General features: G+C 34.2%; 5 protein-coding genes and 1 long non-coding RNA gene across 10 annotated transcripts in view; 3 read left to right on the top strand and 3 right to left on the bottom strand.

Moving 5' to 3' along the window:
- The first annotated feature begins 1,531 nt into the window (after positions 1-1,531).
- On the top strand, positions 1,532-6,109 carry LOC105318616 (AP-1 complex subunit mu-1). The gene is made up of 11 exons (XM_011415827.4): positions 1,532-1,651; positions 1,904-1,969; positions 2,155-2,379; positions 2,568-2,698; positions 2,819-2,963; positions 3,064-3,190; positions 3,282-3,424; positions 3,559-3,630; positions 4,795-4,953; positions 5,277-5,402; positions 5,576-6,109. Exons 2-11 carry the CDS (start codon positions 1,928-1,930, stop codon positions 5,672-5,674), a joined length of 1,269 nt encoding a protein of 422 aa, XP_011414129.1. The 5' UTR covers positions 1,532-1,651; positions 1,904-1,927; the 3' UTR covers positions 5,675-6,109.
- Positions 6,110-6,205: 96 nt separating this feature from the next.
- On the bottom strand, positions 6,206-19,328 carry LOC105318617 (coiled-coil domain-containing protein 78). 4 transcript variants are annotated; one of them, XM_066065310.1, is made up of 21 exons: positions 19,220-19,328; positions 18,738-18,858; positions 18,132-18,349; positions 17,677-17,840; positions 17,348-17,491; positions 14,025-14,221; positions 13,515-13,689; positions 13,119-13,250; positions 12,666-12,797; positions 12,168-12,254; positions 11,768-11,947; positions 11,278-11,451; positions 10,821-10,871; positions 10,599-10,687; positions 10,221-10,299; positions 9,094-9,219; positions 8,690-8,886; positions 8,022-8,196; positions 7,868-7,902; positions 7,350-7,523; positions 6,206-7,054 (listed from the first exon to the last, which is right to left on the bottom strand). In XM_066065310.1, exons 2-21 carry the CDS (start codon positions 18,848-18,850, stop codon positions 6,952-6,954), a joined length of 2,745 nt encoding a protein of 914 aa, XP_065921382.1. In that variant the 5' UTR covers positions 18,851-18,858; positions 19,220-19,328; the 3' UTR covers positions 6,206-6,951. The 4 variants fall into 4 exon arrangements, with proteins under 4 accessions (XP_065921382.1, XP_065921383.1, XP_034312611.1 ...); XM_066065311.1 differs by having other exon boundaries at positions 18,738-18,862; positions 19,220-19,319; XM_034456720.2 differs by having other exon boundaries at positions 18,738-18,862; positions 19,216-19,317.
- Positions 14,430-17,766, top strand: LOC109617423 (uncharacterized). Its single transcript, XR_002198551.3, has 3 exons — positions 14,430-14,642; positions 17,357-17,550; positions 17,652-17,766. It is a non-coding gene; the product is annotated as an uncharacterized lncRNA (long non-coding RNA).
- Positions 19,329-20,732: 1,404 nt separating the features above from the next.
- LOC105318620 (CAP-Gly domain-containing linker protein 1-like) lies at positions 20,733-25,618 on the bottom strand. The gene is made up of 5 exons (XM_034456711.2): positions 25,461-25,618; positions 23,778-23,890; positions 23,450-23,505; positions 23,107-23,334; positions 20,733-22,088 (listed from the first exon to the last, which is right to left on the bottom strand). The coding sequence occupies exons 2-5, from the start codon at positions 23,887-23,889 to the stop codon at positions 21,762-21,764; spliced, it is 723 nt and encodes a 240-aa protein (XP_034312602.2). The 5' UTR covers position 23,890; positions 25,461-25,618; the 3' UTR covers positions 20,733-21,761.
- Positions 25,619-29,909: 4,291 nt separating this feature from the next.
- On the bottom strand, positions 29,910-32,905 carry LOC105318622 (V-type proton ATPase 21 kDa proteolipid subunit c''). Its single transcript, XM_020063450.3, has 7 exons — positions 32,711-32,905; positions 31,949-31,997; positions 31,508-31,591; positions 31,051-31,198; positions 30,868-30,922; positions 30,378-30,568; positions 29,910-30,155 (listed from the first exon to the last, which is right to left on the bottom strand). The coding sequence occupies exons 1-7, from the start codon at positions 32,814-32,816 to the stop codon at positions 30,126-30,128; spliced, it is 663 nt and encodes a 220-aa protein (XP_019919009.1). The 5' UTR covers positions 32,817-32,905; the 3' UTR covers positions 29,910-30,125.
- Positions 32,906-37,112: 4,207 nt separating this feature from the next.
- LOC105318623 (ubiquitin carboxyl-terminal hydrolase 24) overlaps positions 37,113-60,948 on the top strand; it is a 24,297-nt gene continuing 461 nt past the window's right edge. Inside the window, exons 1-58 of one of the 2 annotated variants that reach the window (XM_034456705.2) lie at positions 37,113-37,507; positions 37,751-37,928; positions 39,025-39,092; positions 39,327-39,470; positions 39,797-39,919; positions 40,667-40,702; positions 40,842-40,907; positions 41,042-41,182; positions 41,472-41,630; positions 41,722-41,836; positions 42,004-42,107; positions 42,225-42,332; positions 42,435-42,530; positions 42,660-42,821; positions 42,952-43,035; positions 43,153-43,302; positions 43,780-43,911; positions 44,588-44,699; positions 44,832-44,908; positions 45,070-45,210; positions 45,360-45,413; positions 45,527-45,639; positions 45,753-45,930; positions 46,225-46,323; positions 46,447-46,554; positions 46,762-46,889; positions 47,344-47,428; positions 47,748-47,915; positions 48,211-48,555; positions 48,682-48,835; positions 49,004-49,159; positions 49,472-49,694; positions 49,798-49,859; positions 49,981-50,166; positions 50,400-50,511; positions 50,649-50,793; positions 51,178-51,338; positions 51,510-51,690; positions 51,826-51,908; positions 52,056-52,194; positions 52,565-52,684; positions 53,150-53,403; positions 53,649-53,788; positions 54,051-54,189; positions 54,641-54,842; positions 55,075-55,178; positions 55,319-55,432; positions 55,723-55,822; positions 56,004-56,123; positions 56,238-56,327; positions 56,518-56,635; positions 56,750-56,868; positions 57,727-57,837; positions 57,966-58,031; positions 58,335-58,425; positions 59,480-59,634; positions 60,042-60,134; positions 60,564-60,948. The exon at positions 60,564-60,948 is cut by the window's right edge and continues 461 nt beyond it. In XM_034456705.2, the coding sequence (XP_034312596.2) occupies positions 37,256-37,507; positions 37,751-37,928; positions 39,025-39,092; positions 39,327-39,470; positions 39,797-39,919; positions 40,667-40,702; positions 40,842-40,907; positions 41,042-41,182; positions 41,472-41,630; positions 41,722-41,836; positions 42,004-42,107; positions 42,225-42,332; positions 42,435-42,530; positions 42,660-42,821; positions 42,952-43,035; positions 43,153-43,302; positions 43,780-43,911; positions 44,588-44,699; positions 44,832-44,908; positions 45,070-45,210; positions 45,360-45,413; positions 45,527-45,639; positions 45,753-45,930; positions 46,225-46,323; positions 46,447-46,554; positions 46,762-46,889; positions 47,344-47,428; positions 47,748-47,915; positions 48,211-48,555; positions 48,682-48,835; positions 49,004-49,159; positions 49,472-49,694; positions 49,798-49,859; positions 49,981-50,166; positions 50,400-50,511; positions 50,649-50,793; positions 51,178-51,338; positions 51,510-51,690; positions 51,826-51,908; positions 52,056-52,194; positions 52,565-52,684; positions 53,150-53,403; positions 53,649-53,788; positions 54,051-54,189; positions 54,641-54,842; positions 55,075-55,178; positions 55,319-55,432; positions 55,723-55,822; positions 56,004-56,123; positions 56,238-56,327; positions 56,518-56,635; positions 56,750-56,868; positions 57,727-57,837; positions 57,966-58,031; positions 58,335-58,425; positions 59,480-59,634; positions 60,042-60,134; positions 60,564-60,707 (7,608 nt within the window). In that variant the 5' untranslated portion in view covers positions 37,113-37,255 and the 3' untranslated portion in view covers positions 60,708-60,948. Of the gene's footprint in view, positions 37,508-37,747; positions 37,929-39,024; positions 39,093-39,326; positions 39,471-39,796; positions 39,920-40,666; positions 40,703-40,841; positions 40,908-41,041; positions 41,183-41,471; positions 41,631-41,721; positions 41,837-42,003; positions 42,108-42,224; positions 42,333-42,434; positions 42,531-42,659; positions 42,822-42,951; positions 43,036-43,152; positions 43,303-43,779; positions 43,912-44,587; positions 44,700-44,831; positions 44,909-45,069; positions 45,211-45,359; positions 45,414-45,526; positions 45,640-45,752; positions 45,931-46,224; positions 46,324-46,446; positions 46,555-46,761; positions 46,890-47,343; positions 47,429-47,747; positions 47,916-48,210; positions 48,556-48,681; positions 48,836-49,003; positions 49,160-49,471; positions 49,695-49,797; positions 49,860-49,980; positions 50,167-50,399; positions 50,512-50,648; positions 50,794-51,177; positions 51,339-51,509; positions 51,691-51,825; positions 51,909-52,055; positions 52,195-52,564; positions 52,685-53,149; positions 53,404-53,648; positions 53,789-54,050; positions 54,190-54,640; positions 54,843-55,074; positions 55,179-55,318; positions 55,433-55,722; positions 55,823-56,003; positions 56,124-56,237; positions 56,328-56,517; positions 56,636-56,749; positions 56,869-57,726; positions 57,838-57,965; positions 58,032-58,334; positions 58,426-59,479; positions 59,635-60,041; positions 60,135-60,563 lie in introns of both variants that reach the window. The other variant, XM_034456704.2, reaches the window with a different exon arrangement.

The raw sequence follows: 60,948 nt of genomic DNA, 5'->3' as shown, positions 1-60,948 counted from the left end.
AAGTCAAATGAACCATACAGGAATCTTTGTTTTCGTTATTAAATTATTAAACAAATACTGTAACATTTTGACATTTTTTGACATTGTACGTGGTAGATTAATACGGTTAATTACATGTACGATTGTTAATGCGCAACTGCACTCGCCCTCTCTCTCTCTCATTCTCTCTCTCTCTCTCTCTCTCTCTCTCTCTCTCTCTCTCTCTCTCTCTCTCTCTCTCTCTCTCTCTCTCTCTCTCTCTCTCTCTCTCTCTCTCTCTCTCTCTCTCTGTTAATAGTTAACACATTGTCTAAATATTTTATTTAAAGGCAGTTGTTTTACAGAGGAATAATAATACCGGAACAATTAAGAATCTTCTGAACCTTTATGGATATCATTATAGGTTTCTCAAACAGTCTTGAAAGAAAAAAATCGCTGATTTATAAAATTCCATTTCGCATTCAAATTCGAGATCGGCGGGTCAATAGTCCAATGATTTATCCACCAAAAGGCACAGCATTCAATGAACCCATTGTCTCTCTATTCAATATCAGTTATTACATAATGACACGTCCATTTCTTCCTAAAGGCTTTACCATGAAAACAAGTTGTTTTTTTCTTTATCGACCCAAAGTTAATTAATTTATCTCCCTCTGATTCTTTCCTTATCTGGGATAGTTTCCATTCTAGTAAAACCTGCATTCTGATTGGTGAAAAAGGGGTATCGTTAAATTGGTTTCTATGAGACGTTTTTGTTATTGATTGTCCTTGTATTGGTATATCACCTATTCGAATAAGTAATATCACATATTCGAATAATTAATACATGTATCACCTAGTATTTATTTTTATTTTTTTAAGGGGATTTTACTTACACGGACAGGTGGTATCGTTCGGAATTTGTTTTCAGACCGGGAGCTACAGACCTGCAGCTACACTATTCGAATAGGTCAAGAAAGTAATAGCTATTAAGTTGTGTTTCGTGTCAGCAATATTTATTTCAAATATGTAGTTTAAATGTATATATAGGTGAAACACTGATTCAAATAGGTGATATCTTCTCTTCGAAAGTATAAATGATACAACCTATTTGAGTCGTAGATATTACAAATTCAAAAATGTAATTCATGTACATGTATAACAAATTCAAATTAAATCTAGATATCACCTTTTGAATTAAATATATGAATTCATAATTTACTTGTATTCAGATACCCCTTTTTCAAATAGCTGATATCACCAATTCAACCTAAAAGGTTTAAGGTTAATATCACCTTTTTGAATAATTGATATCACCAAAACAAAAGCTATAGATATAGATTATATCACCTACTTGAAAAAAAAATCCCACTTACTAAAGAGACGATATCACATATTCCAATAGTTGATATCACTTAAAATTTCAATAAATACCATACGGTCCCAATAGTTTTCTCGTTTCTAAAGAAATTAACATGTTTTTAAAAGAGGGCCACAAACAAAACATATTACCACGTTGACATTAAGCATTATCCATGTAAGCATAATCTGCTCAACATACAGATACGAATTAATATTATCCGAATTATCTTGCGCCGGCAAAAAGGAAGATGACAGGTGTAACTTCCGGCATAATTTAATTTTGATGAAATCGGCAAATTGAAGAAGAAATCCGCTAATTTTGTTTGTAGCGGTAAGTAAATAAAGATGCCAGAAATATTAGTTCATTGTATAGTTTGATAATTATGTAGAGGTGGTTGATCCAAAGATATAAACGTCATAAATGCAGTTCGAATTTTCTCTGAAATTGCTGTTTTGATGATTTAGAACATGAGATGTGCCACACTTCAGTAAATATCCCCCATAATAATTATCTCAGGTGTTTTTGTATATACTGTATGTTTATGAATGTAATGTGAATTGTTTAAAATTAATATCTTTACAGTAATTGTGATCATCTGGACCAGCCATGTCGGCATCTGCTGTATATTTGCTGGATTCCAAGGGAAAGGTTTGTGTGCTAGGTTCATGATTTCACTTCTCGCAGTTGTCAATATTAACAAAATGAATAATGCCTCTAAAGGGCTTATGAAAGCATTCATTGTTATCTAAATTTTGGGGGTGTTCTCAAATTTACTTATATTTTTGAATGACTTACCATGAGTATGTGTTTACAATTGATTATTCTGTTTATAGGTGCTGATATGTCGTAATTATAGAGGAGACATTGACATGTCAGTTATTGACAAGTTCATGTCTCTTTTAATGGAAAGGGAAGAAGATATGAATACTTCCCCCATCATACAGCATGGCAACACAACCTTTATTTTCATCAAGTATAACAGCTTGTATTTGGTCGCCACATCCAAAAAGAATGCCAATGTTACCATGGTCTTCGCCTTCCTTCATAAGCTAGTACAGGTTGGTATAAAATGGCAGCATCTCTAATTTTCTATTTTGATAAACGAAGCTTTATTTTGCTATGAATGAGTCTTTTATGGAAATTGACTAGTATCAGGTTATATTAGGATATACCAGTAGTTTGAATATGTTCAGTTTGACTTCTTTACTGTAACATGCATGAGCATATCTAGTTTCATTTTTTGTAGGTATTTATTGAATACTTCAAAGAACTTGAAGAGGAAAGCATCAGAGATAACTTTGTTCTAATCTATGAGCTACTAGATGAAGTAATGGATTTCGGTTTTCCACAGACAACCGATAGTAAAATTCTTCAAGAGTATGTGTTTAATAATATAAAACTGTTCATAATTTGCTGATATATTGCAATTAATTTATATAGTTTCAACTCTCTCTGGATGTAAGTCAGACTCTAATGATAGTTGTCTAAATTTTAAAGATTCATTACCCAAGAGGGTCACAAGATGGAGGTAGCACCCCGACCCCCACCTGCAGTCACCAATGCTGTGTCATGGCGATCCGAGAAAATCAAGTACAGGAAAAATGAGGTGTTCCTTGATGTCATTGAATCTGTAAATCTACTAGTAAGTAAAAACAAACGATATCAAGGGTACTTTTTGGTTGATTAATATCATCTGTCCATAATAACTAAATGATACAATAATGAGTTTGTTTGATGAACAGGTCAGTGCCAATGGTAATGTGCTTCGAAGTGAAATTGTTGGAGCTGTGAAAATGAGGGTGTACTTATCAGGGATGCCTGAGTTGAGACTGGGTCTCAATGATAAAGTGCTGTTTGAGAGCACAGGACGTGAGTACAATTAGTTTTTCCATGTAAATAAAAAGTTAAATTGTTTGCTCTTAAATTGGTCTCTAAGCTAACTTGTATGCTGATTTTTTAGGTGGCAAGAGCAAGTCAGTGGAGCTTGAGGATGTGAAATTCCACCAATGTGTCAGACTGTCAAGATTTGAAAATGACAGGACAATTTCCTTCATTCCACCAGATGGAGAATTTGAGTTAATGTCTTACAGGTTGAACACTCATGTAAGTTTAACATCGGTCAAGTTCAGGATGCTTAGAAAGACTTCCATGAAAAATAAAACTCAATAATATGAAAATTTTATTTTCATTCATTGTTGCTATTGATGTTATAATATAGATATTGTTTTGTTTTGCAGGTGAAGCCATTGATTTGGGTTGAGTCTGTTATTGAGAGGCATGCCCATAGCCGTGTTGAGTACATGATAAAGGTAAGTGTTTATTTTTTTTAATTGATACTCCTCAATTATTGTACCTGTTTATACTTATTAATTACCGTATTTTTGGGAAATTAGGTCGATACGGTTTATTGGGCGAAGGAGGCCGTTTTTAGCCAAACAATAAAAAAAAGTATAAATAGGTCGACTTCGAAGAATTGGTCGAAAAATTACCGCTAGTTCTAATGAATAAATAGTTTAAACCAATAACGTTATCATATAGTAGCATTTAATCTTATTTCACAGTTTTAAATAAAAGGGAAATAAAATGTATTTCATGAAAACATCGTAAGAAAATGTCTGAAATTGCGTCAAAATTTTCATACCAATTATTTCAGTACGGACGGTTTTAATTTAAGATCGTTTTTTATTACTTCCCTGCCATGGTGTACAAACTGGTGTTAACCGGGGGATAGTTACCTAGCTTGGAGGCATGACTACGGTAGCACATGCCACCCTGTGTCTCTGTGTGACTTTTTACTGTGTATATACACACGAGTCAACCTCTGATCTTATTGAAGCCTGCAGGCATGAGTAGCACGTGCCGAGAGTTCAACCGTGTATAAACAAAGTAAGCGCTACCCAGACTGATTTCAGAGACACCTGGCTAAAATTTCATTGAAAGTTTTATGTTGAATATACAGAAAATAACTTGTTCATGTATTCTATTATGAAAACAAATTGTTTTTTTTTAATTTCTACCCGACGATATTTCCCCCCGTAATTACCCTTTGTACGGTTCTCATTTTACTTTTACTGCGCGAAATCGATTTCCTGTTTATCGTAAGCACACGATCAAAATGCATGACAGCATATAATGATTCAGTCAGTGATCTAAGTAAGAAATGTAAGAAGAAATTATTTTTGTTTAAATGATAAATTACTACAGTATTTTGAGTAAAATCCATTCGATTTTTACACAGAAATTCAAGCAGTATTATAGTTAACACATGATTTTATTGGAGGGTTGCATAAATTTTTGCAAAATTTCATATCAAATTTTCCAACCAAAAAAAAAACAAAACATAAATTGGGCGAAGCGATGAATAGGGCGAGGTCCGCATGTCAGGGGGAAAAAGTATCGACCTAATTTCCCAAAAATACGGTAAAATACTTTACATCTCAGGGTATTAAACTTTTGTATTTCTCGTCTGACAGGCCAAGAGTCAGTTCAAGAGGAGATCCACTGCCAACAATGTTGAGATCATCATTCCAGTTCCTGCAGATGCAGACTCACCCAAGTTCAAAACAACAGTCGGCAGCTGCAAATATGCTCCTGACATGAATGCAGTCATTTGGACCGTCAAATCATTCCCTGTAAGATCAAGCTTCACAAATCATGAAAAGAAAAAAAAATCAAATATTAATACTAGAATTTCCTTGAAAAGAGTTTATTAGTATATTGCTTATGATACATGTATTTGATATTAATTTGAACCTGGATATATCAAATACACATGTACATGTACCATGGATATGACAGAACCAGGGTGAAGTCCTAAACACCATTTATTTTTTTAACCTCTTCAAATACTGTTTATCTCAATGTTTTCTTGGTCTCATTGAGTAAAAGATATATACATGTATGTAAGAGGTTTGATTGTACTTGAACATGTCTTTAAAATGTTTTTGGCTTTCAGGGAGGCAAGGAGTACTTGATGAGAGCACACTTTGGCTTACCTAGTGTTATAGCTGAGGAGAGTGAGGGCAGGCCCCCGATCCATGTTAAATTTGAGATTCCTTACTTCACTGTATCTGGCATACAGGTATATTTTGTGATCATATTTATCACTATACAGTTCAATCATCCTCTTCCTTCAATAAAATTATTTTGAATGCTTTTATCGAAAGCTGGTTTTCGGCATGATAATAAAACAACTTATTTCCCCACAATGGTCAGTTAAATTTCAATCTGAAAAAGTTAAATGATTTTTTTAAGGTGAGATATCTGAAGATCATTGAAAAGAGTGGATACCAGGCTCTCCCATGGGTACGCTACATCACACAGAATGGAGATTATCAACTCAGAACGCAATAGTGTCAAAAGAAGAACACGGACAAAAAATGGAACAAATCTAGAGATGGCAATGCAGCCATTAATGGCCATTAATTCTACTGTAGTGCTGTAAATATCAAAAAGAAAATGTTTTGGTTTGCTTCCATTATAAATGAGAAAAATACAAACTGAACATTTTTTCTTAAACATATTAACCTTCTTTACCATTGATACCAACTTAAATCAGCCCATGTATAAGTTATTATATAAATACCAGGTTTTAAACATGTTCCAGATTATTAAAATCCTGGATTCATTTGTATTTAATGTTTTAAAACCTTCGTGTTTTAAGATTTTAAGAAGAATCTTAATTTGTGTTCCAAGAGATCTTCATGTATGCTTCATTGTATTTAAGTATTTATGGTAATATTATGTCATAATTTCTGGTGGAAAATAAAAATCTCAGTAATGTATTAATACTTGTTCTGTCATCATATTGTTTTCAAAAGTATAATGTATTACGGTAACTATTTAAATACTTTGTTTTATTGTTCAAGTAATGAAAAAACAACATTTAGAAAAATCAATTTTATTATGCAGTGTACAAAAATATTGCATCTAAAAGTATGTAAAGCATGGACTTCAGTCCAAGTTGCAGGATTTTCTGTTTTTAAATAAAAGGGAATCTAAGATACGCATAAATACAATATACATTGAATGTTTGCCAAAATAATAATTAAAACTGGAATTTTTATCTAATTGTGAAATATCCTGGTACTAATACTTATAATACGATTAAAGCAAATGATGGAAGCCAGAACCAATTGCACTTTGAAATGATAAAGATTTTTTTCTAATGGCAAAATACAACATACCCTCCTGTGATGGAAAAGCAAAATTTTGTATCTACTTGTATATACTGCAAAGTGTTTTCAACCACATGTACATGATTGTAATAACACTGACATAATAATAAATACTGGAAGCATCTGAATTTGAAAATACATTTTAAAACTAGTTAAAGATATACATATACATGCATACATATGTTGCAATGATCAACACCGACATATCACAGAAATATCACAGTCTCCAGGAAATAATGGACACCAAAGCACTACATGTACCATAAAGTCATCAGGGTTAATCATAAGTTACAACCAATTCCCTTATATGGCAACTTGAGGATTTATATCTTTATTCTATAGCCAGTAGTTGAACCATGGTTCTTGGTTTCAATAGTGCAGCAAGAATTGTTCTATAGACTTGATCAACACTAGTCTATTCTACAGTTAGAATATCCAGAAGTTTTCAAGCACTTATTTTCTGCGTCCTTTTCTGTAGGTAGGAGCCCCTAGCACAGGGGAGCCATCTGTATCGTAGCCAAGCATTTTCCTCAGTTTTACAATCTCTTGTTTATACCTAAAATTTCAGAAAACAAAAAATACATTGATAATTTGATATTTAAATACTTGTGATTACAGTGGACTTGATCATTAGAACTTGTGGTGGCACAATTTTGGTGGATTTCGCATGTTCTCCTTACCCAGGAAATTACATCCTCAACAAATTTGAATACAGGTGTATTCAAAATTTACATCCCTAAGAATCTATGAAAAACTACTGTAGCTATCAACAAAAATGGTTCCTCATAAATTCAATGAATCAATATTCAGTACCAGTACACTATCATAAACGGTTAAATTCCACTAATTACCTAACAAGATGGTGATCTATATAGTCCTGGCTCTCCTTCAGTTGTTCTTTCAGCACAATGTTTTCACTCATTAGTTTGGCTCTCTCCTCTTCTAGGTCCTTTTGTGTATTTAGTGTGTACTCCCTTAACTGCTTACGCAGAGCAGCCCAGGTTTCTGCTGGTTTTTCTCCTGGCCTGTTCAATGATAGTTGAAATTTATGTACATGTAAATATGCAAAGTATGATTTAAGTAATACACTACCGGTATTTGATAAACAAATTCTTAAAATAATGAAAAAATACCGTAACATTTATTGTGACACCTTTAAATTAAAAAAAAAAAAAGGTCTCCACAAAATCATCAGAATTTTATTCTCTCATAAAAATTTTGAAATGGATCTTTAAGGTAATCTTGTATGGCTTACAAACATAGAAAAGTTGGTTCTATCTTTGCTCGACTTTTGAAACAGACGAGTACCGGTATATTATGAACTGAAAATGCATGAATGTGCAAGAAAGATACGATATTTCACACTCACTTCATCCTAATGTCATCCTCCTCTGACACACCATACTGAAAATGAAAAAAAAAAGACATTTCAAAATTTTAGCTTTATTTTTCTTTAAATACCAGTACTCTTTTTTATCATTGTGCTGTTGGTAAGGGGTTAAAATAGTTACTTAAATCCTTACCTTGTTTTTGTAATTCTCCAGAGTCTGTCTGAGTCTGTTGACCTCCCCTTTGAGACGAGTGATTTCCCGCAGATTGGAGGAGTTGATTTCTGAGTCGGACAACTTCAGTTCCGTCTCATCGGGTCCCATGTCAATGTCATCTAAACCTCTCTCCTCACATTGAAGCCTCAAGTTCCTTTTTTAAAAAAAAGAATTCCTCAATTAATGATATCAACACAATACATGTATGGTATTTCACTCAAAACTAGAAATGTGCAATTTTCCTGAAAAAATACTCGCATTATATACTGGAAGATGGTAAACAAAAAGGAGATATACATAAGTAAAGAGATTTTACAGGTTATCATTTCTATCTTACATCATGTGCAAATTTTATTGTTTGTAAATCAATATACTACATAAAAAAAGATGGCAGGAGAAACCTTTTTGATAGCCTCCATGATAAATAAAATCAAGGGATGGCAGAAAAAATTAAGCCAAGATATAATTATGTGTTCATTGGCAAAATACGATTTTATATTTCCCGATTTCTTTACCTGGTGGTGGGAGATTTATGGTACTTCTAGTTACAATTCTCCACTTTCAAATCGCACAAATATATGGTGCATTGAAATTAGTAAACTTCAACATGAGAGTTTCTAACTTTGCTGAGTTGTTGACACACTGACCTGTAATGTATCAGCAGTTCTTCATACTTGTGGAGCAGTGTGCGCTTGCTCTCTCGATATTGCTGGGCTGCTAAACTAAGCTGTTCTTCTCGCTCCTTATGAGATCGAGAAATGTCTTTATGCATGTTCTCCACGTATTCCCTCATTCGGCCCGAGTTACGACCTTCAGGTCCTGCATTATTTTTATCCACAAATTCCTAAATTAAACCCAAAAATCTCCTTAATAATAAAAATCAGTGACCTTCAATTCTAGCACCCACTGAATTTTAAATTAATGCAGTAAATAGGAATAGTTGAACAATTGTATTTATTGTTTGGTAGATGTGATTGCAGAAAAATATTATTAGGTACATTGTATCCTAATTTATTAAATGAGCTGCAAGTATCTATTTCTGTGTACTTACAGCGATATCTTCGACATATTTAATGAGGCGTCCCCTGTAGTCCTCTCCAAGGTCCTTGACCTTGTGCTGGAGTCGATTCAGCTGGAGTTCTAACTGCTCCTTCTCCCCGCGGGCAACAATCAATGCCTGGCATGGTATAGATTGGTTGTACATTGTGTATTGTTAATGAATCTTACAATCTATTTATAATAGTTTTAAAAATAAACTGGAAACAATATTAATTTCAAAATGTTTAAAGAGAATAATCAGCAATTGTTTATAAGCCAAAATTACAGTCATTTTGTTTTAAAGTTTTGTAATTCTGCAAGCATGTTAATGTTTACTTTTCAGTATTTCGACAGCTTCATGCATTCATACTCCCTACAGCTATGATAATTCAATTTAAGGCAGTGCTTTGAGTCACATATAAGACATTTTTGGTAACAATTTCTTATGCAGAAACTGGTCCAGGACCAGTTCAGCTAAAAAATATACTTTTCTTATTATTAGGATTTTTTTTATTTGGGAGTTTTTTGAAATGCAATTCAATTGGAAATTATTTGGAACTGCACTTTGTTTTAATATAGCAGCTTACATAATGCAAAATATTTAGTTGATCTATAGCTGTCAAGGATGCTGCTTATCCCTCCTTCATTGACCTACTGTATACATGTATTACGGATATTATGGCAACAATATAATGCAGTGTCCTATTTGCAAACATTCCAATTAAATCTTGTTGATCTTGTCACTGTCATGCAAATATATTTCTGCTTCTAAAACTGTGAAGCAATGAGAAAAACGCTCTAATACATGGATAACATTTATAAAATGGGACACTTTGTTGTCGCAATTTATATCCTATATTTGCATTCAAAAAGCGTAAGTAGCTGGAAGGGATGCAAAACTTGTGCCCCCTGGTTCAGCACTAGATAAATTCCATGCAATATTGTAACACAAGACTACCAGATGAATACTCCTATCGAGAGTACACCAGCCCACTTACATCATTGTCAAGGCACCATATTATCTATGAAGGATATTTAGAGAATAATGACACACTAATTATATTTTTGTACATGTGTATTTACAAACTACCCATTTTAAAATCTCTCAGACTACTGAGTTATCTCCCTTAAAATACTTACAGCATTCAATTCTGCGAGACGACGCTGCCTCTCTCTGGCCAAATTACGAGACTCCTGCAGTTCCTTCTGAACAGCATTCCTAAAACAAAAACTCAAAACAGTCAACCACTTCTAACTCAATTATCCTTTAAAATATAGTGATTTTCAGAACAAAAGAAACTAATACATTAACTCCATAACAGAAAATAATTTGACTTAACATAAAGAGAGGTAATTAAGTAAAAACTGTTTAAAAATAGGTTACACCTTACACCTTGAATTGAAACAAATCGTACCGGTATTTTGTACTTTGGTATGTTTATATTTGTTATTAATATTCAGTTATCAATGCTTTGACTGTTGGCATCACCAGAGCAGTGACTGTGGCTTTCTGCTTACATCTTGGCCTCCAATTTCTGCCTGTCATCTCCGTGCTCCTTTTTCATCCTCTCCATGTCTCTCTCGTAACGCCTCTTGTTGTTAAATAGCTGTAATCACAAAAAGCAAAGTATCAACAGTAAATAAAACATAACGACAGGAATTGTTAAAGTACTAGTGTACCAACATTGTTAGTGTAGGAGTTGAGTTTATATAAACACAGTATTTGGATATAATACTAACCGTGTTCTCCACTTGTGATCTGTCTGTCTGTGATCCCAGAATCTCATCAGCCTGATGGTCAAAAAGAAATATCATTGATGAATATAATTATGTTAATACAATGTTTTTATTACTTATCCTCTATGACCAGAAAAACTACAATGGTACCGAGTAGTGCAAGAGTTATTCCCCTTTAGGAGATAAATACAGCATTAGAGAGTTCTGAATCAATTAACCTTGACTATTTTTTATACTTTATGACCAGTAGAACTACAATGGTATTAAGTAGTGCAAGAGTTATCCATTAAGAGATAAATACTGCATCAGAGAGCTCTGAATCAATTAAACTTGACTCCACAACTTCTGGTGTCCTTTATTTCAATAACTTCAAGAGTCCAGCCTTTATTTCAATAACTTCATGGGTCTTTATTTCAACTGCTGCATTGCTGGCAATGTAAATAAAAGGAGGACGAATTACCTTCACTTTGCCGGTTGAGTTCTTGATGACGAAAGCCTTGACCCTGCTGACCTCAGCCTCGGGGTCACCTACACCGGGGTCGCTGTCAGATAAGGCATGGATCTGCTTCATCAATGCTGCCTTCGCATTCACCAAGTTCAGCAGTTCTATGCTGAGTTCGTCATTCCTTTTGGTCTGTAAAGAGATTGTAAGTAAACTCTCAAAAAGATCATATTTTTCATAAAATTTACTCTTTTTCTTTTGAAGCCAAACACTTTGTAAATAGACCCTTTCACGATGAATGTTGTACTGCTCTCTTGCAGGGCAAATTGATATACTTTGCCGAAGTTTTAGTAGGTAGATAATTAAATGACGTAATTGAAACAATTGACGTTACATCATATTTCACCAAACTATGTCATTTTGCCCTGCAAAAGAGCAGTACTGCAGTTACCGGTCTACAGAAATCTTTTTAAATACATCCATTAATATAAAACCTTTATAAACTAACCTCTTTTTCATGTTCTCTGACAAGGGCTAGGTAGTTTGTCTTGAGGACAACATATTCGTCGGCCAAGTCTTTTCTCTCTTTTTCCATCTCCTGCAGTTTCTCTCTGGCATTGCGAGCTGATTTGTGATGCTTGTCTCTATCATTCTCAGCCTCCATCAGATTGTTGGTCAACATCAAAATCTAAAAAAAAAATCAAACTCTTTAAATACATTCATAAACATTCCTAATCCTACAGACAAAAATCTGACACATTTTTGTCTATTTATTTCTTGAACATTTTGCAGTTTAAAACTTTTAACAAAAGCTTGACACTTAACAGAACAGCTATAGCTTGAACAAAAGATAAACAAAGGTCAATTGACTCCTAATAGAACCATTTAAAACTTGTACCGTCTCTCACCTTGTTGGTCAGTTCAAATTTTGTGGCCTCTGCTTCTTCTCGGATTTTGTTGTTTTCTATCTGCATTTCCACCAAAGATTGGGACACCTTTAAAATCAAGACATTGCATATACTGTAAACCATCTTTTATTCATGATGACTTTAATTCGCAATTTACCAAGAAAAACTGGTTTGTGGCGACTATGTTTCATGTACAAGATGTGGACCATCGCAAAACAATATAATAGAGACAATTGATGACTGGTTCACAGCAAGAAATATTCGTGATGATGAAGGTCTCACAAACTTCGTAAAAAGTTTGTGGCACATAAATAAAAATTGGTTTGCAGTATACTTTAAACATACATGTATATAAATTCAATGTACCGGTTCTCAAAATTTAGTGCAATTTTCCTCTTCAACTTCATAGCATGCATTATATTATATAAATAATTATATATTATAAAACTCAAATATTGATAATTCTATAATCCCCTGCTTTCCTGTGCTAATTCTTACCTTTAGTTTCTCCTCCTCTGTCATCAACAACTGCTGAGACAAGTCCGTTTTGGTGTGAGCCATGCTCCCAAACTTATTCTGCATTCCATCCAGGCGGGTTTTCAGCCGTTCATTTTCATCTTTCAATTTTAGCTGTAGTAAAACAGACATTCCATTATAAAGAGATCATACAAATTGAACCTAACAGAATACATTCAATTCTAAGATTGATATTAGCCCCCACTAGCTCTAATTACTGTATTCTTTTTTTCTGTAATCTGACAAGCCTTGTCTATCAAATATGAGAACTTATGCTAAAAAAAATATATCTCTAATATGTGCTCAATTATCAGAGAAGTGACAATTTCTGTGTTTAATAAGACTTACGGTAAATGTTCAATTTTTCAATACGATTTAAATGTTCAATATTTCAATCACATTTCAATGTTCAATAAGGTTTAACCCGATCCTTACATTTTCCACCTCCAGCTGTCGGATGGTTTCCTTGACATCGTTCAGGTTGCTGATCTGTGCCATTGGTGCGGGTCCTACCCCAGACTGCTGTCTCAGATCTATGATTCTGGCTCTGTACTGGGTAATAAGCTCCTACAACATTTTACATGTAACACACAATATAGCAAAGTTTGTTCACACTGTTATACATGTTGAAAACAATGATTCTATGACATACTTTATTTTTTTGTTGATTCAAATTAATCAAAATATATTAGCTAGCTATAGATCCTGAGAAAATCAAAACAAAAAGCACTTTTGAACAAAAGAGTTTAATTCATATTAGATTTCAAAATGTTAACTCAGAAGATTTCATTTCATTTAATTAAGAAATATAAAGTATATGATTTGGCGCACCTGAGCATAGGAGTCGTTGATGATGGGGAAATTCTTCACTTGACTGAGTTTGGTAGTAAATTGGACTATGGCACTAAATGTATTGGGATCAGACTGCGGCTTGATGTTCAGCAAAGCTCTTGTCTTACAGTTTCCCCCTAACTCCTCTCTCAACAACTGTGTTAATTTAGAGTCACTGAAATAAAATTTCATGGCTTAATCAGGAATCTTAATTGATTTACATGAAAAGTAATAGCTGACATGTTATATCTTAACCTTTCTTTTTCCAGAATTTTTGAATATATTGTAAAAATACAGTCTTTTATTGTCATCACAATTGTTTAATGTTAAATAAGACAAGTCAATTATATCTACTGAATTTGATCTATTTTGTGCTTGAAACCATAATAATAATAATAAAGTTGTAATAACACCAAATTTCCTTATTTTGAATAAAAATTTGCGACAACTTTACAGGAACACACATTGATCAATTGAAAAAATAAAGACAATTTTTGTATAGACACTAACCTATAACTGATTACACGATCAGCATACGGGTTGCCGGCCAATAAGGTGACGAGAGAATTGAGGCCAATAAGAGCTTTGCTAAGTGTTGGGCCCTCCCTCTGTCTCAATATAGCAGCATCTTCATTCAGTTTCTCCAATCCCGGCAATTCAACAACAGTAAAACGAGATAGATTTGGCTTCGGATTTTCTCCTACCAACTAAAACACCAAAAATAGTTATGATTCATTCTATATATAATTCATTGGTCTCTTCACACAGAATGTTAGTGCCTCAAGATAAAAAAAATACATAGAAATAAACACAAGTCAAGAACTCCAGCTAGTAGATAACAAAATTTCTTACAGAAAATGAATCAATAAATCAGCTTTGTTGACAAAGTTTCTAAGTAAGAGGTTAGGTGGAAGTTTATCAGTGCTGCTTTCTTATCATGAGGGCCAATCCTGACCTTTTCAATCACAACCAATTCATGCCATGATCTCCAGGAAATACATATATTCACTGGAGTTCGATGGAGTTTCCTTCCTATACAAACTAGTAGAATCTAGGTACTTAAAGGTTTTTATTCCACATAAGAAAATTTATTGTTCAAAATAGAAGCAAATCAGATGAGACCAACAGGTAATTCATTTTTCAAACGGTTTATTTTGTGAATCTTGTATTAATTTTATATATGTATTTTAAATGATGTATAAATAGTCTACGCTTGTAAAAGCAGACTTACCCTGTAAATCTATTCAAAACTGTTTATGTATATTGGAGTAAATCAATATTTTTTAACTATCAAAATTTTACAAATTTGATATACCTGAATTCTTATTGAAAGAAAATGAATTTGAAAACGTTCAAACATGAATACATTGTTTATTAGTTATTAGTTAGCCTATAAGGTACTTGTTCTTAAATATCATATGTTTCTCAATAAATCTGTGATTATTGTGATTTGCCAATTCAATAAAAAAAATTAATTCACTTTAAATCTTACCCTAAAGATTCAGTTTCAATAACTTTCTATTGTCACACCATAATTTATCATTCAAGGCACGTCCTAAAAAATTCCTCTTGAAAAAACGGGACAAAAGAATCTATTCTAGAGAGTCACTATAACTGATACTGAACCCCAAGTTTAACATGAAAGCATTTAGGTCTCTATAGACAAACTGTAATCTATTATGATGGCACAATTATATGAGAATGAATTTTTTCCTTTATCAATTCCTGAGTTTGTATGCTTTTAACCAATGCATTCAATTGATTATAATGGTGTGGAAAATGGGAGAGAGGAGAAATCTGTTAAAGCTCTCGTCATGCATGGGTGAAAATCAATTCTGAATACATAAGAAAAATCTGTATGCAGACAGAGCAATAAATGATAAAATTCTGGTTTTGTATAATGCATTTAAAGATCACAAAGAAATCAGAGCTAAAGTGTTACTACAGAAATCGATTGAGATGTAAAGAAAAGCAAGAGACTATATAATTTTCCATATCCTAAGGTAAAGCAAAGATCGAATACTGAACTGGGCATTTAAATTACTTGTACATATATTGAGTGAAAAAGAGTTTCATTTATATGCCATCTTTATTCTCAAAGATCTGAATATTTGATACAAAGTTGAGTTCTTTAACTGTGCTAGTTTTTCCTCAAAAAACATTTGATGAAATATTCATCACTCATCTTTTATATGGATATTTTTAAATTTGGGGTTGAAATATATCAGTCTGTAATTATCCAAAACAAATTAAACAAACAAAACACAACATACTAAATTTTGCAACTGCTTTTATTTTTTAGCCCTTTCATAAAAACTGGCAACACAAAATGCCCAACTTACCTTGCTAAATTTCATCTAACAAACAAATACATGTATTATACATAATTTTTAATATTAAAAAAAAAATTCTAAAATTATTAAAAGAAACAATTTTTTTAGATTTAATTATTGATGGTAATCAGAGAGTGGAACAAATATACATGCATTTAGTTAGTAATTTCATGTACCTGTATTTACTTTAGCTGTAGACTGAAATTTCTCTAAGGTACCTCGCTACATCAAGACTTATACTTTTTAACACACTGCATCACACGACTTAATTAAATGTTTTGTTCAATTCTTTGAATTGATCTATTTGGTTTAATATCATCATAGCTCAGTGGTTAAAATATGGGGCGTGTAAAGCGCAGGTCAGGATCTTTTTGAAGCTTTTGTTCATCAAAATTTTAATAACTGAATTAAATTTTTGAAAGTAATCATTTTTGTCCAAAATTGCATGTCTTTTCACATATTTGACCTATATATGAATATACTTCTTATGCATCGTGCTATCTATCATAATTAAGTCATTTTCTGCTGATTCGAGAAACTATTTCAAGGTGTAGCTTATAGTGAGCCACCTTAATGGGGAAACATAGGTAATCATAGATTACAAAGCTCACCCAGACTAGGCATCACTGAAAATCATAGTTAATAATCTTTGATAAAATATTGGATACTGAAGTGGGGTTTGACACATTATCAAATAAAATCATATGATACAAAATTGTATATAATCATATTATATGTAAATTTCATACTACATTGTATATTGTATGATACAATACTTACCAATACACTACTATACAATACAATATTGTATCCTATGACTATGATACTATACAACATTGTGTCCAATTATATATCTCATGGTACAAGATAGTTCTGTATATCATGATACAATATGAAATTTAATCATGATATGACAACGTATTAAGATATAATATTGAATTTAGATAAAATATTGTATCATATTATATGATACTCTAATGATACAATGTCATATCATGGTATATGATACAATTTAGTTTAATATGATACATTACAATACTATATCATACATATTGTATCACATTATATTGTATCATAAGATTTGATATTGTATCATATGTATCTTAAGTTTGAAATCCAAGTTACATGAAAGTTAGCCAGGACAGTATATTTTTCCAACATTTGGCAAATTTAGTCAAGTTAGGACCAGTTATAAGGAAGATATTGCCATCAAAGGGTACCTGCTTCAAAAACTTTAACCTGCTCCAAAAACCTTTACCTCCTCCAGTATCTGAAATTCATGGCCCAGATTCAGAATCCATGTCTTATAAGTCCATAAGTAGGTCCAGATGCACAATCAATGCAAGTTTCGTGAAGATAGGACAAGTAATAACTACATATGTAAGATACAGCACTTGCAACAAAAACTTTAACCAGGTCCTGATGCTGACGCCACATGTAGCATAGGCTCCCCCTAACTTTGTCTCAGTAATCTTAACATACAAGGAAATTTCTACGCACCATTTCAAGGTCAATATGGATGATGGTGGCAGCATGTCTTGCAGCAGGACCAAAATCGGTGGAAGCCTCAGTTTTCCTGGCCATTCCTTGACGGAACTGAGTTTTACCATCAGTGGCATCTCTGAGGAAAGACTTACTGCAGTTCTGTACAGATAAAAACCCATGCAATCCTAAGTTTCCTTTTTCCCCCTTTTACATTTGTGGTACATGTATTGTATAAAAAGTATTTCATTTGGCATAAAATAAAAATCTGGAACATATATCTACTAATCATACATTAACAATGTTGTTCATTATTCTACAGTTACGTGACATAAAGTTTTGCTGACCTTGACATGCACCCCTTTCTCTGCAGTCTCATGGAGGTCAAGGTAGGCCCCTCCCCCACCAGGCACCTGTAGCAAGTCCTTCACCAGCTCGTTGTAGACTTCAACCATCGACATGGACACACGAGGGTTTTGCCGTCTGACTCTGGTATCTTTCATGTATTGTTCTATAATTTTAAGAAATCTCGCTACCAGATGTAGTATTTTAAACAACCATAAATCTATTACCTTTTGACTTGATCAAAACATTTTTCACCTCTTTTTTTCCCTTGATTTAAAAAAACATTCAAATAAAGTACCACACATTAGTATCCAGTTTAATCCTGAATGATGATATATGTACAATAATTTCAAGTTGTAGATGTTTTTGTCCTATTAATGAGTAGGCACTAAAACAAGACACTGTCATACATACGCAAGTCACTTAAAATCTTTAACAGTTTTTGTATGGTACAAACCTCCCGCAAGTTTAGTGAACAGATAATCCAGAATGAGAGGCACCAATCCTGCATTGTGGGTGCTCTCTCCCTGTATTGTGTAGGTTTTGCCCGATTCACTCTCTCCCATTACAAGTAAACACACATTGAATCCTGCCATGTGCAAATCCAACAAGTCATCCACAGAATTTTTGTACACATCATAGGTGCCAGAGTCTTTCCTATGCAGATTTGTCAATCTAGATGCAAATAGATAATATTTAGATCATATCATTTTGAAATGAAATATTGTTAATGATATTAATTATATTTCATCGATTCACAATTCTTTCCACTCATTACTGAGAATACTCTGAGAATACTGAATTTCTTCATACCGAAAGTTTATACAAGTATTATTTAGTGTCCTTGCTATGCTTTGTAGCTAGGCAGTACTGCTTTGTAGCCCTATTATACACAATCATATTTGCCTCTTTTTGAACACATGTACAAGTATTTTACTGGATAAAAATATCTATATCTATGGTCAATTGCTCTCTCTCTCTCTCTCTCTCTCTCTCTCTCTCTCTCTCTCTCTCTCTCTCAATATTACAATATTATTAACTACGACCAAATCAAAATACTTACCGAGCAAATAATCCCCCTGTCTTGGCTGCAATACTTTGACCTTGTATTACCAATGACTCTGGTCCCTCAGCCCTTATGGAGGGCCGAATTCTCCCAACAACTTCAATATTCATGTTCAGGCCTAACTAAAATGAACCATATCCAACTTTATCCAACCTAATTGTATGTCAGGTCAAGTACAATCACTAGATTTTATAATAAGCTACATAGGTACCTTTATGCAATTTTGCATTTTATGTAAAACAGACAAAAAGTTACAAGGAACTGTCAACCTATATTTGTACTTTTTAGATTTATAAAAGGAACTCAGAGCAAAAATAGTGATAACATTAAATTGCTGCTTTTGAACAGCTTAAGTTTTTGAGGAAAACATGCGCATAATATTTTATTGTCACTAATAAAACACACAATTATACATCTCCACATCGTTATTATTATTATAATAAATATAAATGTATATTATACGATGTGTACATACAAACCGTTTTAAATCATATGAATATAATTTGGTATTTTCAGTTTTGGCTAAACATTTGTTTACGTTAGTTTCGGGGTGTTCGGAATTTGGCAAGTCGTTCTAGAAAACATTCATACAAATTCCCGCTTTATTTCAGGGAACATCTGCTGCACCATGCCCTAAAGAGACTTGGACAATTTCAATTTTTTTTCCATTTTCAATGTTTATACTGATAAATATAGAAGTTTATGATGCTATATCAAAATTTGAAAGTCAAATATCAAGTTATAAGCAAGATACAGAGTTCATAATTCTTTGTTTTGTAAACAAAGCTCGAATATTGTCATTTTTTACATACGTGTTGTATTGGTGTAAGTTTCAATCAAATGTATCTTTCTTTTGTTGATTATAGTATTTATAAAGATATTGAATTAGTTTAAATTGTTTTTTACAAATTCTTTTTGTCTATGAAATGGTAATTCATCTCTACATTACATTTTTGTAAACAACTATAAGACTCGAGCTTTTTTTACATAACTTCTGTATCTCGCTTGTAACCTGACTTTAACATTCAATATTTTGGTCAATCATTTAAAATGCACCAGTGAACCACTTTATACATAAATAATAAAAATAACATATTTTCGATCTCAAATCGTGTCCAAGTCCCTTTAAGTGTCATAAATATTTTTCTCTTATGATCTTCATAGTATAAAGTGGAAATATGAGAGAGCTTACTATAGTTATGATGTGATCTTTTTAAAAGGAATCAATTTTTGTTTTAAAAAACGACGTGCAAAAAAATCGGCATATTAACTCGCAGGCTATTCAAACCTTTGGGTCCCGATCTACAAAACTCCTTAATGTTGTACTATGCAGCCAAAAAATTATTTCGCTATAGAATTTAGTTTTTTATCCAGGTAAAGTGTATACTATATATATACATCCCTGTTTATATTGCAACATCGTCGGAAACCCACGGCCAGTCTCGCATACGCTTACTAACCGGTCAGTAAGCGTATGCGAGACTGGCCGTGGGTTTCCGACGATGGATAATAATAACATTTTGAAATACTCATTTTCCAAGTCTTTAAAATTATTCGCTGCATGCATTCATCATACAACTTTATAAAAAAATATTTGCGATTAACACTAGTCTTGTTAATCGATTTAATCTCCAATGGGTTTTTTTTTGGGGGGGGGGTGGATTTGGCCGACAGCCAAGGTCTTTTCAATAGAAAATTTTCAATACGTACATATATAGTTTTTACATAGTTGCAAAAATATAGCACCGGTTATTTAGGGGGTTTTATTATCATTGTGACAAGTGCTTTTTTTCCAGACTATACAGTGATTCTATTTCTGAAGCAACCATTAAACCTCTACATATATTTAAACCGAAGATAAAATTAAAAGAAAAACACAATGAATCCAATAATTAATTATTTACCATTTTTTAAAAACACATGGGAAAACTAACTGCAGAATTTTCAAGTAGAGCTACGGGTCTGCAGCTATGAGAAAGCAGATGACTAGTATGACTCTTTTGGTCGAAACAATTTTATTGAATCAATAAAAGTACACCATAAAGAAAAAAATAAGTTTAAAAAAGCAAAATAAGTACACATATATTGCAATAATATTGAAAAAATATTGCAATAAACCATCTTCTGTAAATCAAATATACACATCATCATTTTTTAAGAAATAACACGTTTTAATATCATTGAAGGCAGAACACAGGATATTTCAATTGAGAAAAAAAATGAAATACAATGCTTATTATATTTCCAGTTGTAGAAATTCAAGTTAAATCCAAAAAGTCTATTCAATGCACCGGGAAGAGGACGGGGGGAGAGGGGAAAGCTTAATAGTTAATACATGTAGGATGAGGGTTTGGGCGACATTATACATTGTACTAAACAGGACATATACACTTATAATTTAAATTTATTTAGCATAATGCAATAAAAAAAATAATCTCTTTTTGGTACAGTCATTTTTCCACTATACTTTTAAAATATGTAGATATCTTTCAGTTTTGATCTCAAGATTATACGTTCGAACTCGATCGCGGGAAAAGTTCTAGTACTACCAAAAATATATGAATATCCATACAGTTACTTAAACTACGCACAAATTTTCCTAGTAAGTCTAAGCTATTATGTACAGCGAAATGACAGGCAAACAACAATTAAAGTTCTTTCTGCATTAATTAACAATTTCCAATTGCCATTGAAACTATGGCCCTTAATCAGTAATTTAAGACAATTCTGTTGAGCTTTTTCACCATTCATAACTGTAAGATATACAAACAACCTTCATATATAGTATTGGTTCCAAATGTGAGAGTTAAAAATTCATATCTTATTATAAGTACACAACTGAACAAAGCGAGAAATTAAAACAGAGGGCTAATACTATGTCGTCTAATACTATATCGCCTGTTTACCAGCAAAAATATAATACTCTAAAACTTTCACAGAAAGTCTTGCTATACGAAGTTCAATAATACTCGTCTTGAGCTTTTTTTAGAGGTGTGGAGAAAGGAAGGGTAAGGGGCCATTTCAGGAAGCGAAAACAACGGTATGCTGACCATCATGATGGCAACCCTCTGGCTCCCTTACCCCGGATTTCTGACAGCAAGGGAAGTAGAATTTCCCGTCCAGTTTAACGGGTATTTTCGAGTGGTATCTACAGAGTGCGGTCGTCGAGATCTCGGCGTGGCAGCGAGAACAATCCTTCAGCGACTGGCGCTTGAAGCGGCCATGGCGCTCCGGGGTCTCCTCGGGACTGAACAACGTCTTCAATTTCCTCTTCAGCTGGAGATTGGTCTCCCTCTCTTGGCGCAGGTCCATGTCTTTCAGGTCAAACATCATGACCAACAGATTCATCTATGGGGTTTATAAAAAAGAAAATCAAAAACCTTGTGTCATTAGGATAGACTTAGTACACTTTACTGTTTAATCAAAATAAGCGAATTATGTGTACAGGGAAATATTCGCCCCCGTTTTATTTTCGTCCTTGTTGTCAGAGGGCGAATTTAAGACTGAGCGAATTCCTTTCTCGCAGGTAATTTCTTTTTTAACACAATTCACGTCTTAAACGTGTATGTAAATCGAAATTTAAATGTGTTTACTTACTTAGATATTTGTACGTGTTAACATCAGTATTTTGATTACTTTTTTCTTACGGGTTGTGGTTCATTTTCACTTGTACATGTACTAGTTTCTTGCCCCCCCCCCCCCCCCCCCTCCCCCCATCATGATCACTTACGATGTTTTCATTCACCGACACATACAGTCTATTTGTTGTTTCAGTGTTTTTGGAGAGGGGGGGGGGGTGGATAAGCCGTTTAATTGTATACAAATATTTTCTGAATATACCTCATACAAAAAATAAATAATGAAGAAGGCTATTCACCGGAATCAGCATTTAATTATCTATTATCTTAATGATTGCTGAAGAAAAAGTTCCCTTGCAATATAAAAAATTACACGAAATTAATCTATTAATCACACGTACACTCACGATTTGACGCCATAACAATATTTAAACCATCACCCAAATTTTCCAGCCAATCAGCAGTGGCTATATAGTATATATTCTATTTATTTTCTAGGTTCTCAGCGACGTTACATTTTCGATTGACAGCTTAGAAAGCCGTAACAGTAGTAAGTCGCTTCGCTCCCTCCGCCCCTTCTTAATCGCGTAAATTTTAATATGATCTTACTATTCAAGTTCAAGTTCAAGTTCAGTTTATTCGCTCAAACCAAATAATTTGGTACAAGAGGAACATATATGTATATAATACACACAAATACAAATTGTCAGAGGTACATACAAACAGGTACACTATTACAAAACTTTGTGCGAAATTAAAATTTTAAATTACATTAATAATTACATTACCTTCTCTTCTTGTTCATTTACGATTTGACGCTGTCGCCTGCTCTCCAAAGTGAGATCTTCGGTAAGCTGTCGCAGACGATCGTTTTCCCGACTCAATTCATTTGCTTGATCCCTCCATTTTTTTCCATCCAAAGCAAGTATCCTCAGAACTCGATTTTCTTCTTGTGCTTTGGCGAGTTCATCTAGGGCTCCTTTTTTAATTAAAACATCGGCTTCCAAAGAGATCAACTACAAAAACAATAAATGGAACCAACATTCAACATCAAATTGATTTCGTTTATTAATACCAGTAATGAATGGATCACAAAATATATGATATTATGTTGTTCTATATTCATTATACCTTATCTTTCAGTATTTCAATTTCTGCTTGTCGCACATTTACTTGATTCTCGAGATCTACAAGAAGTCAAAAAACATGAAAATACCTTTAAAATCATATCTTAATATACGTACCCCTGAGGAACGAATTTGATAACTTCCTTATGAGCTTGTGACAGTTTACGCTCTATAAACCACATTTAGCAATTTTTGTATTTTATAAACTAAACGTATTTCTGGCAATGAAGCATTGTAGGCATGCACATATATATGTAAAATTGTAGTGTTGTAGATTTTTTTTAAACAAAATTTATAATCAAATCAAGATATGATAATACTTAATCATTCACCTCTGAGTGTTTGGAGGAAGTGACTCCCCTGGGTCTCGTTCTGGGGTACTGTGGACCCTAGGGAAATACCGAACACTCCTACACTAGGTGAGGGTCCAGTCTGGCGACTCATTCTTTAACGAAACAAAATAGGAGACAAATGTTTACAAGTTTATTCTTACATAAACAATATTTTACTAGCTATAAACCACAGCCAACCTAAAAAAATAGGACTGTAGTAGTAGTCAAGTACTGTATGTATACTAGTATATAAAGTACCAGTATATAGTTCTTCTGTTTGAATTCAGATCATGGGACAGCAATTTTAACTTTTAAGGGCGTTCAGCTCGTTACGGAAATAATATCGACTAATTGCCATGAGTTTGGTGATTAAAATTAGATCAAACGACATGCTGTTGACATATTGATTATACAGTGTAACTTGATTAGAGAGTTCAACAGTGGACAGTGCATGGGTATCATCATATCTTACCTTGTGTAAACATTATATCATACTAGAATATCGTAAAAAAAAAACATTTGGGTTTGCAAGACATTTCACAAAAAATATGAAAGAATAGAATATATGAAGATAAAACAATGATCATTTTGGGTAGATCTTTGTGCCTTCTATATCAACAATATTAAAGAATGCAAATGTTCTACCGTACCAACGATATTTCTGAAAACAGAAATAAACTATGAACAGAGACGTAAATAACATTCTAATAATGACATAATCATGTCATTTATGTCTCTGCTATAAAGCAGCTATGCTTTGAAGCACGATGAATTTCTTGTTATATATTTGTTCGCAACAATTTCAAAGTTCGAACGATTAAGATCATTTCAATTCTATTATTCATCTTTCCAACCAAGTCATAGAAATTCTGACCTACTCCTCTTCTCTTAGGAAAAGAGTATTGTCTTTCCACAAATTTATTTAAAAATTAAATTTGTTGTTGTCATAACAACAAATTTAATTTTTAAATAAATTTGTGGAAAGACAGTATACTAAAGCCCCATGACTATAGGGAGGATGATTTTGTTTCCACACACCTATTTTAAAGTCATAAAATAACGACTTTATTCTGCTTAGTTAATTGAATGAAATAAGTAAACACAAATAACTATATACATTCCTCCAGAAATAAAAAAAAATCTTTTGGAGCTTTTGGTAGCGGAAAAAATTTCATTCACTGGACAAGTGCCAAATATTAATTAAAAGGCTAAAATTGATATTTATGTCAACATTTTAAGATAAATCATCACAATAGACATCAGCTAGATTAATCAGTATATAAACAAAGTTACAACAGATAAGTTCACTATACAATATATTTAGACCGTGATAGTTTAATTTTGATGAGCCCTATGAATCTTGGCATGGCTCCAAGAACTGATCGATGTATTTTGATTCATTTTTACATAAATGTTTTTTTCTTTATTTCTTGAAAATATTAAATAACAAAAGTAAATAAGCGTTTATTCGATAATTTTACCTACGTACGTGTGGTGCCTAGCTATATCCCTCAATAACGTTATAGTTAAAATTTTACGAAACTCATATATCAAGGTCAACTGTCTAGACATTTTCAATGTTTATAACTGATTCAACTGTATATTTACATATTTTCATTATTTTGATTAAAAATTACAATTACAGAGTTGATTTAATCTTTAAATCTACCAGGAATTACTTACTAGTATATCCTTTCCGTATTCTTTTGATAGGTTCTTAAAATCCAAATATCTGTTTGGTTTGTTTACAGTTAAAATCCTATATTGGGTTATAAAAAGAAATTCCCCTTGGGTTTTTGTTCAGCATGAAATGAAAGTAGAAACACAACATAGAAATTACTTTCCTACGCAGAATAGTCTGTTCATGTGTAGGCTAATGTGAATTGGAGATTCACATGCGGCGCGTACATGTAGCGCCGAAAGGGGTATGTACGGGAGGGATCGTCCCCTCCCGTTTGGGGGATTCGAGGGGCCAACCCCGAGAAAACTTTGATTAACATTAGACACGAAATCACGCGATTTTATGATATCAAGATTCAAAACAATGAGTCTGTTTGAAATCATATACAATTATTTGAATTCGTGTCTTTGTACCACAAAAAAGAAAAGAAAAATTTGATTTTAAAATTTTTTATTTCGCGAATTTGGAGACAACCATATATTGTTATTTGCCCAGTGATTATGAAATTTTAACGTTATAAACATATTTTGTGTTACCAATGATTCAGAAATCAAAATCGTCGTACCATTTGGCATAATTGACAAATTACAGATTACATTTGAACCTTTTTCAGTACCTAGTAAATATGGAAACTTTCCTCCACAAAATCATTCCGAATTGAAATATGTTGTTAATGCTTCCCTCCTGATTATTTTTTCCGAAATCAAATATTAATTTATTTAAGGTATATATGGCATGCGCGGATCTAGAGGGGGGGTCGGGGGGGGGGGGGTCCCGACCCCCCCTGGAAAATGAAAATTTATTAAATTTACATAGTAAAATTATCGCGAAAATATGCCTCGGACCCCCCCCTGGCAAACACAATTATCCTTCGGACCCCCCCTGGAAAAATTTTCTGGATCCGCGCATGTATGGTGCAGTGTTGATGATGATTCGGATAATCAAAATTAAAAAAAAATTCAATTTGTTACATTACTTTATATTAAGATAGGACTTTTCTGTAAATTACGCAACCTAAATCAATCGTTTGTACACAAAAATTGGTAAGAACTAGTTGTACATTGGCTCAAGCAAAACACTTTGTATTATCGCATTACTGTTGTTTCTTGTCCTGTTCATTAGTAACTCATTTTTTTTTAAACATTCTATTACAGACTTCATGGTTAGTTTTGAAATTTCACGACACCTTGAATGACTTACCCAAAATATCGGAATCAAATGTTCGGTCATTAAAAGAAATGGTCGGATTAAGTAAAATGCTGTTTCCTATAACTACTTTTTTTGCGTTTGAAGTCAAATGAAATAAAATTAATAGACAAGAGTTATTTTTAAATATACACATGTTTTTTTCATTACGTAACTGTCTGGGGTTTTTTTTCAGTTATCAGATATATTTCATATATATATACGCCTAGATAAAATGATGTGTAGGCTGCAGCCTATATGGAATATACGCCACTGGTTATGTTTGGTACAGTGCCCTAACAAATTGTTGTAGATCTATACATTTCTATTGAAATATCTTATGAGGGTTTTTGTAATGATTTGCTGCCACAAGATGACGTAATATCCAACTCCATTTCACGAATCTATCTGTTTCTATAGATTCCCTCTATTTTGATTTTAAAAAGTTTAATGACCGGTAATAGTGAAAGTCTGACAGCACTGTAATTACTAATTAACGCCAGATAATTGACGTATAAAAAAATTAAAAAGTGGCTGACTGTTTATGTTACTTAAACTGATCAACAATACGATAGACGAGTATTATGTGTATGAGAGAGAGAGAGAGAGAGGGAGGGAGAGAGAGAGAGAGAGAGAGAGAGAGAGGAGTGGGTGGGTGTGTATTGGTTTGCCATATTTCCAGTTTTGTTTGAAATAAATCAAAATACACGTACCGCATTACCGCTGGTTTCAGAATATTTCATGTTTACGTATTTAATATTTATGTGAAATCACCGGCACCTTACGTTATATACATGTATCTTTCTCATAGCAAAAAAATTTATTGCTTGTATATATTTTCTGCTTTGTATGCATAAATATTCTTCAATTTCGTTTTATACCCTCTAGCCGACTTCAACCTAGGGGTTTTTTTTTGGGGTCACAAGTAGGTAGGGGGTATATTTTTCATTAAGTAGAAATATATAACGTCAGGTGTCCGTAGTGAAAACTTGTGTTAAAGCTCCAAGTTCGGGGGAATCTAATGCAGCCACTGTATGACATACACTGCTTGTTTTAAACGCAATTTAATTGGATTGTTATAAGAATCTGTCACCATGCATTATAGATTCAGTTGTAGATAGAGCAGCTGAGTTACAGAGCCGTCAGCACAGCACTGCTGGCATATCACTGTGTAATATTGACAAGAAAATATACAATGTAGGAAACTCCAATTGCTAACTTTTTTACTTTAACTTTCTAAAATTAATTAATACTCAAATTTATTAATTAATACAATTAATTAACAACAGAAATTATTCATCACAGTAAATAAACCACATATACATAATATTCAGTCACCATCATCACTCTCAGAATCCGAGTCTGAACTATATAATATCATTCCACATCTTCAATATCTTGAAGGTTTTGCGGACAAGGGTGTTCTGTATCTATGCTGAATTTTGCCCACAACACGTCAACAAAATCAAATGTTTTTGGTTTCAATACTCGCACTGCAGATCTGCGCCTTGGATTGCGAGCACATACCACATTTTTCACTGATGATGCAGGTCTGTCGACGTGTTCGTTCCAGTCAAGTATCGCTAGTCCAACTCTAAGATTATACACTTGTATTTGGAAATGAACTCTTTTATCCATATAGGCTAAAAAACTGTTGTAAAAACTTTCAATATAATGTGTGTCACGACAGAAAGCATACTTTACAGGATTTTTGTATATAAATGTAGACTTGGCTTCCTTAGACAAAAACTGGGCTGCATTTTCATCGGTGGTGATCTTGAAGGAACATATCCATTTTGTTGACATCCAGTGGTAGCATGACAATTTTGATGATTATTCTGGTAATGAGCAGTGATGTTGTCTAAATGAAAACGCAATGTATCTTCATTTCCATTTGAATTGAATGCGTTGTCTGGTTTCTTTTGTAAAGATACATTTGGAGTTCTAAACTTAGTGAATACCGGTATTTGTTATCTAATATGTATATAAATCATAATTAGAACCATTATAACAAGAGCTTGGACTTTAGGTAGTTGTGTCAAACAGTATTGTGACGTAGGCCTGTCTATTTCCTTGCTGACCACTCGGTCATAGCTCATTGAAATCAACAAGGTTTGACTGGCTTTTGAGCCAAGACCACGCAATCTGTATATACTTCACTTGAAACTAACTTCATTTTTAACTTGTTTTGATGGAAGAAAAGGATAGTCACATCCTACTGGAAGTCCACGGTCTTGTTAAAATAGTTCTATGTGTATTAATCATGTCTGTGAAAGCCTTTGATTAATAATAATAATTTTCTGATATATGTTAATACGCATATGGAGCCATAATTTTTTTTCTTCAAATTTATCGAAGCATTTATTACAATGAGTTATAACCCCCCCCCCCCTCAAAAACCTTAAAACTAAGTAGTATTTTAAAGGATAAACAATAAATATTTATACGTGGAAGATACATGTACATGAATCAACTTACGGAATTTAATTATGTAATTTGTTCGAGTTTAAGTCAGCGCGAAAGAATTTGGCTTGGGTTTTTTCAAACAAGAGTGCATTTTACTGGATACCGTTATACTGACGACATCAGCTTACAAATACTGAGTCTTAAACATGAAGAGATCGCTTGTACGGGGTATATGCTATATGCTGCATCATTTGCAGAGAATATCTACATAAGTCCACCAGAGTTGAAAGCTACGGCACACTCCGTTAGGAATCTGTTGGTAAAATTAAACAGAATTCTACATGCACAAAATTGATATTAAAAAAAAAACAATCCATGAAAAAATTAATATATATTATGAATTTATTTTACATACCAACAAATTTCACATAAATATCAAACCGCAAAGAGAAATTTGACTTTTTACATACCCTACAGCAATAAGCAGACTTTAAGTGCATGAAATGACATTGTATAATGAACAATATAATATATCTCTCTTCAAGAATACAATTGAAATTGATCAGTTTACCTTTAACAACCACTTCAAACAATAATTTTAATATATTTCCATATAATATTGTACTATTCTAAAAGAATACATGTATTAGCTTTGAAGTTGATTTCCTTAACAAAGCAAAAAGAATTAATTACCCCATACATACATATACTCATGAACATAATTTACTGACACAAACATTTTTTCTATTGGGATTTCTGTGTCAAATACTAGTAGTATTCTACATGATCAGGCTACATAACAAGAACGCAGTATTCTGATTGAAGAAAGGATATAAAAACAGCACTTTTCTGATTACAAGTACATACTGGAATGTTTCTGGATTATGTCCATCTACACATAAAGTATATCAACTATATTGTACAGTTCATCACCATTCCAAAGACTAGACTTCTGTCATCACAACGTCGACAGTGCTTCACTATCTTTACAGGTAGCTATGTCATGTTTGTCAATTTAATAATATATTATTAATGGATAAATATTTGTAACTGAGCTCTCCCTCCTCATTTTTTGTTTATTTAGTTCCCATCTTCACTCCCACGATCTGAAAAGCAGAAAATTAAAATATTTTTAAAATCATCAATTCACTTTAAAATAAACTGGCATAATGCAAACCAAATAATGCACAATACAAACAAAATAAAACCTGTTCTGTTTATCACTTTGTCATAAACCATAGCAGTGTGGTTACAAAATTACATCTCATAATGATAACAAAAAGAGAACCACTGTTGGATGCAATACAGTTTACAGTCTTATTGCTCACCTGTAAAATACCAACAATAAGTCCAAAAAGACCGATAACACTTGCAAAGATCTCAAGAATCAGGATTTTGACAAACAGAGTGGAATTCTGGGCATCAGCAAGAGCAGCTCCTGAACCAACGATTCCAACGGTGATCCCACAGGCAACATTAGACACCCCAACTGTCACTCCAGCCGCAAACATGCGGAAACCTGCAAAACAGTTTTCATTATGGATTTACATGCAAGTTTCAATCCAACCAGCCAGCAAGAGAGAGAAAGAGAGAGAGAGTAGACTATGTTCTGATGCATTATAAGATGATCATCTGCATATTTATCTTTAGGACCAATAATCTTATATTTCATGAAAATAATTCTGAAGAGATGATGTAAATACAACCATTTTCAGGTTAATAAGAATATCAAAATGTATGCTTGAATAAAAACTATCCTAAAGATGAATACAAAACCAACTGATACATATAAATATTCATGAATTTTTTAACAGATACCTGCATCATAGCTGTCTCTGACTATTTGATCAGTGTCCTTCTCTGCGTCAAATGCCTGAAATAATCACAAAATCACATAAAATGTTAACTGTATAGAAGATCATTATTTGATTGAGCAACTTTTTGCTACTTGAAAGAGTTCAGCTTGGCCATTGTAAGGAAATTTTTGAAAACTTAACTTACTGAAATTCCTTGTCCAATAATGATGGCCATGATGATTCCATAAATAGCTACAGCTTCACAGAAGATGATACTAATCAGGTTCTTGGTCTTGATGCGTGGAGCTTTGACTCCTCCTCCTAAGATACTAGCCCCTGTGGTGAATATTCCCCTGTAAAGGTGACATACCCATTAATCTTAAATCAACACAATTTTCCGTAATTCATCATTCAAATTTCAACAATTTTCATTATCATTATGATGTATATCTTGTATATTCTTTTATCTTTAAAATATAAATAAATCAGTGACATAATTCTGTAGTCTACAAAGCACTTCTGTTGGTGTTTTTTCTCTCATACTCTGTAAAAATAATTAACCCCAACCTTCATTTTTTTTTTTTATACCTTTCTATCAAACTATTCAGGTCTATTGTATAATCAGGTAATGTAACACAGTAACAGATCTTAGGTATATTTACCATGCAGCACCAACTACTGAGAAGGATATAGTAATGGCAACTCCAAAGGAAGCCCACATGTATGGAGATGTTTGTTCCAAGAACCTGTAAAAAAAATATCATTACATAAAGAATAAATTCCAAATGAATTGTAAGTCTGAACTAATCAAACACAACTTATACAAGTGGTTTATAATACATATATGATACTACATAATAAATGAAATAAATAACAAAAAATTGTATTGGTAGAACTAAACATAACACAGTTTATCATGTTTATTTTCATTTTATGAAGAAATAATGTTCACTCCGGAAAGTTTTACTCAAATTTGCCATGTATGAATAAAATTAATAAATGTACAGGAGTACTACAATTAACAATTTTCTTTGTATTAAATAGAGAAAATGATCAATTTCAACTTTCCATTTTCAGTATGAAATCACATCAACTATACATACCATCCAAAGTCTATCCTTGTTCCTTTTCCCGTTAAGATATAATAGAAAGCTGAAAGAATAAAGAATGAAATCAAGGCTTCATTGATTAAACAAATCATAAGTACACATACACAATAACTATGGTGGCTATACTTTTTTCAATGGACTGATCAATGGATCCCTAATTTATCAACAACCTCTTGGCTTCTCTTACGACCAAATGAACAACAGAGATTCTTGTGAGGCACTTTAGCTCTCTACAGATGGCAAGAAGTTGCCAATAAATATTTTGAATGTTTTTGCAAGAAATGGAAAATGTTTGTTACTGTAGATCTAAAAGATTTAAACCTGGGGTGAGATTGTAAAGAAAAATAATTTCTTGAGGAATGTGAATCTACACCCATGTCTAATTCAACAATTTAAATGAAAATTTAGCTGATTTAGCCGATGAAGCAAGATGGTATCTGAAATGGCATTCTCCTTTGTTCTTCTTCTCCAATGTACTTAATACTTTTTTATGGTACTTTTATTTTCCCTACACAAGCCCCTTTGGTTTGACATACACATTCGCAGATGTATGTTAAAATGCATAATTTCATTTAAAACGAAAATATAGTTTATAATGCAGAACATCTAGTAAAATTTACACAATTACTAACAAATAGAAGCAAATACAGTAAATAAACGTTCTAAATATTGTCAATAATGTTCATATATCTTTGTAAATCACAAGTGCTTTGCTCTACATTCTTTCATCACTAAGCATTTTCTAAGCAGACTTACCTATGATTAATATCGCTAGAGTCCCTAGCATTAAGGTAATGAAGTATACAGGGAATAATGACACTCCCATCTGCTTAGTAGATGGTTTCTCTGGTTGATAGTCCATTTTGCTATGTTTTTATCCAACTCCGAGGTCCTAAATCATATGATCATTGATCTCCTTTCAGAAACCGGAAGTAACCTCGACTTCAAATCATTGAGATGATAGCTCGTTCCAATATGTTTCCGATGGAGGGGGTGGTGGTTAATGATTTAACCAGAGATATAATTAACATTATTTATGTCTTTGATATAACCAATGTCCTTGATCAATGTTTATATCATAGAATCCATTGTTTTTATCGCGGTATTACTGTTTTCTTTACAAACATGTAAGCTTATCTCATTTATTAACGTTAGCCCATTGAGATCACTTCAGTCATAGCTAAAAAATACTAAGTACGTTTAGAGACATGAATATTTATGTCTCTGGTACGTTCGTGCTAATTTTACGCAAATCTTATAACAATAATTAAATTATATATATTGTAAATAATTCTAAACCAAACAGTTTTCAAGATCATGTGATATTAAATAGAATGGCCTTTTTCTTTTTAATACTGTAGTTAAACTAATGATTTTTGTACATGAACTTCCATAGTGTTTGACATGATTATAGGATATACATAATTTGTAATTTTTAAATGACCATTGTCTATATTATATTTTAAAGATTACCCCCGATTACACTGATTACAGCTATGGAATAACAAAACTACATTTGTTTTCATTCTTTGGTCTTCACAATCAAACAACGGTTTCCGTTTGACAACAAAATTATTTAAATTAATTAAATTTCGCATTTATTTGCCAAAGTTACAAGTTCAAATGCGAAAGATCAAGTTGGCGTTAATACGCAAAAGGACTGCGAAAGATAGCATTGTCTAGCCGCCTAACTAAAAGTCATTTTTTGAAAGTTGTCTAATTAAAGTTATTTTTTTATAATAATGTAAACATTTATGTTTATCTTCATTAAATATAAATAATTTAGTCAAACAAAGAGAGATAACTTTGTATTTTGTGTTAAAATGGCTCATTTCATATTAATAAAAAATAACGGAAAACGGAATTTTCTTTAAAATCATCCCCCCCCCCCCGTGAAACAAAAATTCCTTTAGAGGGGTTTAAATTATTGTTATTTAGCATATTTTTACCAAATGGTTTGTTGTTTTACGGGGGGGGGGGGCATATGTCTACAGACCGAAATACATTCCAAAAAAGAATTTTGCTTTGTAAATTTTCGAAAAATAATTAACAGATATGATTTAAAATGAAATTTTACTTTAATATATATCGTACATATGTTATTATTAAGTTTTTATGCACATATTGGCCGCAAAATAATATTTTCCTCACTAATAGAGACCGATTTCAATGAAATTTTTTCAAGACCCAGCGGTAGCAAAACTTTTGTTTAAAAATAAATAATCTGATTACAAATTTTATTTTCATATAAATTGATTAGGATTTGATTATACTTTTAAATAGAAAACTTAGTTTTTGAATATCTGACAGAAATTCCGAAATATTTGGATGCAAAATGTAGGCGGGAAACGGGCGTTAGCGTTCGGAGTTCTTTACTCGTTGTATCACAAAAGTTTCGCGCTTAATCACCAATAGGACATCCGACGTTAAATTTTAGGGAGGTTCACTGGTTGCATGGTCACTTATTGTCAGGACTATGAGAAACATTCATGTTCCGCAATAGCATTACAATATAGAAGTAGTGGTACATGCAACATAGAATTGTAATGCATGTACATATATAATAGTACGAAAGCTAAACGCTGAAACGTTCCAACCTTCACTGGAACCTTTGGGTCGTAACGCCGATAGAATCAGAAATGTAAAAACAGCCACACTATCGTGCATGAGTGTATTTAAAATTTCATTTTTGATTTATTTCATTTATTCTCATAACGTCGAGGATTTTGTGATCATTTGTGACTGTCCTCCTAACGTCAAGATTTCGCGATAATTTGTGGCTGTCCTCATGTCGGGATTTCGTGATCATTTGTGACTGTCCTTCTAACGTCAGAATTTCGTGGTCATTTGTGACTGTCCCCCTAACGTCAGGCTTTCGTGTCATTTGTAGCTGTCCTCATAACGTCAGAATTTTGTGATCATTTGTAGCTGTCCTCGTAACGTCGGGATTTTGTGATGATTTGTAGCTGTCCTTATAACATCGGAATTTTGTGATCATTTGTGACTGCCCTCATAACATCGGAATTTTGTGATCATTTGTAGCTGTCCTCGTAACGTCGGGATTTCGTGATCCTTTGTAGCTGTCCTCATAACGTAGTAATTTCGCGATCCTTTGTAGCTGTCCTCACAACGTTGGAATTTTGTGATCATTTGTAGCTGTCCTTATAACGTCCGAATTTCGTTATCATTTGTGACCGTCCTTATAGCGTCGGAATTTTGTAATCATTTTTAGCTGTCCTTATAACATCGGAATTTTGTGATCATTTGTGACTGCCCTCATAACATCGGAATTTTGTGATCATTTGTAGCTGTCCTCGTAACGTCTGGATTTCGTGATCATTTGTAGCTTTACTTATATTAACGTCGGAATTTTGTGATCATTTGTAGCTGTCCTATTAACGTCAGAATTTCGTGATCATTTGTGACTGTTCTCATAATGTCTGAATTTTGTGTCATTTGTAGCTGTCCTCATAACATCGGGATTTCGTGATCATTTGAAGCTGTCCGTATAACGTCAGAATTTTGTAATCATTTGTGGCCGTCCTCATAACGTCGGAATTTTGTGGTCATTTGTAGATGTCCTCATAAAGCTGGGATTTCGTGATCAGTGGAATCATTAAAATTCGTGGGGGCCAATTTTCGTGGATTGCTTAAATTCAACAGGTTCAAGGGGACGTTATTTTGTGTATTCTACTACACCTACAAAGGGAGATATGACTTTTTAACTCTTATTTATATTTTCGTGGAGGATGTTAATTCGTGGATGAGAGATATCCACGAATTCCATGAAAATTGAGCCAACGCGCAATCTGATGATTCCACAGCATTTGAAGCTGTTCGTATAACGTCATATTTCGTGATCATTTAATTAATGCGGCTGTCCTCAAAACTGATTTTATAGGATTCCATTATCATTTTCGGCTGTTCTCATGACGTCAGGATTTAGCGATAATTTGTAGCTGTTCTCATAACGTAAAGATTTCGTGATCATTTGCGGCTGTCCTCAAAATTTAAGGATTCCATGATCAATTGCAATGTCTTCGCTTCGTTAGGATTTCGATATTATTACTAACTGTTCTCATAACGCTATAGGATTCTAGCTGTGTCACTCCGTGTCATTGGCTTTTATATTACCAAGTGTCCAACTCGCTACTAGTATATATATAATTATTATCAATTACTAGACATTTGAAGGATATAATCACGAATAGACACGGGGCCTTCCAATTCCAATTCCCAATTAGACGTTGGACTTGGACTTTGTTGAAATAGTTACAAATAGACATTGGATCCTCCGACATTACTAGGGTAGTCGAAAATTAACATAGTGACCTGGCGTTGAGAGCTAGGTTAATCACAACAGACATGCGATCCCTTTCAGAACATTACTGGACACGACTTTCTCATGATTCTGACTTTGATTCTGACTTCAGTGGGTCGCAAATTGTACTTATATGAGAGTATGGCCCAGTAAGTGTGACCTAGTGGAGTCACGCTAGCCTGACGAGGTCATGCACCGGTAGGAAGCATCGTTAAAAAAAAAAGGGGGGGGGGGCAAACTTACCCAAATTCTTGACATGTTGACATGCAAAAAAAAGTTGGGGGGGGGGGGGCTTTGCCAACCTCAAAAATCCTAATCCCCGGGTAGGGAGGAGGGGGCACAGTGCTCTGCTATAATGTTTTTGTTTTTGTTTCTAATTTTCAACATACTCCTTAAAGTGGAGTGGGATTTCCTGCAAATTTCAAATTTCTGTATGGTAATTTAAGCAAAATATGTCTGGTATAAGAAAATTCTAGCGCTGAGGTTGACCAAGTTTGATGGCTAGACATGTAAAGTTGTTTTTTTTTTTAATAAAAAAATTTTTCATATCTTTTCAATAAATCACATTGACTTTACTAATAATTAAGTAGCATGACAAATAAATTATTCTTTTCAACACGTAGGCTAATTTATACAGATTGTAACACATTTTTTTTTATTGTGGAAACAAGAATTGGTTCAATAATCATAATTAATAGGGTGATTAGAGTTGTTTTCTGAGGTAAAAAATTTCCTGTGCTGATGACTGGTCTGCAAATTAAAAAAAATATATATTAATGAAAGATAAGATCAGTTGCCCCTCCCCTACATTTTTCCAGAGTTGTCGACCGTCGTGGAACTCTTTAATTGTGATCGTCAAGCCAATATGGCGTACAGCATGCTGAAAATAAAAGTGGGAGTTAACTAGTTACGACGTCTTCAGGTATTCTAGATATAAAATGTAAGAGAGTGAGGGATACAGGGAGTTCCGTTGTTCAAAGATGGAGGTGGAGGAGGAGCACGTACACACCCTGCTCAGTATGGGGTTCCCAGAGTCCGAAATAAGGCGGGCCCTTCGAAGGGCCAAGAATGACCTGAATGAAGCAGTAGCTTACCTGACGAACGACCAGACGTTGCCGAGTGACTGGGAGGAGGTGGACGATGTAGAAATGAAGGACATTCACTCACGGCCGAGCCAGACAATGTACAGCCCGTCCCCTCCTCCCAGTTATGATGATGTCCATGCCATGGAGGTGAGCTTTTGATTTTGTGGTCATTACTGTACACCTAGGCCTGTATTTTTTAGTGATAATTATCCAAGTCAATTGTTTAATAGATATTTCCTTATAACGTAAAGATTACAGGAACTAAAATTATTAAAGCAATGAACCTAATTTTAGCTAAATTAGTGCACATAATTTCCTCATAATTTAGGTCATGTCGTGTTGTTAAAATCAAAAGTTAAAAACTAAACCAAACTTTACTATACTTAGCAGAAGACAGATGAAAATGGAGAAAATGGTGGCACGGAAGAGGAAAACCCCTTAGAATTTCCTGTCACCAATCTGTATGAACTTGAGGGTCGTGTATTTGCTGAACACTGGTCCATTCCTTACAAAAAGGAGGAGTCACTTGGAAAATGTCTCATTGCTGCAACAAGACTAGCAGAAGCCAGTGAGTAATTAGCTGGGCTATAAATTAGACCTACCTACAGGATGCAGTAATCAGCAGTAGTGTTATTGAGTGCTTTGTCTTTGAATTGTGACCTACAAACTGCATTATAATTGACTCCAAATCTATTACAAAATAATTTTTCTTTCTTATTATTGGAGCAAACAATCTACATTGGGTCTTGCCCTTATAGAGAGCAAGTATATACCATAAAACTTTAAAAATAAGCCCCACCTTATTTCAACTCTTAGAAAAAAATTGAGGCTAATTTTCATGGCACTTTGTGCTTGATTGTATTCTAAATGTTATGGTTTACTTCTAATGATATTATAAAATTGTGCCAATGACACTACTCAAGCAAACCTGTACCCAAGAGGCTAAATTAATAGGTTACATTTCATTTAAGTGAATAATGTTAAATACCTCAGTAAAGGAGAGAGTATAAGGTAAGTTTTAATCTGAAATATGATTTGAATTCATTGTCTTCACCTGTGTTAGAATTGATTTTTTCATCAATAAATGGATGACAATATATAAATTGGAGATTTGATATTTGTTCAATACATTTTAAAAAGGCAAAAAATAAAATATCATTCAGTTTTTCAGGCAAACATTTTAAAATATGATGTTATTTGTGCAGCGGGCAGGCAATTAATTACAAGATTTAATGGGGAAAAAAATTAAAAATAAGTCAATGATTTTTTTAATTGAAAATTTTGAGTTATTTCCCTTTCAAATGCTGCATTAAAATAAATTGTTTGCTTCGCTGCATACTGAATTTCAAATGATTATCTTCACCCCTTTCATACTCCTTACAAATGGCCCATGTTTGATGTAAAATGAATAATTAAAATTGTATGAAAAAAGCTACATTTAAAAAGAAAAAGCACTTATATGCAATTTTTAATATTTTTTTTTACAAATGTATCTAGCCTAAAGACTTTTCACAAATATTCGTCTGATTGGCATTGCTTCGATTTGTTTGCATACTTCAACTCTATTTGATGGAGTAGCCTGGCCTCAGTACTTTCAAGTTTCAATTGCCTCATTTGTTCTGTATTCCCTTGGTATTTCAAAATGTTTTTTTTTCCTACCAAAGACCTCACAGAGAATGATGAACACTGCAGGAGGTTCCTAGAGAGATGCATGCCAGAGTCATTCCAAAAGGTGGGTTGCTGTTCTACCTTAACTAAATTTGATCATTTCATCAAAGAAACATGAAGAGTTTTAAACACAACCAGCCTTTTGATCCTGATTATTTTGATGGTTTGATTTATAAATTTTCATCGAAGAAATATGAAGAGTTTTAAAGACATTCAGCCTGTATTTACTAACTATTTTCCTTGGTTTGATATTCATTTTCTGGTTTTATAATAGTTTTTTTTTATTATTCATCAACAGTTGATGACTTCAGGGGCTGTACACAGATGGAACGCAGAAATACAGGAAGGGATATTTAATATGGCTGAATTGTTTATTGATATGTGTGTAGCTCGCCTTCAACATTTACCTATACACCATGAGATCCTTAACATTCTCACACTGGTAATTCTATATTTTTTTTCCAATTCAGTTACTGTAGACCAACTTATATTCATGTGCCAGAAATATTCAGGAGGTTTGCAAGAATCTCGTTATGGTAATTGCCCTCAAATGTTTCTGGTATATTATTTTCGAAATTTAAAATTATTCCCGCCAAACCAGTTTATCTCTGCTTAATTGCTAAATAAATTCGCCATAAATGAAATTTGGTTAACAGTACTCGGTATTATTTACCGGTACTTACTTTACATGGTTGTTTATAAGGGAGAGAGAAAAGAATGTTGCTTTGATGTGGATTATGACTACCTTTCTTTTTTATTTTTCTGTAGGTGTTCAATAAAGAAAGCGAGTTTCATTTTAAAAACCGTTCCAAGAGAGACCGTACATATTGGGAAGATAAGCTGGAAGATGGTCAGTTATATACTGCGAATACTGGCTACAAATCTTCCATCGTAAGTTAACTAGATGTACTTCTGTATTTACTGGCATTGAGATTTTTTCTGTATTTATTAGGATTTCTTTGTAAAAGTCAGATTTCGATATTAGTTGAGTGTATTTCTGTAATGGAGATGCATGTTGATCCACACAAAATAGGTTACATGTATGTGAAACTTACTTGTGATTATTTTTAACTCATTAAAATTTGTGGGACCCCAGTTTTTATGTACCTGTACTTCCCTTTAAATTATTAATGGATTTTGTGAATTTAATTTTGTAAATATGGATGACTTTCTTGATATTTTCCCATTATTTTCAGCTATAAATCATGTTTCATAGAAATCTTTAAAAATGTTTATTCATAGACGAAGGGAAAATTTAAGAAAAATTCTTTTCCCTCTATAAATTGATTATTTCATTGAAATATTTTTCAATTCTATAAAGAACCATTTTAACAAGGGCTTGGACTTTCGGTAGATGTGTCAAACAGCAATGTTACATAGGACTGTCTATTTCATTGCTGGCCACTCAGCCATGGCTCTTTGAAATCCACAAGATTTGTCTGGCTTTTAAGCAAAGACTACGCAATTGGTGCATATTTCGCTTAAAACTGTGTCATTTTTAACTTGTTTTGACGCAAGTAATAGATAGCTACGTCCAACCGAAAGTCCGAGGTCTTGTTAAAATGGTTCTATATTGAATGTTTTGTTCTTGTTTTTTTTTGTTTAGCTGATAAATGCTCATTTAAAATCCATTTTCAGGATCCCTATGGTTGGTTGACACATGTTATAAATAGGGTATGTACATGTTCATGTATATAGATTAATATGTACCTTGATTTTTCTGTTGCTTTGGATGAATGTAATAAAACGGTATTTTATGTATGACAATTGATCAACTTAACAAAGATTTTAATGCACAAATTTTGATTTGCAGTTTGCCTTCAAAGGAGGATTTAATGTAGTAAGAAAATTATTGGAAAATGAAGAATTGGATGCCCCAGTAAGTACTTTGAGTGCTTGATGAACTACCTGTATGTATGTCACAAGTGATGTATGAACATGTATGATTTCAAAAAGAATGTAGGTTAAAACAAGTTGAGCAATCTTTGATTGGATGATTTTTTCTCTTTGCAGTCTATGGCTGCCCTCCTTAGGCCGTTTGGTATGTGTGCAGAATTCCTGAATCCTAAGGTAGTCACAGAAATACTGGCCCCTGGAATGGAGAAGACAATCAAGTACATACAAAACCTGGAGGAAAAAGACCTCAAAGAAAAGGTATTGGTGCCTTGATGATGATAAGGTTGCTGTTGATAATCCTGTTGATTATTATCATGAGGATGATAATAATGATCATGATTATATTGATCCTGTAGATGATCAAAAAGAAGAGTCTTTTAAAATTTTAAAATTTCAGTGATGTGCATATACAATAATTGTCAATAAAAGATATACGTAATGCTTACATGTACATTGATTATTTATTTTGAAGATTAAAGAATTATTGCCACTGACTATTTAACTGTTAATTATCAATTAACAATTATTTTGCCTGTGTGTTTTGTAGAAAATAGGCAGTGTGTCTGACCTGCTGGCTTCTATGAAGTTGTTGTGTATACAGATGTGGCCTCAGCACACAGAATCTCTGGATGACCTGCGATTGGAAGTTGCCCTTAGAATGTTGAAATCTCCACATTTCAATGCCCGAATGAATGCTTTAAAGGAGGTGAAGACCAGAACTTTATCTGAATACATGTATCACATTCAGGGAAATTTAATTAACTGTCTTAATTTCATTTCATTTTCCTTGTATTCAGGTGACAAAGCTGATTGAAGATGCCACCTCAAATAAAGTGTCCAAGACTGCTATTGATTACAAAACAATACTGCACTGGCTTGTGGAAAACAAAGTTCTCTCCATTGCTCTAGAGGGTAAGGATATACCGGACAGTGTTACAAAAATTTTATAGGAACAAGATGATCTTGTTTCAAGGTAGCATATTCTGGCTGCAAGACTTTTTTCTCAATTTCTTTTATTTATTGAAATAGGTGGTCGTCTGTATTGTTCTATTATAGATAATTTTGTTTTTGTTTCTCAGGCAATATAGACCAAGTCCAGTATTGTGAAAAGGTCAAGGGGATTGTGGACTTTTTGGGATCTGAAATCACGATAGAGGAGTTAGCCATGATCTGGAAAATGCAGGTAAATCTCCATTCAATGAATCACAGAGATACTTTGTGTTTTGCATTAACTTGAATGTATAAAAATCAGAAGGCTCTTAATATGTTAGTCTTTCAATCTTGTTTTTTTGTTATATAGGTTGGCCAAACCAATCACGTGATAGACAACATTCACTCCATCATTGCTGCAGCGGCAGTCAAGTTTGACTCGGCTCAACTTGAAAACTTGTTTTTGTTAATACAAAAGGTAAGTTATTTTGCTCGCTGTTTTCAAAGGGAAAATATATTGAATTTAATTGCAAGACCAAAAAAAAAATCAAGTTCACTGTATTTGTTTGTTTTTAAACAGAAATGGCAGGATGACCATAATCGTATGAAAGAAAAGCTGTTACGACTTATTGGTAAAATAGGAAGAGATGCTAAGGAACCCAAAACCACAACCAGAGTAAGGCAATGGGTAGTTTGGAAAATTCATAAAATCAAAGACAGAGCTGTATAAAGATTTTCTGTAAAAATTTCTTTCCAAATTTTTCAATGACTGGAGTATAATTCAGCGGTTGGTTTCCATTGCCAGGTCCTAGAGCTACTGTGGGATCTCTCTCATTTACCCACCCTGTCCCGGCAGCTGATTGAGTTAGCATTAGAAGAACACCTGGCCATTCTCAGTGATTCCTTTAGTGTTCGAGAACAAGTCAAGAGGAACTATGTCATCAAGTGTGTTGATGATATCAGAAAGGTCAGAGTTTGTATGGGAGAAAATAATATATGTCCAGAATTCTTGAACATGGAGGTTTTTTTTTATTGTTGCTTTGATTACACATGTGTGATCACATTTACCAGTATATATTGTTGTTTTTGATTAACAGGGTGCTTGTGTATTACCATCTCTAAAGCAGCTGCTTAATATATGTAAAAACATTATGAAGCAAAATAACCATAAATCTGAAAAGGTAAGTCACAACTGATGCTGCATGTACATGTAAATGTTGACGTCATTGTCTAAAGTTTGAAGGCACATGTAATGGTTGCTAGAAATATACTGATATTGCATTGACATTACATTATAGGGTATTTTACATGAACTGAACAAAAACCATGATGTGATTAAGCTGGTGACCCAGAGTCTGATCAAGCTGCACAAACAAGCCCTGGTGACGGCGGGGGACGGCCACCTGGGGCCGGACATTGTGGTGGACACCAGATACCCTCACTCGGAGGTATGCAGATATCGCCTCTGCTAGGGGTTTGAACCTTGATCCTTTGGCTTGCACATCCGCACTCTACTGATCCAACAAAAGGGTTAACCAACTAGCCAGGGATAGTTGGCAAAATAGTTACGCCATATAAATAGACTACAATTATTATCATTTAAGATATTTTGTAAATATAAATGTATTATACGATGCATTTGTTCTGATGTTTGGATTGATATGCTAAATGCATATAGTTTGTCAATAATGTGTATAGAAAAAGAGTCAGGAAAAAGATTCAAATTAGAAATTACATGAACCGGTAGATTAATTTCAACTGGGTAATTTTTTACCATCAACCCTTCTTAAAGACTTTGATTTTTATCTATTTTTATCTTACATGTACATGTATACGAATTTCGGGAAGTTAGATTATCCAATTTATTATTGTCTGTCATCATTCCTTTTTGATATTCTGACAATGCATTTTCTGTTTGATTACAGTATGTGACCACCCACCTACAATTTCTCCAGTACACCTTGCAGGAGGGGGCCCTGTATCTGCCCTGGAGTCGGGCTCGAGACATCTGGGGGACACTCATCGCAAACTCAGAGGCCTGTAACTGGGACAGAGAGGTGAGGAATGCTTTAAGTGTAAAAAAACATGGAACATTATAGCATTGAATGATTTATTTTTGACGTCGTCGTGTCAATAACTGCTGTCAGGTGAGCAGACAAATTGAATAACGCGCGTTAGCGCGTTATGATAATTTGTTTGCTCACCTGACGGCAGTTATTGACACGACGACGTCAAAAATAAATCATTTAATGCTTATATTTACATTCCCTTACTGAAGAAATCAATTGTTTACTTAAATAAATTGATATAAAGTGCAGATCACGGAGGGAGTGAGTAAGTAACAGCAAGAACAGCTGTTTTGCAAAACCGGTTCAAACTGTTTTTCACATAGACTGTTGAGATGTGATCGACGAGCATGAAAATATAATCCATGATAAATAACTCTTGAAATGTTGTTTTTAACAATAAAGTCAACTTTTTTGTTGAATAATTATAAAACATGGTGTTTTGACAAAATTCATGCAATGCATTTTTAACAGATAACATAGGAATCACTGTTTGAGAACTACTTATGTAAATTACTCGTAAATTCATACGCAGTGAATAGGTGTTGCATTTAGAGGCATTTAAACATCACGGAATTTAAAGGAAAAACACAGTAGAATGTAAATATAATTATTTATACAGTGATTCTTGGACAATCATTCCCACTCTCTATTGTTCTTTTTTCAGACCTGCTTTGAGTGGTTCAGTAAAGGTCTAGCTGACCTGGAGATGGACACTCAAACTCAATTGTTTCAGAAAGAATTGTTGAAATTGGATCCCTCAAAACTCACTGACAAAGGTTGGTGTTATTTTTTTATTTAAGAGATTTTGATTGGTATTCATATAGCTGATAATGATTGAAAATTGTGTTAATAAGATGAAAAAGTAAGCAATTAAATTCAAAAATGATTTTTTTTTCTTTCCATTATAGGTTTCACCTGTTTTAAGAATTTCTTTGAGAATGTGAACAAGTATGAGCACCGGCTGAAGACTGATGGTGGGAGACTGGTAAGATCAGTCAGTGATTGACTCCTTTTTTTTCAATAGATAATTTGTCATCAGATTTCAATGTATGGTTTGGAAAAACATTTGGTACATTTATTACTCAATAAAACACATTTACATGCATTGTCCATGCATTTTCAATCTGATGTAACTGATCTCTGCAGGTTGTTGAGAAAAGTGACCTGCTTGGCTTGGACTATATATGGGAGATTTGTCTCAACACGCCAGACGAGGCGATAGCAGACAAGGCTATCCAGCTCCTTCTGTGCGTCAGCTATACAAATCTTGCTGTCAGACTCAAAAGGGTAAGTGTGTGCTCAGAAGCTCAGAACAGCTGAAAACCATGAACTATTGATGACATAAAGTTTATGGAAAGGATGTATCCTCATTTTTCAGTGAACTTATATTTTAAAAATCTATTCCAGTATACAAGAGTATTGTTCTCTGTTTTTAGGATACCGTGAGTCTACACAAGAAATTCATATCTGAATGCTCCAATAGATTAGAGGTACTTTGTTGTGTGTTTCTCGTTCACTGCGGTATTTTGACATTCAATGAGTTACCTGTCTTCCCACTGAACTGATTGATATTTAATTTTGTATGATGTACTGTGATTTCCAGGCAGCTATGATAGGGATGGGGGGAACTGCCATAGCCCAGGCTATAACATGGGCCACTAAAACTCTAACGGCAGCTATTGTTAAAGAGGTAGCTAATGTGCCTCCACCCTCAAGGTAAAGTAATATGTACATTGGCTTCGTTATTTAATTTTAATTGTTAATTTTATGACCGAAAAGAGAACTAACCAGTTTTAAAATATTTTTTTCAATCTAATGATGAATTGCAGGTCCATAAAGTTGATGAATATTGAACGTCTGCTGTGGATCGCAGAGGTTTATGTTCTAAACGTTGAGGAGAACCATCACACGACCAGAATTATCCTCCCTCATGGAGCCTCCTTCCATGGCCTACAGATCAACCTGATGATCACCTGCGAGTCACCTAAGCAAGAGTTTATTCTGTTGGTCAGTAGATATTTTGTCATGTATATGTACATGTATGTTGATGGAAGACTTGTGATTTGTAGCTAGAGAGTGAAAAAAGGAAATGAAATCAAAAGTTTAATTGATATTTTATTATTGCTGCCATTCAAGATGAGAGATTTACCATTACCTTTTATCCATGAATGCTACCGTTAGTTTTGAGTACCACATGTGAACATAATATTTGAGACATGTCCAGTGCATTTAACTATTTGGTCACATATTTTAAACTATTTGGTCACATATTTTAAGATTACTGTTGTTTCCTTTTGACAGTGCCATGGAAACGAGACTTTAGGATCTGTCAGGGGTCGGATTGCTAACAAACTCCGGCAACCAACCGACAATGTACAAATTGTGGCCCAGGACAAAATGGTATGAATTTTTTTTCTTCCAAATTTGTATGTATTGTACATATACATGTATTCACAAGGTTTGAGATCTGGTTTGTTTTGTGTACATGTAGTTACTACAGTGTCTGTATTGTATACATTGTAGTTGGACTCGCAGAAGGATCAGAAACTGCTGCACCAGCTGGAGTTTGAGGATAATCAGCTGATTCAGGTCCGCCTGACCACGCCCACTCTACAACCTCTGGGAAAAGAGGTCAGTTCTTTTTCAAACCTTGAATCATTTCGAACAACATCTGCCCTTAAAAAATTTACGATGTATGTTTAGCTACACATATTTACTTGTACTCATTTACATTATGCAATATGTTCTTAATGAATATTTGTGCATGTACATGTATATACATGTACCTGTTCATGGAAGCTATGACTTTGATAATGGCCAACCTTTTTACACTTGTAGCCTATGACTCCAACTTCCAAACAGAGCTTTGATTTGGAGCAAGAGAAGATGCTTCCTGGTGTTGTGATGGCAGTGGAAGGACAGGTGTTTGATATGCTGTATCAGCTAGCAGATTTAGATGAGTCCAGGTGTGTAAGGAATGAAGAACTGCAGTCAAACATTGCACAAATGAATGAATGATCATTTTTTTTATACCCCTGCTCCGAAGGAGAAGGGGGCATACTGTTTTACCCTTGTGTGTCTGTTTGTCCTTCTTTCTGTCTGTCTGTCCATAACAAAAAATTCTGAAGCATTTTTCTCAGCAACCATTTATCACTGATGCTTCAAATTTTATACACTATTTGTTTATGTATGCAATACGTTGGGATTTATTTTTGTACCAATCGGACGTCAACTTCCTGTTAAATGTTAACTTTGCCTTTTTTGTATATTCACATTAGAGTGAGGGTATTACTAGTGAGCATTGGCTCACAGATATTTTTTTTTAAATGGGTAGAGAAACATGTAATTAATATAATTAATTGTCAATATTTGAAAGAAATATTTGTTTGATTTACTGATACATGTATATCTTCCTTGTAGGATAACACACCGAGTGAGAAAGTTGCTGATGCTAATACCAACTGATCCACAGATCTCAGAAACTCTGGAATGCATTGCAAACAAGGTGAGTCTAAATAGACCTACTGATTATAGTAAATGTGTACCTATATGTATTTCAGTCAGCTATTTAGTGCATTTAATTTCATGTAGCAGCACATTGTGTGAGTACATGTATGTTGCACTCTCATACACATGTACATTGTACACATGTTTGACATGTTTGTACTATAATTAACAAAATGTAAACTACCACACACATTCTGAATATTAAAGCATGTAATAAGTAATTGTGTTTAACATATGCCAGTGTTTTCATATATTCAGAAAATGTATAAAATTTGGGTAAAAAATTACTAACATTTACCACTTTCATCTGTTGACAGGTACCGAAGCAGTGTGCGGAGGATGTAAGCCCCAGAGCTAGTCCTAGAAAGTCCACATCAGCGTCTCCCCTCCCCAGTCCCCGCATGTCCCCCAAGGAAGTGCTCAAGTCACTGTTTGATGCCACTGCCCAGGATATGTCTGCATTCCGAGTGCTTTACAATCTAGAGGTATGGTGCAACAACTGAAAAAGACAAAAAACACAGGACATTGTTAAATTATCCTGTTTTTGATTCTTATTCTACTAAAAAACGTTTTTTGAAATGAGTTTGAAATGTAATAGGCGTCTGATCTATGAATTAAAGTTTGTGTGTGGTAGTGACGAGGTTTTTAGAAATGCATGAAATGATAGAAAATAGATGTAAAGTGCATGGACAAAATCATGATCACTGAAAAGCTTTGGTTTGTAAACACATTTGATCAGTATATTAAAGCATTCATGTATGTGCATTCTGTTTCCTGTAGGTGTTGAGCAGTAAGCTGATGCCCATTAGTGTGGACCTCGCCACTCGGATAAGTAGCCAGGCATTCTGTGACGACTTCCTGTCCGTTGGTGGACTTCAAATGGTGGTCAACGTCCTACAGGCGGAGTCCCTCGCCCCCGAGGTCAACTACACCATCAGGCAGGGCTGTTATGCAATATGTCTGCAGCTTGCCCGCTTTCTTTTATGTGGGCAGACAGTTTCCATGGACGCAGATGAGGCTCATGCCGGCAACGAGGAATCAAAAACTGCATCAAATTTGCAGTTGGCCTCATCCCCTGCTAATACTTCATTTAACAAGCATTCTGCTGGAAGCCATGCTGTACAGGTATGTCTAAAAGTTACTTCACATCTTAAGATTTAAATGAATGATGGCTTTATAAACTATTCAAATTATATAAGATGGGAAAAAGTAATTTTCATTTTGCATGTAAATGCATGGTTACTATTGCAGACAATGGATGTCCACACCTTCACAGAGACGGTGTCCTGTTTCTTGAGGGTGACGTGGGCGGCGGCAGCTGGAAGACTCCACCTCATCGGTACATCTCAGGTGATGATTGACAGCTCCTCGGGTCATGGTAGGAGAAGCAGACAGAGTAGCACAGGTAAGGAAAACAACCTGTCCCTTCAAATCTCTAACTCTGAGTTATGAAATTAGATGGAAGTCCCCAATTTCCAAGAATTTGGTTTAACTTGAAAAACTGTATTTGTAATACCTTTTGCAATAGGTACATGTATTTATCAGGAAGTAAGACTTGATATATGTTTTTCAGGGAGCACGGCCAGCACAGGGAGTGAGAGTGATTGTCAGAGTCTGCATGCAGGGGTGTGTGCCAAGGCTCGGGACATCCCCACCAAGGACTGTAACATAGCGCGCGAGGCTCTGGAGATCCTCATCACATGTCTGCAGATCAGATGTGAACTCATCGGTAGGTTCACAATGTGTGCTGGTTTTTAGAAAAACTCAGATATCCAATACATGTTTCTTTAGTAGAATGCAATTTTCCCCTTCAGTAGTCTTTAAGGGACATTCATTAAATAATGATATGAATATTAGTTTAGGCTTGAAGATTTTCTATCTATCTTCAAGTACATGTATTTAAAAATATTTTTGTAAACATTTTGAAAAGATTTATGTACATGTGCATGTACATGTAAGTGTATGATTTGTTACAGAATAATGTGATGGACGGATATACATTGTAAGTTTTCTCTACCATAATCGTTGTTCTCTGTTACAGCCTCTTTTTATTCCCTGCCCTGCAGCAGCGATTTTATAATTGATATTTTGGTGGGTTGCACTAATGCTGACATAAGGAGTGCTGCACTGGAGCAGTTTTTTCTCCTCAGTCAGACAGAGTGCACTGCTCAGCGTACTCCTCATCACTTCATGCTGCAACTGCTGCTTAAGGCATATGTCCCTTTCTGGGTGTCGTCTTCCTCAGCTAGAGGGGTGAGCCAAAGGTCAGTGTATTTTGTGTAAATTACACCTCAATTACTGTAATACACCAGTATGCAATGATTGATTTAGTGATAAGATGTAATTAAAAAGTAATTTTGTTTTCAGGTTGTTGGGTCAGTGTTCTCAGTACTTTGATCTGCTCTGTAAACTTCTGGAAGGCCTTTCAAGTGAGTGCTCAAAAAAGTGTCACTATTATTGGCAATTCATTTTTTGATGCTATGATAGATAATAAATATTGATGTGATCAATAGAAGTGTAAAATAACATATAACATATTAATTATTGCAGCGGAAGATCAGGGAAAACTTCAGATGAACCCAACCTCGATGCTGGAGGATGAGGTGGCATGGTTGGGGAACTTTGTCCCCTCCATTCACCCCGACATGTCAGACACAGACAACAGTCTGCTGGCTGGTCACCTCAAACTCATCAGCACACTACTGACCTGTGAAGGGGTGGATCCAGAGGAGAATGGTAGGTGTAGACAAGTCAGTCCATAGGTGGATCCAGAATTCTTTGTGAATGATTTGTGTGGTACTAAACTGATGATAATTCCACACTGTGTACAAGTTACATGCTTATTTTATTGAGTAAGGTAACAATGATTTTTTTTCCTGTGTAGTGTTGCTGATGATGAGTTTAAACAATACACGCTTATGTACATGTACTTTCCTTTTGAGTTAATTGATTCATTTGATGAATTACAGGAAGAACCTTGGTGTATGATATCCTCCATGACTTCCTCTTTCCTGCTTCTAAAGTGATGATGGACAGTATGAACACCAGTAATGAGGAGAAGCTGGAAGAAGTCAATCCAAAGTAAGAACGCAGACATCTTATTCTGCTGTCTCATTCCAAATATGAAACGTCTCTATAACATACAAAATTCTACAATTTTTACTTGTAAGAATTATAATGATAAAACAAAGTTAAGTTTTGTATGTTGGAATTTTTAGGTGTGGTAATTGTGAGTCTCGTGTGGCAGCTTACAGACTGCTGATCGAGTTAGCCAAGGGAAACTATGCTATGTTAAAAGATGTTTGTAAACAGCTGATTGAAATGCATCATCTTCCTCAGCCGGACTGTGCCAATGAGTGGGAGGTAGGTCATGTCTTATCCAGACATGTTAGCTGTATGTCATTGATAATTCAGAATAAAAGGTTCCTGATAGAAAAACTGGGTTCAAGTTTCAGATGAATTTAGTGTACCCTCTTACATACATTCAATGAGTCTGTATATCATGTTGGATGAATCTCTTATTCAACAATGGGCCTTTTTATGAAGCTATAATTCATATACTTACTCTTATACATGTAATCACCAAGAAATTTCAAACAGTTTGCATGTAATTTAATATATACAATAGGTCTGGTGTGCATATTGTATTTGTGTCTGGATTCAGATTCATTTGCAAAATAGAATCATGTTATAGCTAATTTCTGGTGTTGTTGCGAAGAAATGCTCATTTTTCACCCACTTCTTCAGTACCTCCCCCCTGTTGATGGCCGTGCCCGGTGTGGCTTCGTCGGTCTTAAGAACGGTGGTGCCACCTGTTACATGAACTCAGTCATCCAGCAGCTGTACATGGTGCCGGGAATTCCCGAGGTGGTGCTGGGGACAGAGGAGGATAAACCAGACGAGGAAAGGTCAGGGGTCACCAATGATCTTGTTTATATAAGTGTTTAAAGTTAGGTGATAGAAAGTAGTGTGATTTCTGAAAATGATAGAAACCAAAGCCTCTAATCATAAAAAGTTCTATAATTCTTTGTATTTAGATATGTCCAATATTGATATTGGATAACTTGTTATTTTTTCAGTGTATTTTTCCAAATCCAGCAAGTGTTGGGACATTTACTGGAGAGCAAGCTTCAGTACCATGAACCTGAACGCTTCTGGAAGGTGTTCAAACTCTGGGGTCAGACGGTCAACATTAGGGAGCAGCAGGACGCCTTTGACTTTTTCCAGGCCCTGATTGATCAAATAGACGAGCATCTTAAGGTACATTGATTTAAAAGATACTTCATGTCATACTGAAAGATATGTAAATTAATTTGCTCGACTGTGAAAGGAATCATGAGTGTGATACATGTGTAAATTCAATTATGCATGTATTCCAATTTTGTTCATTTGCAGAGAAATGGAAAGTTGGAGATCTTTAAAAGAAAATTTCAAGGAATATTCTCTGATCAGAAAATATGCAAAGACTGTCCTCATAGGTTTGTGTTCTTGTAACAGCAATCCCATATCAAATAATATTTAATAGATTGGAAATTACCAGTTTCATAAACTTCAAAACATTCAAAAACTTCGGCAACACAAAGAAAAACCCAACAAGACCTGAAGAGTTTATTTGTACAATATAGGTATGAGAGAGAGGAAGCTTTCCTGGCGTTGAATCTGACGGTGAAGAATGCTACACTGCAGGATTCCCTGGACCAGTTTGTGAAGGGGGAGCTGCTGGAGGGGGACAATGCCTACTTCTGTGATAAGTGTGGAGAAAAGGTACAGACATGGTCCTCGATGATCATTTTATTCTGATCATTAATGATATAAAGATTAATGTAAGGAAGTTACTTCCCTTCAAATTGAAAGTTTGAGCCATAGAAAAATAAAAGTAAGCTTCTGGGGACACTGGCTCATAGTTAGATGCTAGTTATTGTCTTATTAAAAAAGGGAATAAATAACTTTTTTTTGTAAGTTGAAAAAGAAAATTGAGTTATTCCCCTTTGTAACTGATGATTTTACTGATTAGGGAGATGTATTCCCTGTCTTTTGCTCTATAATTTGAATATTTTGGCCTGAAATATTAACTTTTTTCAGCTTTGAGTTTCATTTTAACTAAACAGATGTTTTGTTGGTGTTTTGTTAATAGAGAAACACTATGAAGAGGATGTGCATAAAGACACTGCCCCCATTACTGTGTATTCAGCTGAAGAGATTTGGTTATGACTGGGAGGCCAACAGAGCTCTCAAGTTTGATGACTACTTCAAGGTATACTGTGGAATCATTAGATTTCGTGGTGGCTCAATTTTCGTGGAATTCGTGGGTACCTCTCATCCACGAATTAACATCCCCCACGAATTAATAAATTAGGGCTATAAAGTCATATTCCTTTTGTATGTATACAAAAATACACGAAATTACGTCCCCACGAACCTGTAAAATTTAAGCAATCAACGAAAAATAGTCCCCACGAATTTTAATGATTCCACAGTATGTAATTCAGAAAAACACACTTAAAGCAAAGTGCTGGGGATAAATTACATGCATATGTTAAACAATCCGTTACATCCTATTAGTGTATACCGGTAATACAATTCTAGATAAGGGTGAATGAAACTTGTTATGATTATGGGTATATTCTGTAACTTAGTTTTACTGTAAATGATAGCAAATCCCAAGACAACATATATTGCAATTTATGTTTTGAAATAATTCAAAATTTTGTTTTAACAGTTTCCATGGATATTGGATATGGAGCCATACACTACTGACGGAATGGCCCGGCGGGAGGAAGTATTGGAGACGGTGGACAGTAGTTCGGAGTCGGACTCTGGGGAATCCTCGAGTCACGAGGAGAGGGTCCTGGAGATAGTGGCATCGGGAAACAATGTAGAACAGCGACAGATTAACTACGAGTTAGTGGGGATTGTGGTCCACAGTGGGCAGGCAAATGCCGGCCACTACTACTCATTCATCAAGGACCGCAGGTAGTCTTATGTCCTGTGGCCTGATAGGTTGATGTCTTTCTACTGTGATGTTTAAAACTTGTCAAAATTTTACAATGCAATAATTGATTTCCGATATGTGTTCCACATATTCATATTATAGGTCCAAGTTTTGGTACATTGGAACTACACAGAATTCTTTGCTGATGACCTATTCGGAATTTTTCATTTAGATGAACAATTATGGTAATCTTTTTCAGTGATAAGTGAACTTTTCTTACTTCCAGAGGTGACATGATGTCTAATCCACAGAAGGGGAAGTGGTTCAAGTTCAACGACACGGTGGTGGAGGAGTTCGAGATGACAGAGGACAGTCTGGAGGCCGAGTGCTTCGGTGGCACCTACAAGGCCAAGATCCTGGAGCCCAGTAAGACATCTTTTTCAGCAGTCTTAAGAAAAAAAACTTCCATATGTATCAGTCTTTTTTAAGTAACCTGTTAATTGTAACTAAATAAGACTTGAAATATACTTATGAGTTTCAATGTAATATGACTTTAAATATACACATACTGGGTACATAAAAGTTACAACTGAATATGACTTAGTGTTATGTGGGAAGTCTAAAATCTAGTTTAAAACATGTATCTAATACATGTATATCACTGTACAATTCTTGTTGTGATCTGTAGCTACAACTCTGCCAGATGAGCGAGTGCGGTACTGGAACGGCTACATGTTATTCTATGAGAAGATGGAGGAGCCAGCCAAGACCCCTGTCTCAGCTAAAAAATCTAAAATACAGACCAGGAAAGCCATACTGGAGGGAGGGTGAGATATGTTTGTTCACTGTTCTTATATTTTATTATTCACGTCCTATATTCTGTTGATTCAATAATAGATATAAAGTAGGATTTATCTTTAATTTGTTCAAAATGATACACAGATCTACATTCTGTATCAAAGGTTATTTTTGTCCTTGGTTATTTTTGCCATTTGCTCTTATTGTTTTAGGGTGTTTTTAAAATGTGGCTTATTCAAAGGTAGAGTTATGTCTCTGTAAACCCAACTGTGTCAGAATACGGTAAATGGGTTCATTTGGTTTGGAGAACTTTTGAAAGTGTGATTTGGCAAAAATAACAAAGAGACCGAAAACACATTAAGTACATGTATTATGTTTACAATAATCATCCAAAGGTTGTTGGATCAAAATGCAAAGTACCCGGTACTAGTATTATTCATTTAAACTTGAAGGTCTGCATTATACAAATTACTTTTCCAGGAAGGGTGATTTAGACTCTAACAGTTTCATGGAATTGACTGAGTTAGTGCATAAGGGAGAGAAGAAGGGAATATTTATGGATGAGATGCCGGCTAGTATCCACCAGATCATACAGGCCGAGAACCTGACATTTGTCAAAAACCGAGACGTCTACAACACCGACTACTTCAGATTTATCAGGGACTTGGTGGCTGTAAACATGGTAAGTATTACAGTTGTTTACATGCAATAAATTGTTTACAGTACCGTAAGATTTTGGTGTGTGTAAGTATGGTAAAAAAATATTTTTATTTAACAACAAGGTAGACTGAGTCTCTCGTAAATACACTGTATGATATGTGTACGTGTTTTAGAACTTGGAACTGGTTGTCATAAATTGGTAAATTTATGTGAGTATTGTAAAAACTCAAATGGTATCAATCTGCTTTGTACAGAGTAAGGAGAGCCACAAAGATTTCCAGCAGATGTCCGTCACGGCGCTACAGCTTGGCATACGCTTCCTCTTCAACACCTTCTTCAGGTGTAAAAAGAAAACGAAGTAAGTCGCCTGGTTCATTACCTGTCGCTTATACAGTGGTTCACATTCATGCATAAGAACGTGCACAAATGTACATTTATATTATTGTATTCTTATCTTGATACTTGACATGGGTAATCAGTGTTTATTTACATTTAAAGGACTCTTTTGGACGAGTGGGTGGATTTGATAGATGAAATTCTGGAAAAGAGTAAAGAAGCCTGTGATTGGCTGGTGGAGTATCTCAGTGGTTCTGAGGGGTCGTCATATATCAAGTAAGTGGTAAACTTCACAGGTCTACAAAGACACATGTATCTAGAAAAAATTCAGTGCGTATTAAAAGCTATGTAAACATGTTTCCTGACTTACACGTACATGTACCTGTATACACAGTATCTTGAATGTGTAGGGAGAGCTGCATTATTTACATTTTCTGTTTCAGAGCAGAACCTTACATATTCACACAATTTTCTATGATGTACATGTACATGTTTATTGTTACTTGAATGTTCTGTTGGGTGCTGTTTATTTATGACTGTTGATTGATGGATGTGTTCCGTTACAGACCCTTCCTCCTCGAGTGTCCCTGTAGGGATGTCAGGTACACAATGGCGCGGCTCCTGGAGAGGATCATGTCCTCACACTTCAGACATGGAGGGGTCCCGGTAAGTTCAACACCCAACACCCCAACCCCAGTTTAACTTTTCAAAGAAACTTTTTTATTTATTTGAACCCTCTTTGGTGAAAAGAAAATTTCCCTTTTATTTTATGCTTTAGATGTTTTGGAATGTTACCGGTAAGTTGTACATAAAAAAGACATCTGTTATCATATTATTCACCTTGTAGACTCAAAAGTGCTTCAATGAGATTGTGGAAATAATTCTACACATGCTGAGCAAAGATGTAGTGGACCATTGTAAAAACTCCTACCATTACTTTCAAGTCATCAAGTCATATGTACAACTAGTAAGTGTGATTTGGTGAAGATTAGTAAACATACTTGTAGCTAAAGAGTGGTAGTAACATGTAATATACATGTGTATGATGAAGATAGCTTATTTGAGATGTTTTTCTTAACAGGGAACAAAATCTTGCAGCCATATGTTTTTACGACAAGGTTTTCAGCGACTGATAGGGTTTTTAATCGGAAATTCAGGGGAGATAAATCAGGTAATTCTTGGCAGCTGACAGCTCAGTGCTTTCTCAGATAATAATTATGAGTTATTGATTTAGAAATGTAATAAAATTTACATGTAGTTTTTAAACAACAGAATAAAGGCAACGATATGAAATTGTCACAAAATACACATGTAATATAAATTGAACACTGATTCTAATTCAAGTTTTTGTGTTACCTCAGGGACATGACACACCGACCAGGAGATGGAGTTCTATTCAGTCTCGAGAGTTTGGAAACCTCCATGCCTCATTAGCAATACTTGTCTTAAATTGTGATGTATCAAAGTACAGAAGAGAAGGTGAGAGACTGCTACAAAATTTTAAGTAAAATTGATGACAAAAAACATTAAAGAATTCATATTTGCGATCGATTTTGTGATAGTTTGTCAATACATGTATCTTTGTTTATTTAGATCCCGGTGATTATGAAATACGCAAACCTAAAACTGTTTTCCCCATGAAGTTTCTCTTCATGCCACAAGACATGGAGAATTACGTCTTTGGAGCAGAATCATCTCGTTACCTTCGGGAGGTAAATTTGGCTCCAGACAGTCTTACATATATCTGTTATTGGGAGTTGATTTTAATCAACTCTCCTATGCACTTACTCGAGCAAACAGAAAGTGAAACAGTGTTTGGACCTAAGCACAAATCAATACCGCTGACAACACTTAGTTCTTCAAAACAATCGATAAATTCGATGCAATGTATTCTGAAACATTGTTTTTCAGGAAAACTTATTTAAACCTTGCGAGATTTTAAATGGCACAAACAGTTTAGATATTTTTTGAAGTCGTATGTATTCCTCCGCTAGAGTTCAATGTAGTCTCGTTCAACCAGACGCTCAGCTGTCTCCGTTAATATCCGACAAAACATAGAGTCTCTCTTGCTTGTCGGAGATAAACGGAGACAGTCGAGCATTTGGATTAACAAGACTAGAGTTCATGCCTGGGTCCATACCATTTCTCAGAAATATTTCGATTACTGACACTACTTGCCATGCAAAATCACATACCGTTGATTTTAAAATAAATGATAATCGATAAAATCAACTCCCGTCAGTACTTCAGTACTTTGATTTCTACTTCTAGTTGTGCGATTGCGACATAAAATGAACATATGGAGAAGGCTTAAATAGGCATTGCCTGCTGCCTAATCTATTTATGTAAAGATATATTTGCATAATAAAATATGTTGAAATCTAATAAAATGAACTACATATAGTTGATTCCAACATCAAATTTTTTTTTAACCAAAACATTAATTAAAATGACGCAGAAAATAATTGGACAAAGTTATGTATGTCTTCATTTTAAAATACTTTATTTATATGAAAAACTATTTTTATATAATTTTTTCATTCATTAACTGGCTACTCTTCTCTTTATAGGTAATTCATGCCATTCGAGAGGTGGGAACCAGTTTAATAATCTGCGACATGCTGGTATACTGCAGCTTCTGTAACTACCAGTTTAGTGAAAACGTCCTAAAACTTCTAATGGTAAATAAGTGTTGTTTTTTAATTTTTTTATATTCAACCCATCTTAATGAATTTTGCTCTGTTATAATGTTTTAATTTCCTGACACAATATACAAACAATATCTGGGATGTTTTTGAATCATTTTCAGCATCAATACATGACAGCTCCCTCCAATGAACTCAAGCCTGTCTTCTCCTTACTAACAGAGCTATTGGTAAGTACTGTATGTAGGGAAAACTAAGAGGCTGTTCAGTAAGTTGTTCAAATCTGCCATTGATTGAGAAACACCTATTTCCTTATTGTTTTCTTGTGGTGGGTTTGAATCCAGATAATTTCATGTCAGAGTTCAATAATTTATTCTTTGTCTATTTTTTTTTCATTTCCAATTATATACATGTACATGTATTATCAAAGGAATTTTGGCTTTAATTTTGCTTGAGATTATATTGGCAGTGTATATTTACATTCAAAATTGTGAAAGGAATTTTCAGAGCAGTGCGTGATGATTTCATTTTAGATGCTGGAGGATCCAGTGCAGGGCCAGCGAATTAAGGTGGTCATTGACGGAGTGACGGACAGTGCTGGCACGGCTTATGATGGTCTGCTAGGTAAGCATTCACATCAGTACTGCAGCTGCAGTGCAGCATTAGCAGATTCTTACAGTGATTATTACCATATCTTGAGCAGTGATGGATTATTTGGATATTATTTCAAGCAATGAATACCTTGTACATGCAAATTGGTTGAATATTTTTTTAGAAATTTATGTAAAATTTAGGGCTAAGGAAATTTATGTGGCATGCAGGATTTTTACTGCAAGAGTTATTTTTCTTTTAATCTTCTTTTTTACTTTATTTTCAAAGAGGATTACCTTTTTTTATAATTTTAATTGTCACCAATGTTTGTATTGCAATAGAATTAATCCTTGCAGTAGCTTTAAATCCAATACGGTTTTGGGTGCCTGAATTTAAACAATAATTTTTTTTGCCTTCATCATTGGGATGCATTTAAATGAAAGATATATGTTTTTTAAGTATTAAGGAATTCAAAATTGGCTTTTTTGAACTACATGTAAGGTTCAAGTGTATGAACTTTTCTGATCATATGGTTGTCCTGTGTCCATAAGTCTGTCTATCTGTAAACTTCAAATATTTTGACTTCCTATTAAGAGCCAATAAACCAAATTAAACCAGACTTGCTTCAAATCATCACCAAGTGAGGGAGAAGGAAGTTGATTAAATGAAGGGCACCATATTCTTGAATTTGGAGTGAATTTGCAAATTAAAAGGTGTTAAAGAGAGGGCATCTTAAAAATCTTCTTAAAAACCACTGCTAGAGAAATATCAGTATTTAAAGAGCTCATTCTTATAAAGCATATGCTATGTTCAAACCATTGCATCCAAATGCTATTAGCAATAAAGGGGAACAGTTCTCTGTATAGATATTTGTGGAAAGTATTAAAAGCAGTATTATCTCACAAACTATTACTTAAAACTCATCAATACTTGAATTATATGCCAGAATGTACATGTATTTTATGTAATATATGTATATAGAAAGGAATAAAAAATATTAAGAAGGTGTTCAATGTGCCTCTTGTTTAAGCAATGTAGAAATTTAATATTTGAGTATTTGAGCAGTGAGTTTCATGGTTTACTTCAGCCACCGTGAGATTGAATCATGCCACAGACAGCCGGCGATCCTACACTTGTATCAAGTTCCTGGTCAGCTTGGCCAGTAAGAGTGCTCCAGTGAAGGACTACCTGATGCAGATCCCATCCAAGTGGCAGTGGGCCGTCAACTGGCTCAAGAAAAAGGTATGCGTCTTGTATATATTGAGTTAATCCTCGTCCAGTTCAGAAAATAAGGGTTAAGTTTTCAGAGTAAAAGGCATATGCATGTTTGTACATTTGATCTGGATCATTGCTGTTGTGTGCATTAAATATAGATTTGCCGGTTAGACCTCAATGAATGAGACCAAATGTGTAGAATCTATCAATTAAAAGGTGAAAAGTGAATTGTATTAAAATCTTCATTCATATTTTGCACTTAATTATGAATAGGCTGATGTTGCTGATTATAGTGTGTAAAAATTTGTCCGAACCAATGGGAATGGTAGATATTATCTAACAATAGAACTTTAATAATTTGAAGGTTCATTTATCTACGCATTACATTTGAATTTTGCATTCACTTTTCATTACTGTTTTGAATTTGTTTTCAGATGTCGGAGTATTACTACACTCCTTCCTCTACGTCAGCAATCTCCAATGAGGACTCCAACAGGAAATCCTTCCAGAGAACCTACAGTGCCCAGGTAAATGATAAGGAGGGGGGTGAACATTGTATGTAATTCAAATATCAGTCCAATACTTGGAAGGTTAATCTTAACAGTTTACAGATGTTTTTAAAATAGATTTTGACTCTTGTAAAAAATAAAGATTTTTTCAAACCTTGTATATGACTTGATTGTGTTCAGGTACAATTTGATTTAGTGAACTTCATGTAGTGTATACAGTGTTATTTTTGCCCTTCTACACTTGCAAACAGTTTCGCTTTGTCTGTAATTTGCCCAGACACAGTTTTATTTGAAGACAAATAATCTGAGACATTGGAATTCCCCCCATCTTTAAATTTGCCTGCTGACAACGAGGGTGAAAGGGGCGAAAATAAAATGGGGATGAATATTTCCCTGTATACAGTATTTTGACTATTGGTAAATGTAATTTTCAATTTTCTTTGATAGTCCACACTGGAGGAAGCTAAAGCATTACTGACTGAGCTAGAGTACCAAGAAGGAAGCCCAGAGATGGACACAAACGATGAAGAGGGACAAAGTACTGCACCCTCAAAAGATGAAGTAGACGATTCTAACAGAAAGAAGACATGATTTTCTGTGAAAACATGGAGAGCAAGTGACCGCTGATTTACACATGGGAAAACCAACTGAAGGTTCTTCGAGTGAAATACAAACTGAAAAGCCCTAGTTCCTTGTATGTTGATGAACTGAAATTTTTGATGCTGGCAAAATGAAAAAAAAAAATGTCTACATGACTACTCGGTTGCACATTCAATTTCTTTGTGTGACGCAGAACTGAAGCATTTTACTGCCATTACTGTGTCAGCTCTTG

The sequence above is a fragment of the Magallana gigas genome, chromosome 7, assembly GCF_963853765.1.
Source record: "Magallana gigas chromosome 7, xbMagGiga1.1, whole genome shotgun sequence".
In the NCBI taxonomy this organism is placed as follows: domain Eukaryota; kingdom Metazoa; phylum Mollusca; class Bivalvia; order Ostreida; family Ostreidae; genus Magallana; species Magallana gigas.
This window is presented reverse-complemented; position numbering and strand designations above follow the sequence as displayed.

Bases quoted from the DNA above. Each gene is read 5' to 3' on its own strand.
- LOC105318616 (XM_011415827.4), top strand. From the start codon at position 1,928: ATGTCGGCATCTGCTGTATATTTGCTGGATTCCAAGGGAAAG. The intron at 1,970-2,154 runs GTTTGTGTGCTA...TTCTGTTTATAG, and splicing joins TGCTGGATTCCAAGGGAAAG to GTGCTGATATGTCGTAATTA. The intron at 5,403-5,575 runs GTATATTTTGTG...GATTTTTTTAAG, and splicing joins TCACTGTATCTGGCATACAG to GTGAGATATCTGAAGATCAT.
- LOC105318617 (XM_066065310.1), bottom strand. From the start codon at position 18,850: ATGAATATTGAAGTTGTTGGGAGAATTCGGCCCTCCATAAGGGCTGAG. The intron at 11,948-12,167 runs GTGAGAGACGGT...TTTTTTTTTTAG, and splicing joins AATTTGAACTGACCAACAAG to ATTTTGATGTTGACCAACAA. The intron at 8,887-9,093 runs GTAAGTACACAG...GGTTTAATTTAG, and splicing joins AATATGTCGAAGATATCGCT to GAATTTGTGGATAAAAATAA.
- LOC105318620 (XM_034456711.2), bottom strand. From the start codon at position 23,889: ATGAGTCGCCAGACTGGACCCTCACCTAGTGTAGGAGTGTTCGGTATT. The intron at 23,506-23,777 runs GTGAATGATTAA...GACTTCTTGTAG, and splicing joins CTTCCTCCAAACACTCAGAG to ATCTCGAGAATCAAGTAAAT. The intron at 22,089-23,106 runs GTAATGTAATTA...TAAACCCCATAG, and splicing joins TAAATGAACAAGAAGAGAAG to ATGAATCTGTTGGTCATGAT.
- LOC105318622 (XM_020063450.3), bottom strand. From the start codon at position 32,816: ATGGACTATCAACCAGAGAAACCATCTACTAAGCAGATGGGAGTGTCA. The intron at 31,199-31,507 runs GTAAATATACCT...TCACCTTTACAG, and splicing joins TCAGTAGTTGGTGCTGCATG to GGGAATATTCACCACAGGGG. The intron at 30,923-31,050 runs GTAAGTTAAGTT...TGATTATTTCAG, and splicing joins TTATTGGACAAGGAATTTCA to GCATTTGACGCAGAGAAGGA.